General features: G+C 42.0%; 1 protein-coding gene across 1 annotated transcript; it reads right to left on the bottom strand.

Moving 5' to 3' along the window:
* Positions 1–19,636: 19,636 nt before the first annotated feature.
* Positions 19,637–60,477, bottom strand: LOC115176114 (nuclear factor of activated T-cells, cytoplasmic 1-like). The gene is made up of 6 exons (XM_029735940.1): positions 59,509–60,477; positions 59,150–59,309; positions 46,189–46,391; positions 43,351–43,523; positions 42,850–42,990; positions 19,637–19,775 (listed from the first exon to the last, which is right to left on the bottom strand). Exons 1-6 carry the CDS (start codon positions 60,408–60,410, stop codon positions 19,759–19,761), a joined length of 1,596 nt encoding a protein of 531 aa, XP_029591800.1. The 5' UTR covers positions 60,411–60,477; the 3' UTR covers positions 19,637–19,758.
* Between the last annotated feature and the right edge of the window lie 11,612 nt (positions 60,478–72,089).

Below are 72,089 nucleotides of genomic sequence, written 5' to 3'. Positions count from 1 at the left end.
AGTAGTCCAAACTGAGACCATCTCACCAGGTACTCCTCTTCTGTTACCATACTGGAGATCAGAGCTTGATTACAACTTGCTACAATGGTGCAAACATGTTGTGGCTGATCTGTCAGCGGGGAAGTGGGTGAATGTGTCAAAGACCTGACTGGGCCCAGCACTGCACGGTTTAGCTTGTTATATTGTTGTGTGTGTGTTTGTGTACTGAGGAACATGTAACTTCCAAAAGAAAGCCACTTTCAATTTCCTTATGTTGGGGGCTTTTATCAAGGTAAGTGTTTCTTGGTGTAATGTCGTCCACCGGCTATTACGCACAGATTATGCTTTTGGGTCCTACCTAAATAAATAGAAACTGATAATTGTGCACAATTAGTTACTAAAACTGTTGTTACACTAAGGTTTTTATTTTGCTCTTACTGTAGAACTGTAGCCCACTCCCGACCAGTCACATTGTACAGCGCCTGAGTGGTGCAATGGTCTAAGACACTGCATAGATGCTGGTTCAATACCTGTGCTGGCCTTGACTTTTTCCTCGCTAATTTTACGTTATTTGAAAACGAAATCAACTCCAAAATATTGTTATTTTTTTAAACAACGCAATGATTATTAGTATTATTGTTATTGTTAATTTAGTATTATATAAAAAGCCCGTTGGATATTTTCACAGATATATTATTAACCCTGTTATTAGCAGGACAATATATATTGGTCATGGCTCCCGAGTGGCGCACAATGGGATTGCCTTGCAGTTCTCCAGCGGTATCCACTGAAAGCGCACAAGGTTCAAGGCACAAGGGCAGGGGGCATGGGATGGGCCGCAGAGCCGCGTACAGAAGATAGACCTAGCCCATGGGGAAGGGAGGAGGAGGAAGGGGGGTGGACCCCCACCCCGCCACACTGGGTAGCACAGAGCAACACTTTAATAACCTCTTCAGGATATCCTACCACTGGGGGCGCCACAGCGCATTTTGGAAAACATTCGTTCCCATATTCAACGGCCTACTAATCAAACTCAGAAGCTAGGACATGCATATACTTATTTTATATGGATAGAAAACACCCTAAAGTTTCTAAAACTGTTTGAATGGTGTCTGTGAGTATAACAGAACTCGTATGGCAGTCAAAACCCCGAGACCGATTGAAACAGGAAGTGGGATTCTGAATTGTGGACTCGACTTCACAGCCTTCCCTGTAATTCACAACGTGAAAAATCGATGATTGAGCACTTTCCAGTGCTTCCACTAGATGTCCCCAGTCTTTACAAAGTGTTTTGAGGCTTCTGCTGTCGAAACTCAGTGAAGGAGACGATGTGGCAATTGGTCACAGTAGGAGGGCCATCAGCATTGTGACGTCGGCGACCGGTCTACCCCCACCTTTGGAAACGTTTTGAAACACAATGAAATCGTCCCACTCGAATCTTATTGGCTCTCTTGTTGAAACAGGCCCTGAAGATTAATGTTATACAACGTTTGACATGTTTGAACGAACCTAAAGGAGGGAAAAAAGTCATTTTTCGTGAACCAAGTCCCGCGCCCGTATCAACATTTGGTTACAGCCTTCGGACGCGCTAACAACAGCAAGCTAATGGAACATAAAGGATGGACTTTTTCGACCGAAAATACATTTGTCGTGGACCTGGGATTCCTGGAAGTGCTTTCTGATGAAGACAACTAAAGGTGAGGGATTATTGACAATATTATACAAGATTAGATGTGATTTGCGATTGATCCAAGATGGCGCCGAGCTAGGTTTTCTAGCTCATTTTCTGAGTATCGCATCCCCTTTTATCTCAAAGTGTGATTACCCTGTAAAGTTAATTTAAAATCTGTTATGACGGGTGTTTTCAAGAGATATTCATCTATAAATCTTAGATTGACAATATAAAATAAAAAAATCGTTTTCGAATAGTAATTTATGAAATTGTAGCACTGTTTCCCGGGACGCATTTTATGGGAAAATAGTTAGTCAACGTCAGGTGCCGATGTAAAATGCTGTTTTTACATAGAAATATGACCTTTATTGAACAAAGGAATGCATGCTGTGTGTAACATGATGTCCTAGGTGTGTCATCTGATGAAGTTTGTAAAAGGTTAGTGCTGCATTTAGCTGTTTTTTGGTTATATGTGATGCATGTGCTTGGTCGGAAAATTCAAATGATGCTACTTTTACCATGTACTCCTCTAACATAATCTAATGTTGTGCTTTTCCTGTAAAACCTTTTTGAAATCGGACGACGAGGGTCGATTCAAGAGAGGTGTATCTATAAAACGATATGAGACAGTCCTATATTTGAAAAAAAATAAATATTGAATTTCGTTATGCTAATGTCGCTAGGAGTTTTTCGCTGGAAAATGATCCCGCTAACGGGATGAGACGCTCAAGAAGTGGCATTGCACTAATAATGGCGCTGACCAGGGTAACGTTCCCGCTGTTCTGTTCTTAGTGCCAGTCTGCACGTTCAAACTAAAACAATGTAACTAATAATGGCATCTTTATGCTTTCGTTAATAAAATAAAGATAAAAATACTCTTTCAAAATGCTGATGTTTATTTAGTTAGTAATTCGTTATGGATTCATATCACTGAATTACAGAAATATCCTCCAATCCTCTATATGCAATTATTGCCGGAGGGTCACGTCATATTTTTCCATATACTGTAGGAAACATGAGTCTCACTAGTGTTGAGTAATGTGCTGTTAAAAGCGGTGTAGGTCTTATTTATTTAAAGAGCATATTGAAGTTAGAAGCAATAGGATTTGAAGCAATAGCCTACAACTATTTTAGCACCATTTCGCGCTGCTCTGAGACAAGCATTGGGACCGGTCTTGATAAATCAATGAGATTTTTAATTTGACTGAATCTCTGTTTGGGTATTGGTTAGACTACAATTATACAATTAGGGTGTAGAAATGTTATGCTCTCAGTGAAACCTCTATTTAACTAGGTAAGTCAGCTAAGAACAAATTCTTATTTATAAGGACAGCCTACTCCTTCCTCCCCATTGGGAAATTGAACCCCGGTCTCCCGCGTACCCGCACGACACGGGAATACTTTAGCTAAATAGCCAAGTACTGTACTCCCTACCGTCACGTTGTACAGCGCCATATTTTCCATTCCATCCTAACGGAAACCCAGAGGGTTTTTAGTTTTTCTTGGAATAGAAACACCATAAAATTAATCAAATTAATTAAGCAAAATTTCTTAAAATCAGTACCATATACTACGTTCTTCCAAAAAAGGTTTTAAATTCTTTAGTACAGCCACTATTTAAGGCTATCAAATGCTTCTCAAAGATGCCCTCTGGTGATCAAACTAGCACTAACTTGCATTAATGGTACCAGTGGTTCACACTTAAATAATGTGCCATAGAATTCTGCGGCACCATGCAAGCTGTGCCACAGTACGCTGCAACTTTTAAAAGATGAACCACTGTACATTATCACAGAATATTGGCTATATGCCTGGCCTGACAATATTGTCCTTTTCAGACCATATTGTATTTCAAAACTCGAGTTTTGATAACTAAAACTGAACAAAAATATAAACGCAACATGTAAAGTGCTGGTCTCATGTTCATGAGCTGAAATAAAAGATCCCAGAAATGTTCCATATGCACAAAAAGCTTATTTCTCTCAAATGTTGAGCACAAATTTGTTTACATCCCTGTTAGTGAGCATTTCTGATTTGCCAAGATAATACATCTAGTTGACAGGTGTGGCATATCAAGAAGCTGATTAAACAGCATGATCATTATACGGGTGCACCTAGTGCTGGGGACAATGAAAGGCCACTCTAAAATGTGTAGTTTTGTCACACAACACAATGCCACAGATGTCTTAAGTATTGAGGGAGCATGCAATTGGCATACTGACTGCAGGAATGTCCAACAGAGCTGTCGACAGAGAGTTGAATGTTAATTTCTCTACCATAAGCCGCTTCAAACGTTGTTTTAGAGAATTTGGCAGTACATCCAACCGGCATCACCGCAAACTACTTGTAATCACGCTAGCCCAGGACCTCCACATCTGGCGTCTTCACCTGCGGCATAGTCTGGAGGGAATAAAGCCCTATTTAAGGGAATAAACTATTTCCGATTGGCTGGGCCTGGCTCCCCAGTGGGTCGGCCAATTGAATGATTTCCTTCTATGAACTGTAACTCTTTAAAATTGTTGCATGTTGCGTTTATATTTTTGTTCAGCATAGATCAGTTGGTGTAGCACTTGCGAGGCACTGCTGAGCATAAATTGAAATAAAAATTGTATTTAATATTTTACTGGATTTATGGTACCGGTGCTTCCAAGACAAGTGGGAACTCGGAAAAAACGAGGTAAATTAATGACGCCAGTGCACTTTAGGTACGGCAGTCTAAACTTTAGAAAGATGCCTGAGTTTCTGAGTTGGATTGCCTTTGAAAACGATTTTCCCCAGACTGATATAGTTCCCAATTATCTTGAACGCACTGAAGTTGGACATTTACGAGTTCCCAGTTGTTTTGGACATGGCATTAGTCTTAGTGGAGGGAGGGAGGTGGAAGACTGGAGGAGGGCACAGTCTAAAACCTAATGGCGAAACTCAAGTCGCACCGCATCTGGGTGCCAAGCTTCCTGCCATCCAGGACCTATATAATAGGCGGTGTCAAAGGAAAGCCCATAAAATTGTCAGAGACTCCAGTCACCCAAGTCATAGACTTCTGTCTAGGACCAAAAGGCTCCTTAACAGCTTCTACCCCCAAGCCATAAGACTGCTGAACAATGAATCAAATGGCCACCGGACTATTTATTCGCTGCTTCTACTTGCTGTGTATTATCTATGCATAGTCACTTCACCCCTACCTACATGTACAAATTACCTGAACTAACCTGTACCCCGCACACTGACTGTTGGTTAAGGGCTTGTAAGTAAGCATTTCACGGTATGGTCTACACTTGTTGTATTCTGCGCGTGACAAAGTTTAATTTGATCTGCCTCTGGAACAAATTCATGTTGTTCCTATGACCAGAGAAAGTGAAATACTTCTCGATATCAAAATAGACAAGATGAGCTGCTAATAATAATAAAAATGCAAGCTATTGACACAGTTGTCTACTCATTCATTGCAGCTGCAGCGAGAGTGGAAGTAGAGACAAGCGGGTTTTATGTTTTGTATTAGTGATGAATAAAAACAGTGTTGACAGGGCTGAAAGTAGGCATGAACTCCATCATAAAAACATCAGGTGTTTGCTGTAATCTCTGATAGTGTATCTCTGGTCATGGTTTTAAAAGTTATGAAATCTCACATAGGCTAGTATCAAACTATGCTCTGACCGGGGTCATGGAAGCTGTAGGTAGGCACAGTGATTTTAGCTATGAGATTGGCCAGCTCAGTAGGAGCACTCGATTTAGCCACATATCTCCCGGTCCTCCCGGTAAGCGGAGTTTGTCTTTCAAACAAATGAAATGGTTCAAAATGAAAACACTTTGCCTACCTGCTGCGCAGGGCTTCTGAATCAAGTGCACCTCCTGCCAACAGGGCAACTCGAAAAAAAGGAGCACAAGCCTTTATGCTTATGCCATCCTTCAGCACAATAAGTCACCCTTTATGAAGCACATGTTAATATCATATTCGAAATAGTGGATTGTGTCACATTTTACATTTGTGGTTATGTCACACAGTTATGCCACATTTATGAACCCTTTATAAAGCATGACATACTGTTATAAATGTGTGAGAAACAGGATTCTCTGGTCTGATGAAACCAAGATTGAACTCTTTGGCCTGAAAGCCAAGCGTCGCGTCTAGAGGAAACCTGGCACCATCCCTATCAAATAAAATAAAATAAAAAATGTATTGGTCACATACACATGGTTAGCAGATGTTATTGCGAGTGTAGCGAAATGCTTCTAGATCCGACAGTGCAGCAGTATCTAACAGGTAATATCTAACAATTCCACAACAAAACCTAAAACACACAATATAGTATAGGAAAACCTAATATCTAACAAATTCCACCACAAAACCTAATACACACAATCTAGTAAAGGAATGGGATGAGAATATTTAAGTATAAAATATATGGATGAGCAGGGACAGAGGCTAAGATGCAATAGATAATAAAGAATAGATAGTGAAGGATACAGTATACAGTATATACATATGAGATGAGTAATGTGAGATATGTAAACATTCTTAAAGTGGCATTATTAAAGTGACTAGTGTTCCATTTATTAAAGTAGCCAATGATATCAAGTCTGTAGGTGGGCAGCCGCCTCCCTGTGTTAGTGGTGGCTGTTTAACAATCTGATGGCCTTGAGATAGAAGCCGTTTTTCTCTCTGTCCCAGCTCTGATGCACCGGTACTGACCTCACCTTCTGGATGGAAGCGGGGTGAACATGTAGTGGCTCAGGTGGTTATTGTCTTTGATGATCTTTTTTGCCTTCCTGATGATCTTTTTTGACATCGGGTGTTGTAGGTGTCCTGGAGGGCAGGTAGTTTGCCCCCGGTGATGCATTGTGCAGACCACACCACCCTCTGGAGAGCCCTGAGGTTGTGGGCGGTGCAGTTGCCATACCAGGCGGTGATACAGCCCGTCAGGATGTGCACCTGTAAAAGTTAGTAAGGGTTTTTGGTGACAAGCCACATTTTTTCACCACACTGTCTGTGTGAGTGGACCATTTCAATTTGACGGTGATACATGCATAGAGGAACTTAAAACGTGATGCATGGTGGTGGCAGAGCGGCAGGGACTGGGAGACTACTCAGGATCGAGGCAAAGATGAACGGAACAAAGTACAGTGAGATCCTTGATGAAAACCTGCTCCAGAGATCTCAGGACCTCAGACTGGGGTGAAGGTTCACCTTCTAACAGGACAACGACCCTAAGCACATAGCCAAGACAATGCAGGAGTGGCTTCGGGACAAGTCTCTGATTGTCCTCGAGTGGCCCAGCCAGAGCTTAAACCTGATCGAACATCTCTGGAGAGACCTGAAAATAGCTGTGCAGCAATGCTCCATCCAACCTGACAGAGCTTGAGAGGATCCGCAGAGAAGAATGGGAGATAGTCCCCAAATACAGGTGTGCCAAGCTTATAGCGTCATACCTGTAATGAATACTCAGGGAGAAAAAGGTGGAGGTTCAAGCGCAGAGCGCAGCAGATGTTTATTAAGCCTTCACAGAAGGCAGGAATCGTGGTAACAGGCAGGCAATGGTCAAACACAGGTAGGTATTCAAAAACAAACAATACCTCACAACCATACAAGCAGAAGGAACTGAACTAAATAGGGAGCTGATGAGACCAGGTGAGAAACGAACACAGGTGAAATCAATTAACAAAAATGAAAGACAGGGCTACGTTCCAGAACACAAAGAAACAGGGCTACGTTCAAGAACACAAAGAAAAAGAACACAAAATTGACTAAGAAAAGAAAAGCAGAACCTTACAATACCCAAGAAGACTCTATAATGTAATCACTGCCAAAGGTGCTTCAACAAAGTACTGAGTAAAGGGTCTGAATTCTTATGTAAAGGTAATATTTCAGTTTCATATTTTTATAAAATTGCCAAAATTTAAATTCATCTGTTTTTGCTTTGTCATTATGGGATATTGTTTGTAGATTGATGAGGGGAAAAAACTATTTAATCAATTTTAGAATAAGGCTGTAACCTTACGAAATGTGAAAAATAGTCAAGGGGTCTGAATACTTTCGTGTGTGACAAATCTGTTATGAAATTCTTGTCAGCGTATGGGTTGATGTATTTCCTGCACTTAAATAGCTATTGAGCATTGCTCAAGACAAGCAAAGTCAATAACTGCCAATGGAAAAATTAAATACACTGCTCAAAAAAATAAAGGGAACACTTAAACAACACAATGTAACTCCAAGTCAATCACACTTCTGTGAAATCAAACTGGCCACTTAGGAAGCAACACTGATTGACAATAAATGTCACATGCTGTTGTGCAAATGGAATAGACAACAGGTGGAAATTATAGGCAATTAGCAAGACACCCTCAATAAAGGAGTGGTTCTGCAGGTGGGGACCACAGACCACTTCTCAGTTCCTATGCTTCCTGGCTGATGTTTTGGTCACTTTTGAATGCTGGCGGTACTTTCACTCTAGTGGTAGCAAGAGACGGAGTCTACAACCCACACAAGTGGCTCAGGTAGTGCAGCTCATCCAGGATGGCACATCAATGCGAGCTGTGGCAAGAAGGTTTGCTGTGTCTGTCAGCGTAGTGTCCAGAGCATGGAGGCGCTACCAGGAGACAGGCCAGTACATCAGGAGACGTGGAGGAGGCCGCAGGAGGGTAACAACCCAGCAGCAGGACCGCTACCTCCGCCTTTGTGCAAGGAGGAGCAGGAGGAGCACTGCCAGAGCCCTGCAAAATGACCTCCAGCAGGCCACAAATGTGCATGTGTCTGCTCAAACGGTCAGAAACAGACTCCATGAGGGTGGTATGAGGGCCCGACGTCCACAGGTGGGGGTTGTGCTTACAGCACAACACCGTGCAGGACGTTTGGCATTTGCCAGAGAACACCAAGATTGGCAAATTCGCCACTGGCGCCCTGTGCTCTTCACAGATGAAAGCAGGTTCAGACTGAGCACATGTGACAGACGTGACAGAGTCTGGAGACGCCGTGGAGAACGTTCTGCTGCCTGCAACATCCTCCAGCATGACCGGTTTGGCGGTGGGTCAGTCATGGTGTGGGGTGGCATTTCTTTGGGGGGCCGCACAGCCCTCCATGTGCTCGCCAGAGGTAGCCTGACTGCCATTAGGTACAGAGATGAGATCCTCAGACCCCTTGTGAGACCTTATGCTGGTGCGGTTGGCCCTGGGTTCCTCCTAATGCAAGACAATGCTAGACCTCATGTGGCTGGAGTGTGTCAGCAGTTCCTGCAAGAGGAAGGCATTGATGCTATGGACTGGCCCACCCGTTCCCCAGACCTGAATCCAATTGAGCACATCTGGGACATCATGTCTCGCTCCATCCACCAACGCCACGTTGCACCACAGACTGTCCAGGAGTTGGCGGATGCTTTAGTCCAGGTCTGGGAGGAGATCCCTCAGGGGACCATCCGCCACCTCATCAGGAGCATGCCCACGCGTTGTAGTGAGGTCATACAGGCACGTGGAGGCCACACACACTACTGAGCCTCATTTTGACTTGTTTTAAGGACATTACATCAAAGTTGGATCAGCCTGTAGTGTGGTTTTCCACTTCAATTTTGAGTGTGACTCCAAATCCAGACCTCCATGCGTTGATAAATTGGATTTCCATTGATTGTTTTTGTGTGATTTTGTTGTCAGCACATTCAACTATGTAAAGAAAAAAGTATTTAATAAGATTATTTAATTCATTCAGATCTAGGATGTGTTATTTTAGTGTTCCCTTTATTTTTTGAACAGTGTATATCTTGATTTCAACTTCCAGATGCTCTAAAACGTATAGGCATTCAATATTGGATCATGGTAATCCAAAAGCACTTTGTGACCACATCACACCTCCTAACCAAAACTGTAAAGTAGGTTTTGTCTCCTTCATTAAGTTAAGAATGTCTAGAAAAGGTTGAGGGAAGCACAATCTCAAGGTAAAAACCTAATTTCCCTCCCTTCCTTCCTTTCCATCACAGGTCTCTCTCACCTACTACACCTGCCTCTCAGGCGTGACTTTACAGTAACAGTACACTGTTCGCACTGGTCCTCTCCTCCTCAGGGCCACAGTGCCAGCAGTCAGCAGGCTCGTGCAGCATCCAGACCACTCTATCTCCAGTCAGCAGCTTTTATAGCCAGTGGGCTCCCTACATCACACACAGTCTCTGGAAGAGTAGACCTATAGCCCAGGCACTGGGCCAGACTAGTCTAGTCAGAGTTTCCATGATAAATAGTAAACAGACAGGGGACTGCATGTTAGAAGGAAGCATGGTGAGGGAGATACTGGGATGATGGAAGACAGGGATACCTCTTGGTGGTGTGGTATGACAGATATTAAGCAAGTATGGAGGTCAAAATATCAGAGCTCTATTGTATACATCTTTCCTTCAGACTAAAGTTGAATGTATGGGCATTCCATTAATATATTCACAAACATACTCTAACCCAGTGGGGGCACAAGGGGTCGGCACAGACCCCCCACACACAATTATTTCACATATACACTACCATTCAAAAGTTTGGAGTCACTTAGAAATGTCCTTGTTCTTTAAAGAAAAGCACATTTTTTGTCCATTAAAATAACAGCAAATTGATCAGAAATAAAGGACTATTGTAGCTGGAAATGGCAGATTTTTTATGAAATATCTACATAGGCATACAGAGGCCCATTATCAGCAACCATCACTCCTATGTTCCAATGGCACTTTGTGTTAGCTAATCCAAGTTTATCATTTTAAAAGGCTAATTGATCATTAAAAACCCCTTTTGCAATTATGTTAGCACAGCTGAAAACGGGCCTTCCTTAGACTAGTTGAGTATCTGGAGCATCAGCATTTGTGGGTTCGATATTTTAAAATATTTTTATGGAAAATCTACATAGGCCTACAGAGGCCCATGATTTTGAGCCTGTAATCGAACCCACAAATGCTGATGCCCCAGATACTCAACTAATATATATATATATATATATATATATATATATATATATATATATATATATATATACACACACACTACCGTTCAAATGTTTGGGTCACGAGTTTGAATGACTCCAACCTAAGTGTATGTAAACTTCCAACTTCAACTGTGTGTGTGTGCGTGCGTGCGTGCGTGCGTACGTACGTACATACATACATACATACATACAAGACCCAGACATACCTCTGCTGCAGAGGATAAGTTCATTTGAGTTCCCTGCCTCAGAAATTGCAGCCTAAATAAATGCTTCACAGAGTTCAAGTAACGGACACATCTCAACATCAACTGTTCAGAGGAGACTGTGTGAATCATGTTCGAATTGCTTCAAAGAAACCACTACTAAAGGACACCAATAAGAAGAAGAGACTTGCTTGGGCCATGAAACATGAGCAAATTGGAGATTTTTGGTTCCAACCCCCATGTCTTTGTGAGACTCGTTGTGGTTGAACAGATCTCTGCTTGTGTATTTCCCACTGTAAAGCATGGAGGAAGAGGTGTTATAGTGTGGGGGTGTTTTGCTGGTGACACTGTCTGTGATTTATTTAGAATTCAAGGCACACCTAACCAGCATGGCTACCACAGCATTCTGCAGCGATACGCCATCCAATCTGGTTTGGGCTTAGTGGGACTATTCTTTGTTTTTCAACAGGACAGTGATCCAAAACACCTCCAGGCTGTGTAAGGTCTATTTGACCCAGAAGGAGAGTGATGGAGTGCTGCATCAGATGACCTGGCCTCCACAATCCCCGACCTCAACCAAATTGAGATGGATGGGGATGAGTCACACCGCAGAGTGAAGGAAAAGCAGCCAACAACTGCTCAGCATATGTGAAAACTCCTTCAAGACTGTTGGAAAAGCGTTCCAGGTAAAGCTGGTTGAGAGAATGCCAAGAGTGTGTAAAGCTGTCATCAAGGCAAAGGGTGGCTATATGAAGAATCTCAAATATATGATGCTGCCACCCCCGTGCTTCACGGTTGGGATGGTGTTCTTCGGCTTGCAAGCCTCCCCCTTCTTCCTCCAAACATAACGATGGTCATTATGGCCAAACAGTTCAATTTTTGTTTCATCAGACCAGAGGACATTACTCCAAAAAGATCTTTGTCCCCATTTTCAGTTGCAAACCGTAGTCTGGCTTTTTTTATGGCTGTTTTGGAGCAGTGGCTTCTTCCTTGCTGAGTGGCCTTTCAGGTTATGTCGATACAGGACTCATTTTACTGTGGATATAGATACTTTTGTACCTGTTTCCTCCAGCATCTTCACAAGGTCCTTTGCTGCTGTTCTGGGATTGATTTGCACTTTTCGCACCAAAGTACATTCATCTCTAGGAGACAGAACGCATCTCCATGCTGAGCAGTATGACAGCTGCGTGGTCCCATGGTGTTTATACTTACGTACAATTGTTTGTACAGATGAACGTGGTATCTTCAGGCGTTTGGAAATTGCTCCCAAGGATGAACCAGACTTGTGGTGGTGGTTTTTTGTAGGTCTTGGCTGATTTCTTTTGATTTTCCCATGTCAATCAAAGAGACACTGAGTGTGAAGGTAGGCCTTGAAATACATCCACTGGTACACCTCCAATTGACTCAAATGTTGTCAATTAGTCTATCAGAAGCTTCTAATGCCATGACATAATTTTCTGGAATTTTCCAAGCTGTTTAAAGGCACAGTCAACTTAGTATATGTAAACTTCTGACCCACTGGATTTGTGATACAGTGAAATATAAGTGAAATAATCTGTCTGTAAACAATTGTTGGGAAAATGACTTGTGTCATGCACAAAGTAGATGTCCTAACCGACTTGCCAAAACTATAGTTAACATGAAATTTGTGGAGTGGTTGAATAATGAGTTTTAATGACTGTAAACTTCCAACTTCAACTGTGTGTATGTGTATGTGTGTGTGTGTGTGTGTGTGTGTGTGTGTGTGTGTGTGTGTGTGTGTGTGTGTGTGTGTGTGTGTGTGTGTGTGTGTGTGTGTGTGTGTGTGTGTGTGTGTGTATATGTATGCATGTATGCATGCATGCATGCATGTATGTATGCATGCACCTCCGGATGAAAAACGTGCCCAAGGTAAATTGCCTGCTACTCAGGCCCAGAAGCTAGGATATGCATATAATATATGGTAGATTTGGATAGAAAACATTCTAAAGTTTCCAAAACTGTTAAAATAATGTCTGTGAGTATAAGAACTGATATGGCAGGCAAAAACCTGAGAAAAATCCATCCAGGAAGTGAGATTTTTTTATGTTTGTAGTTTTCCATTGACTGCCTATACCGATTCCATTGACTTAGGACTCAAATTGCACATCCTATGGCTTCCACTAGATGTCAACAGTCTTTAGAAATTGTTTCAGGCTTGTATTCTGAAAAATGAGGGAGTAAGACCACTCTGAATGAGTGGACACTGCAGTGACCCAGAGGTTTTTCATGTGCACGACCGAGAGCGCACCTTTCTTGTTTTCCTTTTATATTGACGAAGCTTTCGTCCAGTTGAAATATTATTGATTATTATGACTAAAAACAACCTGAGGATTGATTAAAAACATCGTTTGATATGTTTCTACGAACTTTACTGATACTTTTTGGATTTTCCGTCTGCCTGTTGTGACTGCCTTTGAGTCTGTGGATTACTGAACAAAACTGAGGTTTTTGGATATAAAGAGATAACATTTATTGAGTAAATAGGAGTCTTGTGACTGTAACCATATGAAGATCATCAAAGGTAAGTGATTTTGTGATGTTATCGCTATTTCTGACTTGTGTAACTCCTCTACTTGGCTGGTAACTGTTTGCAATGATTTGTCTGCTGGGCGCTGTTCTCAGATAATTGGATGGTATGCTTTCGCCGTAAAGCCTTTTTGAAATCTGACACCATGGTTGGATTAACAAGAAGTTCATCTTTAAACCGATGTATAACACTTGTATGTTTTATGCATTTTTATAATGAGTATTTCTGTTTTTGAATTTGGCGCTCTGCATTTTCACTGGATGTTGGCCAGGTGGGACGCTACCGTCCCACACCCCCTAGAGAGGTTAATAATAATACTTGGTATTTTACCAAATAGGGCTATCTTCTGTATAACACCCCTACCTTGTCACAACACAACTGATTGCCTCAAAATGCATTAAGAATGAAAGAAATTCCACAATTAACTTTTAAGAAGGCACCTGGCTATACAATAAATAATTTACCATATGACAAGAATATGACTTACTGTATGTTTCAGTGGTGGCTTTGATTCACACAGTGATCCACAATGCATTAGGATCATCTGGAGAGGTGTATGATTAATAACTCACCATCATCTAGGTACATCTGGTCCAGTTCCTGTGGCTCCTGTTTGATGTTGATAGCCAGCGTGGGGCTAGACGAGCGGCCGCCTCTCTCTGGCACTTTGGGTAACTGTTCGGTCACTGGGCTAGAGCTGCCACTAATGGGCTGGGGCGGCGTCAGGCAGTGGGTAGGGGAGAATGGGGCTTCTGGGCCGCTGGTGCCAGTGGTGGAGGGCTGCGAGCCTGGGGAGGATGAGGCACTACTGGGTGGGTAGAGGACAGGTTGTGGCTGGTAGCGTCCAGGAGTCTCCTGGATAATGGAGACATGTGGGATCGGAGACTGGGATGGGCCTGCTGACAGGCACTTGGAGAAGGGAGTGGTGGGTGACAGGTCATGCAGTTTGGGACTGGTGCTGGGGGAGGATGAGGAGGACAGTGAGGAAGGCTTCCCTCCCAGTCTCTGTTGGCAAGAGGGGTAGGCACCCCCCATGCACGGCCGGAGTTCTGTGGGTATCATAGAGGTCATCACCTGTGGAGTGTAGTAGGGCTTGGGGTGTAGCGCCATGCCAGGGCAATGCTGGGGACACACCTGAGGGGGGGGTCGCAGTCATCATGGGGCTCAATTATTATCATTGGAACTGAACAAATGAGAAAAAGGAGAGGAAAAGGAGAAAAATGTATAAACATGTGGTTCGATCTCCTGTCGAGTGTGAGCGGGTGAGAGAGTGAGCAAGTGTCAGCGAGTGAGTTTGTGGCTAGGATACCCACAGACAAACAAACACTCTCATCAATGAGACTGTGTCTGGGCCTAAGCGCTCCCACCCTGCTGAAAATATTTTAAAAAAGAAAAAAAGGGATGAATCATCACCACAAGAGACTTCCAACTGGTTCTATAATAAAAAGGCCTATTTTCCTTGGATCTGACCTAAGCACAAGTATCCTGTAAATGTGACCGATCGCCTCGATTCGGTATTATGTAGCAAAATTTGAAATTGTGTTTTTTTTTTACAATGGATAAAAATACAGTCAGAGATAGAACATTGTATATCATACACTACAGTTGAGGAACAATGGGAAAGTAATTCTGCATTGATAGTTAATAAACATGTAACCTCACTTGTGAAAAAAATGACCTTTGAAAGTTTGGGAAAACCTACTGGAGAGCTCCTCTGTCTACACCTATTCAGCATCATTCACACCCTCTTAAGCTTTAGCCCCGGCCATCTCTTTAAGGATTCAGATGTGATGACATATACTAAACAACCAATGATTTCAAGACTAAAGGCTGGTTTACACTACGGCAGTGGCGACCCGTCATTCCGGGCAGGTGGGGCAGAGCCCCAACTGTTTTGAGCCCCACATTTTTTGCAAAAAATGGCCTTGCCTGTTTTGCATGTTATTTGGCATTAATATGTGTCACATATCAGTTTGCAAACAATGTACATATATATATCATTGAGTTAATAAAACCGCATACAAACATTTTTTTTGAGTAAGGCAGTTCCAAAATACAGTTGTTTCAGCCTACCTCAGTGCTTTCTGTGGTGGTGGGGCAAGCCAGCAGAAAATACATAGCATTGGCTCAGTGTGATTGGCTCAGTGTTCTGTCACTCATGGGGACACTACATCACCGCCAAGTCTAAGGGTAGAGCTTGAAAATTCAAGCCCCTTGGGTGCTGCCATAGAGTTACAAAAGAAGTGCCCATCCAAGAAGGCTCAAGGTCATTGGTCACAGATAAATTACGTGAAATCACGGTAGCTACCGTTATATCTTCGGTAGCTCATACTTTCTAAATCTTAGCTAGCAGTCATGAATCAAGTTGACAATCTACTGGCAAATCCTTGTTAATCCTTGTCATATGAAGAGACATAATGAAGAGAAAGTATAGATAAAACGTATCGGTGCTCATCGTTCATTGGACATAAACATTACACAACAAGTTGGAAATTGCAAATTCAACAATGACTGAATTGGAAGGAAGCAGTGGCTAACTGCAAGCTTTGCAAAGAAATTATTAACCTGCTATTCAGTGGAGAGGCTGTGTGGTCCCAAGTCTAAGATTAAGGGTCTCTTTTCCTAGTTTAAAATTATAAGCATTAAACATTGGCCATGCGTTCAATGAGCATGATTTGTGCTGCGTTCAAAACAACTGTTAACTCAGAACTGCAAAATCTGACTTTAGTGAGTTCAAGACAACTGGGAACTCGGGCCTCTTTCTAGAGCTACGACCTGAAGATCACTGACATCATCATGATTCAACCTTTTTTCAGTTGTCTTGAAAGCACCATAAATCCAGAGAATGCTAGACTTTGATGACAAAGTTTGCCCACGAAGGACGCCGCGCCACCTTCAAGTGAGCACAGCACAACAAGGTGAGTTCAAAAATGTCTTGTATGCTGCTGCATAAATGATGTAATATGCCAGGGAGATGATAAAGTAATACTAAGTGTATGTTGTGTAGTAAGCTGTTAGTAGCCGACCCTAATAATTTGGTCTATTTTTACCTCTTAATTTCGCCTACTGTTCTGACTTGGTGGTGGACATGTTTTTGAGAAATGTAATCATTGAATATTGTAAGAGCTTTCATCGTCTGCTTATATGTCCCCTTTATTTATCCTGCGGTTCTGACTTGGTGTACAGGCAGAACACTGTAAGAACGGCCCATGTTCTGAATTCTGTCTCTGTACATTTCAAAAGTGCTGAATAAATAGTTAATGACTACGTCCGTCCTAGCTCGCTCATTAATGTCTTAATCGAAATTATGGATTGCCACTTATCTGCTTGTCGTCCTCTTATGCCAAAGTTTGTACATCTCAATTGTCAGTAGAAACCACATTTGTTTAAGCAAGTCAGCCATATCAGCTATGTTTTTTGAAAAGGCAGTAAACAAGACTGAATTAACAGTTTCGCTGTCAGACAAGGCTCTGCTGATAGCCAGGTGTAGCAGTGGTATAGTGCAATCAATGTATTGTTTAGTGTTGTGTAGTGACTTTGCTGGTATGCATCCTACATTTAAAAATATTTGCGCAGCGAGATTTACATGCTAAAATCACCACAGACTATGGGTGTGTTCTTAAATTTAATCTGGAGTATCAGAGTGTGCTCTGGGCATTCGTATCACAGCGCGTATCACAGCGTTGTCAGATTGTCCGTTTGTAAATTCAGAGAATTTCGCTGTCGGAGCACTCAGAGCGCACATTGGACGCTCTGGTTGAGGAGTAGGGTTGATCTGAGCATTCTGTCCTAACAACAGCAGTCAAGCACCCAGCTAACTGGCTAATGTTGGCTTGCTTGCTAGCTACTTCCAGACACAAATGAGAGAACAGCTCACTCTGACCATTTTACTCGAACTAGCAGAGCTGGTTATGCTGTATATACATTATCCAGAGCATTGGTGACTGCAACTGGCAACAATTTAATTATGCTTTTAGACCAACGTTTAAGTCACACCGGCCATATTCAACAGATGTTGAGCATTCGTAAATTTGTCAGTTATTCTGTGCTCTGGCACATTCAGACAAGAGTGCTTTGAAATCACAGTAGATAGACGTGGCTGGTAAATTTGCTCTGGCTATCAACAGTTGTCCCAGTGACATCATGAACATTCTATTGAAATGGTTACTTGCATAGTGGAGTCTTTTGTTAAGACAAGTAGCTAGCTAGCTAGCTAAACAACGAATGGGTGGACGCTACTCCCTCTCTATTACGGATGCCATGGTTGCCATTAGTTTGAAGATGTTTTTTATTTTCTTTTATTTCATGTTTATTTAACCTGGTAGGCCAGCTGAGAACAAGTTCTCATTTACAACTGCAACCTGTCCAAGATAAAGCAAAGCAGTGCGACAAAAACAACACCACAAAGTTGCACATGGGATAAACAAAAGTACTGTCAATAACACAATAGAAAAATCTATACACAGTGTGTGCAAATGGAGAAAGGAGGTAAGGCAATAAATAGGCCAATAGTAGCGAAGTAATTTCAATTTAGCAAATTAACACTGGAGTGATAGATGTGCAGATGAGGATGTGCAAGTAGAAATACTGGTGTGCAAAAAAAGTAAATAAAAACAATATGGGGATGAGGTAGGTAGTTGGATGGGCCATTTACAGATGGGCTGTGTACAGCTGCAGCGATTGGTAAGCTGCTCAGACAGCTGATGCTTAAAGTTAGTGAGAGAGATATAAGGTGAGATATGCCTGCTGAAGCGCGTGCTACAGGTGGGTGTTGTTATGGTGACCAGTGAGCTGAGATAAGGCAGAGCTTTACCTAGCAAAGACTTATAGATGACCTGGAGCCAGTGGGACTGGCGACAAATATGTAGCGAGGGCCAGCCGACGAGAGCATACAGGTCGCAGTGGTGGGTGGAATATGGGGTTTTGGTGACAAAACAGATGGCACTGTGATAGACTGCATCCAGTTTGCTGAGTAGAGTGTTGGAGGCTATTTTGTAAATGACATCGCCAAAGTCAGTTTTAGTCAGTTTTACGAGGGTATGTTTGGCAGCGTGAGTGAAGGAGGCTTTCTTGCGAAATAGGAAGCCGATTCTAGATTTAATTTTGGATTGGAGATGCTTAATATAAGTCTGGAAGGAGAGTTTACAGTCTAGCCAGACACCTAGGTATTTGTAGTTGTCCACATATTCTAAGTCAGAACCGTCGAGAGTAGTGATGCTAGTCGGGTAGGTGCGGGCTGCGAACGGTTGAAGAGCGTGCATTTAGTTTTACTAGTGTTTAAGAGCAGTTGGAGGCCACGGAAGGAGTGTTGTATGGCATTAAAGCTCATTTGGAGGTTTGTTAACACAGTGTCCAAAGAAGGGCCAGATGTATACAGAATGGTGTCGTCTGCGTAGAGGTGGATCAAGGAATCACCCGCAGCAAGAGCGACATCATTGATATATATAAGAGAAAAGAGTCTGGATGTAATCTAGAGACTCTCCATCTCCTTTGCTATCATACTCTAATTTCACTGATTTCAAAACTCGGTCCTCCAGAAAGTGGAGAGCAACACTTATGCAGTTCTACTACGTGATATCTTTAAAAAAAAGCTGCACATACTGACCAGCTCAAATAGAAAGAAGCCTGCTACATGGCAGACCAATCTGAACTCATCTCTCGGAATGTGCAGCCCACTCATTATCTCAGCCAATCAGGTTGCTGTCTTTTTCTGTGGCTAAACCAACTAGGCTTGTAATTCAACAATTTCATTCACATTTACAGATGGAATACAAGTTTGTTATTAAGGCACATGAAAGTTCACATGTTCCAAATGACATTTCTGCCAAAAAACACATTTAGATTTTTTTTTAAAGACATACACCTAGTATCCTGAAACAAGTCACAAATGTGCATTATGAAATATGTTGCTGCTGCAGAAGCTTCATACTGTACCTCACTGAGATCTACAACTTGAAATAAATTACTGCGTTCTCAAAAACACACAAAAAACTGTTTTACTCAATATACTGCATAGTGCTTTGCTCCTTCAAACATGACTTCACAGACCACACTGCTTGTTTCATGAAGAGACTCTAGAGTCTAACCCTTTAAGAGATACTGACCAGGCCCAATGTCACCTCTCTCTCCCCTCTCTGACTCTCACGAGAGGCTGAGGACAATGCTGCACTTTCAGATGGGACAGAGACTGAGCCACATCAGTGCCCACATACAGGGCTGGGACCACAGTTAAATCAGAACTTTGAATAGAGAGACACAGAGAGAGAGAGAGACAGAGACAGAGACAATGAAAGAGAGTTTACCATTGGCAGGCACATAGGCGAATCCCTGGTACTGGCTCCTTTTCCTCTTGCCATTGCACACATAGAAGTTCACCTGAACAGGATTGGATATCCTCTGGTTCCGATAAGGAGGGATTTCAATGAGAAGAGATGTCTGCAATGCAAAGTCAAAGGCAATGCCATCCATAGTGAGACACAACCGAGACCCATATACATGCACAGAGATGCAACACATATATTCAGACACACAAAAATGATCAAATATTTAAAAATATGTATTTTGCGAACCAAGGACACATCTAAGATGTGTCACAGGATAGCCATCAGGTATCTGTCTTTAAATTATGCTTTTATTTGTGTTGGCACAACAGCCACTTTATTCTGCACTGTCATGTTATATCCCATTCATGGAGTGCATGTGATACTCCAGTCCAGATGGGGAATACAGTGGCAGCCCGTACGTGAGGTAAGCTTATACAGTAAACCACGGTTGTTTTTATGGTGAGTAACTATAAATTCATCCAGGGAGTATCCAGATGTTTCATTTCCCCCAGCACTGCTCCCTGCTGTCTACGAAGTGAATGCAGGCCAGAACTGAACGTGTGTGATTGGGTTCAGCTCAGTCTGTGACCAGACAACAGTGCTACGCTGCATGGAGTTTTACAGACCTGGGTTCAAATACTATTTGGAATCATTAAAATACTTTTAGTGTTTGCTTTAACCTGCCTGGAGTGCCTAATGGGTGGGACTGGTGCTGGTGCAGTTTTGAGACTATTTTATTGGATCCATTGCACCAGGAAAGCTCAGTCAAGCCCAGCTCAAGTATTTGAAATGAATTTGAATACAATTTGAACCCATGTCTGGAGTTTAACTCAATATATTGCAGACTGATGGAGGTGCTGAGCAGTAGCCAGACAAAGTTATTTATCTTGGCATTAGGCTTTGGAGGAAGGCTGGCCCTGACAGGTTCAGGTGAGGCCTGACGCACTTTAAATCAGTACAGCCGTAAACTAAAGTGAAACCAGATGAAGCACTTCTGTTGCATAGCATGCTCCGGCTTCACTCCGCTCTAGCCTGGTCCACCCTGATAATACATCAGAGGATTAGTTAATGAAAAAGGGTCAAAATAGAGTTTACTGTTTAAACTTTCAGTCATGAACTGTGTCTGGGATGCTAGGGACCGTGGACAACATTTATTTTATAGTGAGGGGGGAAAACAATAAGAAAGTTAGCAGGGAGGTAGGTATTGAGAGAAACAAAAACATACACATTAATTCATAATTTTTTCATTCTCATTCCTACCAGATTGCTATTGCGCTACTTTTCTGTTTGTCAAAAAACTTTTGAGTTAAATCGGCAATGACATGTCCAATTGCACACCTTATACCTAATTTGAGTAACTCCCGTCACAAAATAAAATTGTCTATATGACTAACCCTAGACTAAACAGTGACATAGCCGAGATGGAGAAGTTAAAATAGGCCTGATCATACAATTATTCACAAGTAACACATCTAAATTATGGTTTATTCTCCTCTTTGAGTCTTCCCTTAGGGGAAGGCAGGACATTGACTGATGCGGTGACGTGTTTAAAATTCCTCAGTGCTGAATGTGCCATTTCGATGCTTTGTAGCACAATACGCAGAGGTTAAACCTGGCCAAGGGTCTGTCGGTGTTTAGAATGGGACTGATCCAGCAGTCTGGGCTGTAAAGAAAGACCCTTGTTTATTTGAGATTCCCACAGATGTGTCCCAACAGCAATAGTGAGTGTGTGCCCTACTGAAGAAACTGCATAAACCAGCATAGGCTGGTGACAAGATTTCACTGTGTTTTCGCTGGTGACCAGCCTTCATTATGTTTTCGCTGGTGACCAGCCTTCACCTGCAAAACCAGCATGAAGTCACATAACTATAATTTTTTCCTTTATTTAACGCAGTCACCATTTTCAGAAGGGAGCCCTGCCCATACAATTCACAAGATAACATCAAATCTAAATCAGATATAGTGCAAAAACAAACTAACATACAGCACAACACTGGCTTGCAAAGTGATGGCTAATTCCTATTTGAATCAAGCCTGAGTGTAAATATTCAACAATTGGAACATTTATTCACCGACAATCTACAATGAGAATGATTATTCTTCTTCTGTGGGTATTATGGCGGACTACAACCCATAAGGGTGTATTGCCGCCACAAACTGGATAGGTTGAAAAAACAAAACAAGGTAAAAAGAAAATCCATACGTGATAGGGAAACTAACTTAATCTACCCAAATAAAAATAGTACATTGAAAAAACCAAACCAAAACTCACATTTCTTCCTTCTTTCAAATCTCCATTTCTCCCTTCTCAGGCTCTAGGGCCCGAGAGGGTGATACGGCTTGTGACAATATTCAATGTAACTCCTCCGCTGAGAAATCTTTCAGTGCCAGGAACCGCTGCGCCGCATCCACAATGATATCCATCTTCTTGGACCTTCTCTCCACCTTGGCAGTGCCATTAATCACTATAGCTATAAAGGCCACAAAGTCCACCTTCTTAACCTTTAAAATGTATCGGCTTCTCCCTTCTGCAAAGACTTGAAACATGATCAAAAGCTTTACAATGATCACACTGTATTGGTCTTAGGATAAATTCTCTGAATCTGTCATTTGTATACCCCAACTGCACTTGAGTAGGGAGAGACTCCATATCAAAAAACAAAAGAACAGATAGACTTCACTTCTTCATTCACCACACGATTCATCAATCAATCGCTCCAGGAATATTTTTCATTTCTTCAACATCCCACGAGACACCAGAAATAACTCCCTTGACGGGTGCTCTGTTTCAAAGAGACACACACAACACTTCAAACGTATCAAATCGGGTGAGACGCAACGAACGTTCCTTCTGATCCGCAGAAGCACAAAATGTCTAAACAAGCCCGCCTCTCGTGACCCTCACAGCCTTCACTTTACCCAGCACTCTCTCCACCAGTTTGGATATCTCAAATGGATTCTTCCAGATTGGTAATCCGATCAGCTGCTCCTCATTAAAAAAAATACTCCTACAAGATACGAAGGGACATTGTATGCTACTTTTCTCCGCTTTCCATACTTTTGGACAATATGCTAATTCTCCTTGATTCTACCACCATTAGATTCAGAATCTACTTTATCATCCTCTTCCACCATCTTTCTCCCCATGAGAACAACCGCCCTCAAATTCCTCTAGTGCGTTCAAAGAAACCACTGGCAAGTCGCAATCAGAATGATTGCCAGGGTTAGACAGATAAATGAATGAGGCCATCTAAACCATCTAAACTGGAACAACCATTTCAGTAATGGATGCAACTAACAGATTTGATTAGTTTAGAAAAATGTATGTTATCTATCTTTTTGTAGCATAAGATAAATTAATTGATTAATGAATCAATCAATGTACATGCCAAAACATAGATATTGACACAAACAATTCTAAAAATCAAACTTTAATAGAGCATGCTGAGAAATACGATAATTAATGGCCGTGGTTTTGCAGACCAGCTTGACCAGACCATTTTGAATAAACATGCATACAACATTTTTTACAAAAATAAAAGGTTCTTAAGGGGTTCTGGTCAGGGGTGAGGGTGATATGTGTAACAATTTTCTATTTGCATTTCAGTAAATGGTTCTATACTGCTTTGATGGTTGTGAAGAACCATCCTGTGCTTTCCCGCTCCTCTATGTTTTCCTTCTATACAATAAAATGCTACACTGTTAAAACATTCCTGTATTTTTTGGGTATACTACAGACTATTGGTTGCAGTGAAAGTATGGAAAACAACACATTACTGAATTTGTACAGCTGAATTCAGGTGTTATTTCTGCAAAAGGCAGTATGCTGCTGAATGCTGGTTACTTGAAACTATACCTCACTTAGGATTTGAATTCACAACCGCTTGGTTGCTAATGTCCTGAATGTCCTCCTACGCCACAGATTTAATGGTAAAAATACATTTCTACACTTTGCTAAAAGTTGGCCAGAATCAAGTCAATAATTGTCAGATTATCTGACAACACCAACATAAAAAATTGCAGTGCTCAGGGACACTTGATGTAATGCCTTTTTAATGTGGGCCTTGGTCATAATAACCAGCTGGGACTAGTAGGAGTGTATCGCTCTCCTTCTGCTCCCTCATGTGCGCGTAACAATTTATCTGAATTGCTATCTAAGTCTGGTAAATCTGAACTATTTATTATGGCCGATTTTAATATTGATTGGAGGAAGCCAGTGAACATGGCCGAAAATCTTTTTTTAGGCCCTATCCGGCATGCCGCTAGTGATACACTGAAAGATATTTGCTCTAAACTAAACCGGTCTCAGCCGAGCCAACACAGCTGAATCCTAAATATCCATCGAAATCTACCCTGACTGATCTTATGTTGACAAATACGTTGCTAGTGGGGTTTTTCCCACAGAATTTTAGTGACCACTGCCCAGTTGTCTGTGTCAGAGATGTGAAAATGCATAAATCTAAGCCTCATGTCTTCACTAAGAGGAACTTTAGTGAACAAGCTTTTTTACATGATCTTTATATTGATTATATCTCAGCTATCCCTGAATGTGATTTAGCTTTAAGATTTTTTGTAATGTCTTCAATACTGTTGTAGATAATCATGCCCCCTTCAAAACACATCGTTCCATCTCCAGGCTTCCATGTCTAGCCAAGATTCTCAAATCTTTGGTAAATAAGCAACTTTGCTTTTTTGTTATCTTCATTTTTTAAATAAATCAATCTGGGTTTAGGCCAGGGCACAGCATTATCACAGCAACCATATTGGTTGTTAATGATATTGTCAATGCTTTAGATGATAAAATGAATTGTGCTGCCTTGTTTGTGGACCTGTCAAAAGCGTTTGATACTGTTGATCATGCAATTTTATTGAACTAATTGTCCTCGATTGGCCTGGGCTCTTACATCTGCTCTTGTTTTCATGATTATCTTAGTAGATTAAAAGACATGAGCTGGAGCACACCCAGGTGCTGACTAACGGCGAATAAACTATCAAAATAAAGAAAGTTGCATACTCCATATATAAACTCCCAGCAATTTAATGGGTATTTACCAACGTTTCGGCATCACTGAGGAAGGCACAGTGATGCCGAAACGTTGGTAAATGCCCATTATATTACTGGGAGTTTATATATGTGTGCGACTTTCTTTATTTTGATAGTTCATGATTATCTTAGTGACAGAACTCAGGCCATCGTGATTGATGGGGTTAAGTCCGAATTTGTTTAAGTACATAAAGATGTTCCGCATGTGTCGATACTAAGACCTATTGGTCAATCTGTTAAAAAAAAAAAAATCAAATATATGTGGATGATACTATTATGTAAACAAGTGCTGACCTGGCTGGTTACAGTCCGATTTTGCAGTTGTGTAGGAAACCTTTACTGATTTAAAACTTGTGCTTAATACGGGCAAAACTAAATACATGTTGTTTTCAAGTTCTTGTAAGATTGTCTCAGATGGATTACATCTTCGCTCATTGGATGGTTCTGTAATCAAAACAAGTCTCTGCGTACAAATACCTTGGTATTTGGATTAATAGTGATTTATAGTTTAAAAAACATACAAATGAGCTTGTTAAGAAAATAAGATTTAAAAGTGGCCTTTTTTTACAGAAACAGATCTTGTCACTCTCTAGTCAGCAGGAAGCAGATTTTGCAGTCAACCTTTCTACCTGTTTTTGATTATCGTGATACTATTTATCAAAGTACAGCTGCATCTACTCTTAAATCCCTGGAAGCTGTTTTTCATAGCACACTTCATTTTATCACAGGAGACAGTTTTATGGCTGGACCACTTTGAAGTCACATTGATCACATAATTTCTTTTTTTAATTCACAAATCCCTGCTCCACAAGCTTCTGGCTTACCTAACTTCACTGTTAAGATTAAAAATGACAAGTTATCAAACCACATCACAGGGTTGGTTAACTCTGGAGACTTCTTTGGTGTCTACAGAGTTAGGAAATTCAGCTTTTAGTTTTCATTCTCCACATGTTTGGGATGACCTCCACAATACATTTAGAATAGATGGGTGTGTCCCTAGGGCAGTTCAGTCAACGAACAGAGGATTTTTTTATAATGAAGAATGTGTTTGTTTTAGTTGACTGTGTTTTGTGTATATTTATGTTTGTCTGTGCAATATGTGTTGTGCTGTACTTCAAAAAGAAAGGAGGACCAAGGCACTCTTCATATAATTGATTAAAATGCCTTTATTAGTATGGCATGTTCAATAGAAACAATGTTTATAAAAAACCGACGCGTTTCGGCTGTATGGCCTTCATCAGGGTGTACAAAGAAATAATACAATGTTCTCTGTTTAACAGCTTTTCCAATTAACCCTAATTTGAAGGGGGAGTGGTTAAAATTGATTGGACACACCTAGTAAGCAATAGTATACACACTTTAAAGTGAAATGCTGTAGCTATGTTATCATAAAAATGTAACTCCAAACTAGAAGTATCAGAACACTTAGAAAGGTAGTTCTAACCTTAAATATGTCTGGGCGAAGTGTCAAGAATAAGGAAGCAATATATTCCACAGTACACTAGAACACAGCAAAACATGAACAACAAGAGTCTAAACATAGCTGAGGGCAATTGAGCAAAATATCCACTAGATGACAGCAAATGTACCCATACAGGAAGGGGGAGAAACTACAAACTACAGGCCACTAAATACCCGGGTTTAAATGAAGATATGGATTTCTCCCCCTTCCTGTAGGGTTGTGATGGGTACATTACTAATAAAGGCATTTTAATCAATTATATGAAGAGTGCCTTGGTCCTCCTTTCTTTTTGAAGACCAACTCAACCCTTTTACCAAAGAGCACCTTCTGTCTACCAACATTTACTATTGTGTACCTTAGTAGCGCTTCCCTTCCTCCTCTTTCTATGTGTTGTGCTGTATTTGATACATTTTATATTGTATTTTTTAAGGATTTTATGAAATTGTATATGCAGGGCTCCCTTGTAAAAGAGACACTGGTCTCAATGGTGACTCCTTGATTAAAGAAAGGTAAATAAATGCTTTGGGGATTTGAACTTGCAAGCTTTTGGGCGGATGTGCATGAATGTTTCAGCAGTGCGACCAGGTAATCTTTATCATAAGGTGAATGCACCAATTTGTAAGTCGCTCTGGATAAGAGCGTCAGCTAAATGACGTAAATGTAAAAATTACCAAGAACATACAGTATATCCACACAATATCAAAATTAGGGTACAGTGTTGTTCCCTAGGGTACAAAAGGTCAAAGGTACACACAAGGTACCTTCACATGGTACTGGTCAGCTCCTTTTAGGGTAAATGTGCAGATAATTTAGTATAAATGGTACATTTTTCTACCCAATATTTTGAATATACTGTACAATTATCACTGTGTTTTGAAATGTACACTAACGTTCAAAAGTTTGGGGTCACATAGAAATGTCCTTGTTTTTGAAAGAAAAGCATATTTTTTTGTCCATTAAAATAACATCAAATTGATCAGAAATACAGTGTAGACATTGTTAATGTTGTAAATGACTATTGTAGATGGAAACGGCAGATCTAAAATACATCGGGGTCTGGAAAAACTGGAGAGCGCACAATTCAAATAATTCAAATATTTATATTAGATTTGAAACATTTAGGTACATATACAGTTGAAGTTAGAAGTTTACATACTTTAGGTTGGAGTCATTAAAACTCGTTTTTCAACCACTCCTACAAATTTCTTGTTAACAAACTATAGTTTTGGCAAGTCGGTTAGGACATCTACTTTGTGCATGACACAAGTCATTTTTCTAACAATTGTTTACAGACAGATTATTTCACTTATAATTCACTGTATCACAATTCCAGTGGGTTGACTGACTTTAAACAGCTTGGAAAATTCCAGAAAATGATGTCATGGCTTTAGAAGCTTCTGATAGGCTAATTGACATAATTTGAGTCAATTGGAGGTGTACCTGTGGATGTATTTCAAGGCCTACCTTAAAACTCAGTGCCTCTTTGCTTGACATCATGGGAAAATCAATTTTAAAAAATCAGACAAGTCCTCAGAAAAAAATGGTAGACCTCCACAAGTCTGGTTCAACCTTGGGAGCAATTTCCAAATGCCCGAAGGTGCCACGTTCATCTGTACAAACAATAGTACGCAAGTATAAACACCATGGGACCACGCAGCCATCATACCGCTCAAGAAGAAGACGCATTCTGTCTCCTAGAGATTAATGTACTTTGGTGCGAAAACTGCACATGGGCAAAAATATCGTACTTTTTGGAGGACAAAGATCGTACTTTTTGGAGAACTGTCCTCTGGTCTGATGAAAAAAAATAGAACTGTTTGGACATAATGACCATCGTTATGTTTGGAGGAAAAAGGGGAGGCTTGCAAGCCAAAGAACACCATCCCAACCGTGAAGCACGAGGGGTGGCAGCATCATGTTGTAGAGTTGCTTTGCTACAGGAGGGACTGGAGCACACCAGAAAATAGATGGCATCATGAGGGAAGAAAATTGTGTGGATATATTGAAGCAACATCTCAAGACATGCGTCAGGAAGTGAAAGCTTAGTCGCAAATGGGTCTTCCAAATGGACAATGACCCCAAGCATACTTCTAAAGTTGTGGCAAAATGGCTTGAGGACAACAAAGTCAAGGTATTGGAGTGGCCATCACAAAGCCCTGACCTCAATCCTATAGAAAATTTGTGGGCAGAACTGAAAAAGCGTGTGCGACCAAGGAGGCCTACAAACCTGACTCAGTTATAGCAGCTCTGTCAGGAGGAATGGGCCAAAAATTCACCCAACTTATTGTGGGAAGCTTGTGGAAGGCTACCTGAAACATTTGACCCAAGTTTAAATTGTTTAAGGCAATACTGCCAAATACTAATTGAGTGTATGTAAACTTCTGACCCACTGGGAATGTGATGAAAGAAATAAAAGTTGAAATAATTAATTCTCTCTACTATTATTCTGACATTTCACATTCTTAAAATAAAGTGGTGATCCTAACTGACCTAAGACAGGGAATTGTTACTAGGATTAAATGTCAGGAATTGTGAAAAACTGAGTTTAAATGTACTTGGCTAAGGTGTATGTAAACTTCCGACTTCAACTGTAAGTGTCTTATATCGGCTGAAAGTTTACAAATTCTTGTTAGTCTAACTGCACTGTCCGATTTACAGTAGCTATTACAGCGAAAACATGCCATGCGATTATTTGAGGGCGGCGCCCAACATCAAAATATTTTTTCACCGGCACAGATTTCATACATTCACATATAAAGATATTTAATTATTATTAGCTCTGTCTGACATCAGTGATCTATAAAACAGCTCCAACAGAACCAAGGTTATCACCAACATCAGTTGAGTCTGACGATGAGTTCATATCTTCAGTCTCAGTCTAGGCTAACCCACTCGGGCCGAGGGGGCCGATCTGATGCAACTCTGAGACCAACTCTCATCTTTGGTCGATGAGAAAAACCCTGACTTCATTCCTTTGTGGAATCCCAAACGAAAGGACCAATTGTGACTCGCGGGCTTGTTAATGAAGTTATAAATCCGGGGTTCCTAAATAACTGAAAGTGAAGCCTTGGCATAGTCTCACTCCCCAAGCCACCATCAGCCTTTTCAAATAGCTCATATTTAAATATCGGTCCTTTTGTCATGCTCATTAAAGTATTATTAAATGTTTTATATTCTGTTAATACACTTATTTAACTTTCAACTTGTCGTAACAAACTGGCTACCCATCAGGCAATAAAATAGGACATCACAGCTGTTGAAAACATGGTTCCTAAAAAATGTCCTATTTTGCTATTCTATGAGACATCAACAAAAAGTAATTTTCACACAGTTTATAAGAAAAAGGGTAAGCACTGCACTATTTTCTCTTACACCAATGACTCGTTAACAAAGCCTGAAATAGAAATTAAATCACATAAAAAATGTCCTTGGTGAGAATTAAACTTTCTAAGAAGTGCCTTTCTAACAATTCTGACCATTCTTAAAGCTGAGATCTGTGAAACAGCGCCACAGGCAGCCACCCCATCACCATTGTTATTGTTTTTATTGCCGAGTTGAGGAGTGTCGCACAGCATGGTAAAATAAATTGCAGTACAGTGGTTCGTCTTTTAAAAGCTGCAGCGTACTGCGACACAGCTTGCATGGTGCCGCAGAATTCTATGGCAAGTTATTTAAGTGCCAACCACTGGTACCATTAATGCTAGTTAGTGCTAGTTTGACCACCAGAAGGCATCTTTGAGAAGCATTTAATAGCCTTCAATAGTGGATGTACTACAGAATTTAAAACCTTTTTTGGTAAGAACATAGTATATGGGATTGATTTTAAGAAATGTTGCTTAATTAATTTGACTAATATTAGTGTTTCTATTCCAAGAAAACCAAAAAACCCTCTGGGTTTCCGTTAGGATGGAACGGGAAATATGGCGCTGTACAACATGACGGTCTGGAGTAGGCTACAGTACTGGGCTATTTAGCTAATGTATCCCCATATCGTACGGGCACGAAGGGGACCGGGGTTCAATTCCCCAATGGGGAGGAAGGAGTAGGCTGTCCTTGTAAATAAGAATTTGTTCTAAACTGACTTGCCTAGTTAAATAAAGGTTACACTAAGAGCATAACATTTATACACCCTAATTGTATAATTGTAGTCTAACCAATACCCAAATGGAGATTCAGTGGAAATAATAATCTCATTGATTTATCAAGACCAGTCCCCATGCTTGTCTCAGAGCAGTGCTAAAATAGTTGTAGGCTTTTACTTCAAATCCTATTGCTTCTAACGTCAATATGCTCTTTAAATAAATAAGACTTACACCACTTTTAACAGCACATTACTCAACACTAGTGAGATTCATGTCGCTTACGGTAGGCCTACAGTATATCGAAAAATATGATGTGACTCTCCGCCAATAATTACATATAGAGGATTGGAGGATATTTCTGTAATTCAGTGACATTTATTCCCATAGTAATTAGTTATGGATCCATAACTAAATAAACGTTGGCATTTTGAAAGATTATTTTTATCATTATTTTATTAACGAAGCGTAAAGATGCCATTATTAGTTACATTGTTTTAGTTTGAACGCGCAGACTGGCACTAAGAACAGTGGGAACATTTCCCTAGTCAGCGCCATTGTTAGTGCAATTCCCCTTAAAGTGTTGCTCTGTGCTACCCAGTGTGGCGGGGGTGGGGGTCCACCCCCCTTCCTCCTCCTTCCTTCCCCATGGGCTAGGTCTGTCTTCTGTACGCGGCTCTGCGGCCCATCCCGTGCCCCCTGCCCTTGTGCCTTGAACCTTGTGTGCTTTCAGTGGATACAGCTGGAGATCTGCATTGTGCGCCACTCAGGAGCCATGACCAATATATATTGTCCTGCTAATATGAGAATATCCAACAGGCTTTTATATATATTTCTAAATAAGTTTTAAAAAACTTTCTTTAAAAAATAACATTTTGGAGATTATTTCATTTTCAAATAATGTAAAATGAGTGAGAAAAAGGTCATTCTTGAACATGGGGTGAAACATTGTTACTAATTTGTAAATATTGCCAGTTTGTTATTTAGAATCCTTTATTTCTGTTTTTAGGAGGGAGAGAAACCAAAAACCTACAGTCATCTCATGAGTCTCCCCATGAGTCTCCCAGTCGAGGCCGGCACGGGTATTGAACCAGCATTTCTAGCAACACGGTTTGCACTGCTATGCAGTGTCTTAGACCGTTGCACCACTCAGGTGCCGTACAACATGACCAGTCAGGAGTGGGCTACAGTAAGAGCAAAATAATCCTAACAAAATAAAATAATAGAAACCTTAGTGTAACAACAGTTTTAGTAAGTAATACTGAAGTCGTGCACAATTATCAGGTTCTATTTAGGTTTATAGTCGCAAAGCTTTTAGTGGAGCAACCACTGTACATATTGTGCTCTTCTATTGCACGTGCAATGGTGTCCGAGGGGAAAAAACTGTGTTCGTTGCTTGCAGTAACTTTTGTTGTTGTTGTAATATTGCAAGCGGATGTGGCAGTTTCACCATTAAGGATTGCAGCTTTCTTTAACATTTACATATAGAAGCACTCTTGATTAGGTCTATATTATGACAGGTTATGTTGAAGGCTGTCTGGTCTTATGAATTGAGACAGAGGTAGACACAAACACGGGCTGGGAAGAAGACAGCCCATGGCAGACAAGGCACCCTTGGTCTGGGTCTGCTGGGGCTGTGATGTGGCAAAGGAAGAGACTGAAGCTGGAGACTAGAGGCAGGAGGGAACCTCTCCGGCTCCATCTCCGCTCTCTGGGAACCACTCCAAAAGGGAAACCTTAGAAGGCTACGTCAACCCGCCACCAGAGATAAAAAAAATAATAATTCAGATCTCCCCCTCCCCGTCTCCCCTTTTCTACTTTCTTTTTTTCACTTGCTCTCTCTCTCACTCTCAATTTTTTTTCACTGGCCACACATTCATGCAGAAACAAAACATTAAATTGAGCAATTTGTTGTTGCCCATCTGCCAGGAAATGTTTCTACAGAGCATCACATGTACTTTTACTTTGATGGCGAGAGGTGTTGTGCAGATTGTACTGAGGAACTGAACCACAGAATGTTCCATTGTGCCTTAACAACATCTGCACAATTCCTCTCACCATCAAAACCCTTGGTAACAGTGCCAACCAGACTAGACCACTCCCTCACCTCAACAAACCCAGAACCTCTCACAACTCGCCCAACTCTTTTTCTTGGCTTGAATCCAACACTGCCAAAGTTAGACGACGTGTCGACAACCCTCTCTCTAGTTGTGGTCAGAGAGAATACAGTAGATGGCACGCTTCAAATGTTTATGACCTTATGTCCGGATGACGTGTGCGTGCCCAAATATGGGCATCCGGTCAGGACATCCTGGCGGGAAGTTATCACGTGGTTATGCCCATATAAGGGCTTCCTATTGTCATGTGTTAGAGTGTGTGTTAATTTATGTCTATATTGCATCGATTCCTTTGAAGCTGTCATGCTTTAGTAGGTGTTTATTTAACAAGATAGTGCATCTGTATATGTTAAAGCATGTGTAGGCCTTTGATCTATCATTTTACATTTACATTTACGTCATTTAGCAGACGCTCTTATCCAGAGCGACTTACAGTAGTGAATGCATACATTTCATACAATTTCATACATTTTTTATTTTTTTTTCTGTGCTGGCCCCCCGTGGGAATCGAACCCACAACCCTGGTGTTGCAAACACCATGCTCTACCAACTGAGCTACAGGGAAGTAATGATCTATCCTGGGGTGTGTGTGTGTATGTCTCTGCAGGGGTGTTTGAAACAATGTTTTTTTTTTATCTAAACAATTCAACAATAGAAGGGCATATATACATAACGATACCCAAACAACAGGGGATTTCCCTAGGTAGGGGATCAAAGGAGAGCTGCTCTCCAGGGTGGGGGCTGTCACAGTCAATCATGACAGCCTCTTTTTGAAAGGCCTTTACTTATGACTTAAACAGATACATTTTCTACCCAGCTTATTAATTAATGCTGTGGGATAAATCAGGTGTTTCTTGGTGGGCTTAAACAAATCTACTTTGAAACAAAAGTGTACACTTTACACATGTTAATTGACTTTAAAAAAAAGACCACAGTAACATGACAGATATAGTAGAAATGCTACAAAAATCTATTAGTTTGTATGTATTTACCCAAGCCTGTCTGGATGTGAACTACTTTGTGCCTGGAAAACTTACGGATCTGGGGCTTGTGTGGTATATCCTGCGAGCAAGAGAGACTGTCATGACGACGGGGTGGAATTGGAAACGGAATAGTAAAAATGTTATGTATTAATTATAACATGTTTTTAAAATGTATGTACTAAAGATTTAGAATTAAATAAATGGTTTTAAAATGGTATCTCACATTCAACAAATTGAATCTGTCTTTTCTCTCTCGCCCCGGTCTGTCTGCATTTCAAAACAATGTCTTATTTTATACGAATACAGTTATAAAACATAAACATTTAAAAGGTTATTAAAAATGTAGTAAGGTGCCCGGTAATGATCTGGTGGCTGACCTGCTGTACAACAAAGTTTATACATTAAAACATTATTGCATGTTTCAATATTGCACAGTAAAATTGGTTAATTAATTATAACATGTTTTAAAAGGTCTGTGCTAAAGATTTAGAATTAAATAAAGGAATTTAAAACAGCATCTCACCTATTAACGAAAGGAAGATGTCTTTTTCACCATGCATGTACCGGAAATAAAAGGTTTTAGGAAAAGATGTGTGTGTGCGTGTATGTGTTTGAAAACAAAGGGGTGGTTGTGGGGGTGTGTCTCTTCAATTGGGCATTTGAAGCCAGCTTGGGCACTAACGTGTCCTTAGCACAGAATCCTCTCAAATCAGAATGTATTTCCCCCAGAGGATGTGTGGGAGCGCAAAAGTCAAACAACCCCCTAGGGTTTAAAACAATGTTATACCGGTGACATATGCATACAGGGTTCCACAAAAAAAAAACAGAAGGTGTTATATCCCTGAGGTTGCAGGAAATCAAAATGCAATACAGCCAGCATAGAATAGGTCTAGACATCGCCTCCTGTTGTTTAAAAACACTGCTTTTGTTCTCTAAACACCGGTCCATTTTTGCATACAGGATGGCGCCCCGAAAAACAGTCAAACACACCCCCGGGCAGTATATTCATTCAATACCGTGGCTCTCATATAAATACATGTTAATATTATCTACCGTTTGTAGGATATCCAACATTTTCACAATTGCTCCTGGGAATAATTGATTTGGATCAGCCATCATTAGATGAGAAAACCATGGTTCAAACCGAGACAGCGCCCGGTCCTTTACGTAGCCCATCGCCATCACACTATTTTCAACGTAAGTCCAAAAATAAAATCCCTAATAATATTTATACATTAAAAACAAAACAAAAAAAAGTGTACACAGCGGACCCACACCAAACGGGTACAGGCCTCCTTATGGACACTGAACAACTTCGGAGGAGCAGATGAAATTCTACGGTTCTGTACGAATGGCCAGAACCGTAGAGAGAAAATCCTCTCTCTCTCGCTCTCTCTCTCTCTCTCAAAAAGACAGGACAATGACTCCTGAGTGTTGAACGTATGCCCACTCTACAGCCGCCCGGGTTATTATATGACCCTGAGGGTCATCTACGAACGTTGGAACATCTTGAAAAACAATAAGGGGCACATGTACTCTTCAATGTCCACTCAGAGCATGGTACATCTATAATTTTGTTCCTAGGTTTATGACTTCTAGGGATTGTTTCCAAGATGCTGTGCTGAGGCATATGCATTGATAGGTCTTAGATTTTATAGACTGGGTATCTGTAAAAACACTGACAACTACAGATGCAAAAAGGGGTTTTCAGAAATACATTTGTTTGACAGATTTGTATTATTATAAAAATAATATAACATTATTATCATAATCTTTATTATTATTATGTTATATGCGAGACATACCCAGAAATGTCAATGTAGACAACTTACAAGAATGTGTTTACCAGGCAGTGATGAAAACATTGTAAAGGAGCCCTAATTCAAACATGCAAAGATATATATTGGATACAATTACCTCGTTAAAACTGTTGTTACAATATCACTTCTCATTGACGTACATTTCAAGGTTTCACAAAACATAAAACAACTATCTAAATAATGTTTATCGGACTAACACACTGTTGAGTTTCCTATTTACTAAAGAACAATCACTAAGACAAAACACAAAAAGTTGTAATATAATCTGTATACATGTCATTCTATACTGAATACAGGTACATTCTGAAAGATTGAGGTTGCTGTGATAACACATTTTTTTATTGATCTCTCAATTTAGGACAATACTGTTTATTTATACTTTCCTTAAATGGTATTATTTATCTTGTCTCATACCATGCTAATACACTTCCAAGCAATGCACACAGATGTAGAATTAACCCATAACAGGTGTGTGTCTTTTTGGGATCAAGAATTGATCAAGAATACCAATAGGTGTGATCAGATCCTCTTCCCTATTACGGTATCATATAATGCACAGTCATATGCAAATCCATAAAACACCTACAAGAAAACATTGAAAACTTTAGCAGGACTACTTGCAATGTCATTATTTTAGTTACCATACATCAAATGGTTGAATTGTGTACTTTTTCTTTGTACATGCACGGAGCCTCCAAGTGGCTGGAGCCAAACAACAGGCTAAATTAAAAAGACCCAAATAAAATGCATGTGAAAAGATGGGGTCAAATGTATTTTTGTTTTTGTTACAAGCAACAGGTCTTCCTAACATTTGACATAACTAGCAAGCCTTACATCCTGAATGTACAGGGGCTCCCAAATAAGGACCTGGAGAACACACGGGAAGGGTGGGACCACAACCCCCTTCTAAGTAATTGAGCCGAGAACATAATTGCTATATTGTAATTGCAAGATTCAAAAGGCACTCGCACATCTGAGCAGTCTTGTTGCAGGTGCATGGCAACAATTAAAGCAATTAAAACAGGATGAAGGAAACCGCACACTGCTCTTGATAGTATCACTGGTATTTAATAAGCTTACGTATCGGCCCAAAGGCCTTCGTCAGAGCTTTTGTGAATTTTCGAAAACAGCACCTCTATGTAGACCTAGCCCCACCCACATCCGTTCCACATATGGAAAGGAGTTGGAGGCAAAGGAAAAATAAATAAGTGCTACCAAACATAACAATATGCATTTCACAAATATTACAAGTGTATAGACAAGACGTACCAAACACGTCCATAAAATCACAACGAGGACATAGCAAGTTTTCATTAATCATTGGGTACATCATACGAAAAAAACAAAGTAATCTTAAATAGGAACATATTTTAAATTCACAACATAACATACATAGGCATTTCATCATTAAGTCCTTTAGGAAATAATGTCTGGAGGGTGAAAATCCAAAAACATTCTCTTTTGCTCAGAGTATTATTAATATCACCTCCCCTGTCTGATATCTTGACTTTCTCTATGCCACAAAATCTAAAGGTAGAAATGTCATGCTTTAGGTCATTAAAATGTACTGCGACTGGATAATCCCTGTCGTTTCTCCTGATTGAACTTTTGTGTTCACTAATTCTCTGTTTGAGAGAGCGGGAGGTTTTACCGACATAGCAGAGCCCACATGGACATTTAATAATGTAAATAACATGGGTGGTGGTACACGTAATGATATAATTTATTTGAAACCGTTTTCCTGTATGTGGGTGGCAGAAATATTCACACTTCATCATATTGTTGCACTGTGCGCATCCTCTGCATTTATAGCTACCATTTGGTAGAGGGTGTAAAAGAGCCTGGCTGATTTTCTTTCGTGGCTGGCAGTTGGCATGAACCAATTTATCGCGTAAATTGCGACCTCTCCTATATACAATGAGTGGTGGATTCTTAAATTCAGCCGGCAAAGCTGGGTCCGATGATAAAATATGCCAGTGTTTCTTAACCACACCTCCCACTTTTCGCGAATTCAAAGTGTATGTGGTTGTGAACATAACGGAGTGTTCTTTTGCTTTAGCGGGTCTTTTTTGTAACAATTCATCTCGTGTTTTTCCCAATGCCAAATGAAGAGCTTCATCCACACATTGTGGCGAATAGCCTCTTCTTAGAAACCTAGTGCGCATCTCCGCTGCTTTTTCTAGATAATCATCATTGGAGTAGCATATACGGCGCAGTCTGAAAAACTGGCTTCTAGGAAGTCCTCTTTTTAATGGCTCAGGATGGAAGCTGTCCCCCTGTAATAGAGTATTTCTGTCTGTTTCTTTTCGATACAGAGTTGTAAACAGGGTTCCATTTGATTTCTCAATCCACATATCGAGGTAATGAACGCGTTGAGTGTCACTTTCAATAGTAAATTTGAGATTGGGATCCATGTCATTGAGTAGTGCCATAAAATCTGACAGCTCTTGTTCAGTTCCTTCCCATATGCAAAAAATGTCGTCAATATATCGATACCACTTCAGGATTTTGTTCAAAAATGGATTTTCGTTTATGTTATTGACAAAACGTTCTTCAAATAGACCCACATAAAGGTTAGCATAGCTCGGAGCGAATGTGGAACCCATCGCCGTTCCATTCGTTTGGAGGTAGTATTCATCATCAAACCTAAAATAGTTATACTTCAAAACATATTCTGCCAGCTCTAAAATAAAGTTTGTTGGTGGATATTCATTAGTATCTCTGTCTCCCAAATAGTGAGCTAGTGCTGTCAGCCCCCCCGCATGGGGAATGCTGGTATATAGACTCTCGACATCTAATGTGACCAGAATACAGTCTTCTGTTAAACCCGTTATTGGTGAGATCTTGTTTATGAAGTCTATAGAGTCTTTTACATATGATGGCAATGCTTGCACATGAGTTTTAATAAAAGCGTCTACAAAGTTCGACAATGGCTCTAGCATTGAGCCTATTCCTGCAACCACTGGTCTGCCTGGATAATTGCCTTGTTGTGTTTTAGGTTTATGTAATTTCGGTAAAATGTAAAGGCATGGACGTATGGCACAATCGCAGCAAAGATATTCATATTCAGGTTTTGATAAAAAATTAATCTCTGTCAAAAGAAACAGCCTCTCTCAGCCTATTGCGGACAGTCTGAGCACTGATGGAGGGATTGTGCGTTCCTGGTGTAACTCGGGCAGTTGTTGTTTCCATCCTGTACCTGTCTCGCAGGTGTGATGTTCGGATGTACCAATCCTGTTCAGGTGTTGTTACACGTGGTCTGCCACTGCGAGGATGATCAGCTGTCCGTCCTGTCTCCCTGTAGCGCTGTCTTAGGCATCTCATAGTACGGACATTGCAATTTATTGCCCTGGCCACATATCTGCAGTCCTTATGCCTCCTTGCAGCATGCCTAGGGCACATTCATGCAGATGAGCAGGGACCCTGGGCGTTGGGTTTGTTCAGAAAGTAGAAAGGCCTCTTTAGTGTCCTAAGTTTTCATAACTGTTACCTTAATTGCCTATCGTCTGTAAGCCTTTAGTGTCTTAACGACCGTTCCACATGTGCATGTTCATTAATTGTTTATGGTTCATTGAACAAGAATGGGAAACAGTGTTTAAACCCTTTACAATTAAGATATTTGGATTTTTACGAATTATCGTTGAAAGAGAGGGTCGTGAAAAAGGGACGTTTCTTTTTTTGCTGAGTTTACATTACAATATATCACTTTACACTCTGTGTCATCATCAGTTCTCTGGTATTCCTTAAATATGTTTTTATGAACAGTACGCTGTAATTTATAAAACATAAACTCCCTGTTTATGTGCATGTAATTGATTTGTTTATGATAACAGCCACAGTTCTCTGAAGTGTCGAGGCCGGCCAAACTGCTGAACGGTTTCAAAGTGGAAGTCATTATTTTGTAAAGGCAATGAATTGGATCCAGAAGCACTGACCAGTCATGTAACACAGAGTAGAGCACCCCTCCCACGGCTAACCGTTACTCGGAGAAAGACCCCTAAACTGCTAACCAACAACAACAAAAAAAATTAATCTCTGTCAAAAGAAACACGATTCACTCCACTTTCATCCTCCTCAGGCACTTTCAGATTTCCCCTCCATAGACGGATGGTTATCTATAATTTTCTTGGGTAATTCCAGACACTACCTGGCAAGGTTCTTGAAGTTTGATAATTCTCACAAAATTCTATTTGGAGGTCCTCAATCATACTGTAGACATAATAGACACCTCTGGCCAAGAACAACCAGGCCTGTCTAGGTCTGTTGCCCTTCCAGGGCAGGTCTGTACAGTACCTGGTTGGACTGACTCTCCTCATTGGGTCATGGGTCACAAAGTATTCGATCGGTTCAGGCAGGGGAAACTGGTGAAACAGGAGGCCTGTGGGTCTCTGACTCTGACACAGTGACAAATTATCCATGGTTACTTCTAGCCTGCCGACAGTAGACCAGGCAGCCAGCCAGTCCCAGATGTGAAAGCACTCTTTTTATAAGGGACTTTCTCTCCACGTCTCTTTTCTGCTAGCAGGATTCCCTCAAAGCTCCTTTGCTCTCACTCTCTCTCAGCCTTAACTCATGGTGGCTGGGAAATGATGTGCAAACACAGACACACACCATGCAGATACTCATACAACTTGACACACAACTCCACATGCTTAAAAAAAGGTTTTACCATTTTGAAAAGGATAATATTCTGCATGATTTATAGTCCTCATTAAAATGTCAGAAGTGCAAATGAATCTGGTGACTAACCTTAATATATCAATCTTGGTCTGGAGATCCAAATCCAAACAAAAGCAATCTACATTTTTCACACCTTTACATAATGTTGTGGGTTGAGTCAACAAACTTCAGCTGCAAACATTCATTTGAAAACACATTCAGGGGCAAAACCTTGAGAAAGTGACAGCTAAGCGATTCATAATTTCTGTAAGTGGTACTGAGGTTTATCAAAGAGAATGGAAAGCAAGGTCAGATTGAGGCAGTTTCAGATTACAGCCTGATGTCTGGGAGATCTAAGGGCTGTAGTGTAATCTCCTATAAGGATCTCCATGCTCTACACCAGCGGTATTCAAACTTTTTCAGCAGGGACCTCATTTTTTTCCCCTAAGAATTTATTGTGACCCCACCCCAAATCTAATGGCACAACCTTAAAATCAGTCGAAAAAATAACCTTAAATTCATTTAATTTGTATCTCTTGTAAATGAATACATTTACTCAATAAAATGTTATTTGTCAAATTATCTTTCTCAAAACCTTTGTATATTATCCCATAACATAATCGGTGCTCTTCATTTTTTGTCTCCTCTCCCCCCCCAAAATAAAAATATATAATTTCATTGGCGGCCCCACAGCAGTTCCCCCACGAATGCCAATTTGTAAGTCGCTCTGGATAAGGGCGTCTGCTAAATGACTTAAATGTAATGTAATGTAATGTAAATGAATACCACTGCTCCACACTGTAACCACGGGTGACAACTGCATTGATGTTATCTCTGCTCCCTCTCACTGTGCTGCAACAGACTGGACAGAAGCTCTGAGGCAGGACTGTGTCGTCATAATGACCTGCTGCTTATGGGGCTGGACTGGTTCTGCGAAGCAGGTGAATGTCAGTGTACCTCACTACAGGGACAGAGGGATTCCTCCTGTATGAGTTTTTTTTAAATTTTTTGGGTGACGCTATGGTGACCAGTGAGCTGAGATAAGGCGGGGCTTTATCTAGCAAAGACTTATAGATGACCTGGAGCCAGTGGGTTTGGCGACGAATATGTAGTGAGGGCCAGCCAACGAGAGCATACAGGTCGCAGTGGTGGGTAATATATGGGGCTTTGGTGACAAAACGGATGGCACTGTGATAGACTACATCCAGTTTGCTGAGTAGAGTGTTGGAGGCTATGAGTCACTGAGTACAACACTCTCTTACCCCTGTGTACACACACACACGAATGTGTGCACACACATGCGTACTGACATACACAAAGTTATACACACACACTTGCACATATGACCTACACGGTATAGGCTAGTTATTCTCTAGAGTAGGAGCCTCAAAAATCTGGGAGTTGTTTTTTGGAATATTCATAGGAAAATTATCCATTGGTAAAATGGGTAAACCCTCTGTGGCAACAGAATCCCCTATTCAGGATTTAGGAGAAGGATTGTTAAACAGTTTTTAGACCTCGGCCTTGGCATGGACAAAACAATAATAAAAAACCTTACAATTAAACATGCACTAGGCAGAAATTGCTCCGTCATTTCTTAAGGCTGGCTTAAGGGTGTTTTCATGGGAGCATCAACGCCAACCCAGAGATTGTGCTAGGACCTAAAGACAGTCTTCTTAGCTTCAACAGATCTGAGGGGGCTACTGATATTCTTCAAACTGACACAAATTTAAAAATATATATATTTTTACATTTAACCTTTATTTAACTAGGCAAGTCAGCTAAGAACAAATTCTTATTTATAATGATGGCCTACCACGGCCAAACCCGGACGACGCTGGGCCAAGTTGTGCGCCGCCCTATGGGACTCCCAAACATGGACAGATGTGATGCAGCCTGGATTCGAACCAGGGACTGCAGTGACACCTCTTGGACTGAGATGCAGTGTCTTAGACCGCTGCGCCACACAAAACTATAAACCAAAAAGAGAGTTATCTAGAATTCTAGGCAAGGTAAATATTGAAAATATTTAGAATTTCACATACATAAATGAATAGCAATAGAGATTAGGAGAACTCAAGAGATGTAGAAAGAGATATAGCAAAGCTCTCACACAATCTCACACTACTATTGTATGATAGTGGGGCTCAAGCCCCCACCCAACCCACCTAAAATTCCTCTCCTCACACAATGGCAACAGGTTCCCCTCTGCTCTGAGTGACTCATGAGGCATACGATCAGATGTGTTTACATTGCACAACCTTGGCCCAAACCATACCTCACGTTGCTTTTCTAAAGCTAATCAAGGAAATTGCTGTTAGTAAACCCTAAGCATCAACATCTGGGAGCAGTCCCTCCCTCCTTCCTAATTGAGAGGGCTTAGAGAGAAGAGAGGAAACACATACTGAATTGTGAGGGACAGCACAGCAGCCTACATGGCACATAGTGCATTTGTGATCCATTCCTATTCTGAACAGGCAATGGAAACTTCTGCAAATGTAAATCTGCTGGGTTAAAAATACAGCGCATTAATGTGCACCACATGTGGCACTCTGGCAGCATGGGGGATATTTTGATATTGGGGGAAGAGGAGGGAGGGAGTAGCCCTGGGGTTTCTCAAACCCAGAGGGGGAAAGAGGGAGAGAAAGTTAGAGCACAAACACACACACTTGAGCAGACACACACACACAAGAGTGCTAGCACACACACACGTGCGCACGCACAAACACACACGTTCGTTTTCCTATCCTTGTGGGGATCAAAACAATTGATTCAAAATCCTATTTTCCCTAACCCCTAATCCAAATCCTAATTCTAGCTCTAACCGTAATTGTAACCCTAAATCTAACCCCTAAGCCTAAAATAGCCTTTTTCCTTGTTTTACTATCCTTGTGAGGACTTCTGGGCCCCACAAGGATAGTAAAACCAAACACACACACACACGTAGACACATACCTACATAAATATGCACACTAAGCCACACACATCTGCATCCAGCTCCAGCTCTGGCTTCAGCTCCTACCTTGGGCTTCCTCCATGAACACCACTTTGGAGTCGTGCTGGAAGTTGTGTCCGCTGAGGAGCATCTTCTCTCCCCCAGCAGCAGGGCACGTCTGCAGGGTCTGCTTATCCACTAGGGGCAACTCCTGGGCTGATCTCTGGGCTGCAGGGGGGGACAGCACTGTCTTCACTACAGAATCATTGCAAACCCACTCCCCCTTCAGCCCCGAGCATCCAGACAAGTCATTTTCACAAGCTTGACAATTCTTAAAGAATCCTCACCACTAACAATGCCAAGAGCCATTAGATCTAGAGACATATTATTCCTAAGACCTAACGGTGAGAGAATGGATACATTTAGTGTGATTCCAGCCAGAAACCCATTAGATTAGCAGATCTGCTCAGATTTCTATCTAGCGCTTTGGTGCTTAATGGTGCAATGTGTGCTTATCTACCAAAGTCAAAATGATCTGCCATGTTAAACCACCCCCACAGCCAGGCCTGATAGTGAAGGTGTACTCACAGCACTCCATGGGGTTGGATGCAGCCTGCAGGGACAATGTTCTTCCTGTGGGCTGGTTGATGTGAACCCGGAACACCATCCTCACACGTGTGTTTTTACGCCCGATGTCTGTCTCGCCCTTCCGCAGCTCGATGTCCGAGTTGCGAAGTTTCAGGATGCCGGAGCAGTCAATTCTACATTAAACAGATAGAAAAGAAACTTAGTTAGACCTTAGAGAGGCTCATAGATATCAACACATTCGATAGACACCATCATTATTGAGATGTCAAATCATTATCCCTCTGACAGTTACCACATACATAGACACTCAGTTTATTAAGTTCTCTCTAGCACCACAAAGGGATTTCGGTATAGAATGAGTCAATAGTCATCAGACAACAGTATTTCAGCAGAAGATTATCACACGTGTCCCCAATGAAAGGTTTCCTGTGTACTCAGCAACTACTGCTTTCAGGTCTAATCCCAACCATCCAGCAACTCAAATGCTGTGAATGTTAATAGTTTCATAAATAGCTTTTTAAAACCTGTTGAGGCCAGGGGGCAGTATTGAGAATTTTGGAAAAAAATATGTGCGCATTTTTAACTGCCTCCTACACCAACTCAGAAGCTAGAATATGCATATTATTGTTCAGGTTTGGATAGAAAACACTCTGAATTTTCTAAAACAGTTTGAATGGTGTCTGTAAGTATAACAAAACTCATATTGCAGGCAAAAACCTGTGAAAAATAGATTTAAAAAAAATGAGAATTTTGTGACTGTACTATTTAGTGTCATTGTTTTAAAGATACCACAGTGAGAAAGGATTCAGTTCGCAACTCCTACTGCTTCCACTAGATGTCAACGATCTTTAGAAAGTTGTTTGAAGCATCTGTGATGAATACAGACCGAATTAGAATGCTTACAAGTTGACACGTCATCACTTCATTTTTTGCGCCTGCGCATGAATCTGAGAAGAGTGTCTTTGTCATTATCGTTTATTCTAGACACTTGATAGGTTGTGTGAAAATATTACCGATGTTTACTGATGTTTCACGTTAAAAATGGACCAAAAGATTAATGCTAAACAACGTTTGACATGTTTGAACAAACATAAATAGATTATTTACTAGGTTTTTTTTAGCTTTTCGGTGTGACTTTACACCGCCCACCTCATTTTGTGGGAGCCTACTGAACGCTAACTATTTGGACATAAATTATGAACTTTGTCAAAATAAACCACATTTGTTCTGGACCTGGGATCGCTGGCAGCGCCTTCTGATGGAGATAATCAAAGGTAAGGGGATATTTAGAATGTTATTATCGATATTAGATGATGCTAATGCTAACGGTATAGCATAGCTTAGCTTAGCTTAGCTTATAGCTTAGCTTATGTTGTTAGCATAGTACCCAGTTTATAGCAAAATGTGATTTCCCAGTAAAGTTATTTTGAGATCTGGCCATTCGTTAGCAATTACGAGATGATAATATATTATTCTTTGAATGACAATATTATAATTTACCAATGTTTTCGAATAGTAATTCCGTGATTTGTAATGCTGGATTCACTGGGAGCATTCGAGCCGAAAAAAATTCTGAATTTCACCGCGACTGTAAATGCTGTTTTTGGATATAAATATGAACTTGATGGAACTAAAAATGCATGTATTGTCTAACATAATGTCCTATGAGTGTCATCTGATGCAGATTGTCAAAGGTAAGTGCATAATTCTAGCTAGTTTTCTGTCTGTTGATGCCCTTCTTTGAATTGGCTAAACATTACATGCAGCTATTGTCAATGTACTCTCCTCACATAACCTAACTTTATGCATTCTCCGTAAAGGCTATGAAAATCGGACAGCGTGGTTAGATTTAGGAGATATATCTTTCAAATGGAGGAAAATAGTTGATTATTTGATTATTTGAAATGATTACTCTTGCAGTTTTGAATTCCCCGCCATGGTCACATGACAATGAATCCCATTACCGGGATAAGATCCTGCCCCCTGGCCTCAACAGGTTTTAATGGACCAAAAGAGAACACCTATGGGATACTGGTCTAACCTTGATCCCTCTACGGCTCTACTAGCCAACCTATTGGCTGTAACTATGCTTTTTACAGAGTCTTCATCAGACACTTTATAAATGTCTAATTTCTCACCCCCTCCCTCCTGTTTATGCTGTGCACTCACTTCTAACATTTCAGACTTTTATGGCATTAGCCTATCCAACCAAAGTTTTTCCATGGCTGTGCTCCTCGACACTGCATTCCTTACAATGTAATTAATGTCAACTTTTACACTAACTGAACACTCCCGAACTCTCTTTGTCAGACACTGGGGGATGCTCCGCTGGTGAGGCAATCAGGTGTTGAGGCTAAGGATTCCCAGCTGGTCAGCCCTCCCTCCAGGTTCTGGTCAAAAGTAGTGCACTATATAGGGACTAGGGTGCCATTTGGGACACAGAAGAAGTCTCAGTCAGCTGTGCCAAGGGATCAACACAATGCAAATCTCAGGAGAAAAAAAAAGAGTGTTTGGCTTTTGAGTGTATTCGCTCATTGGTAACAAAAACATTGGAAGAGGGCTGTCACGTGTTGAATGGATTTCTAAATCGAGTCAAATTAAGTTGTCAGCATTGGTGCCTTACACGCACACACACACACACACTGTCCAGCTGGTACTGATCAGCCGTCATGGACAAAACTCTACAGATGTTCACTCATCATTTAAGTTGCTTGAGGAGCATAAATGTCTAACTGACTGATAGGCACAACAACAAAAAACAGACAAAGGCTGAAGAAATACACACACACACACACACACACACACACACACACACACACACACACACACAGTACTCACATGGCACGCATGTTGTTCTCGGGCAGCAGTGGAATCTCCAGCACCTTGGTGTTAGACTGCAGGGTCTCATGGCTGGGGGTGGAGACAGTCTTGCCAGTGATGCGGTGGACCTGGTAGAAGGCATGGGGCCGCAAGAGACGGTCGTCTGCCGTGCCAATGAATAGCTGCAAGATCAGGGGCTCGGTCTCCATGTAGCCGTGGAGCTGGAAGGAAGAAGACATATAATTACATTTTTAAAAATTATTGCCAATCAACAATGGTTGATAGGAATTTGTTTCTCCAGTACTTATGTCTAGACAAAAACAAAGTATCCCCACACACACAACTCTTGACAACCCGTTAAAACCCCCAGAAATACCTTTCAAACACAGTTGACATTTTTCTGAGGAATCTTTATCCAAGGCCAACAACCCATACACATATTTCCTCCATTAATATCAGTTCCTGTCAGTATTGATGGGCTGAGGCACAGCATGATCTTACAGTATCTCCATCACCAGGGTCCCGCTGGCTGCCCAAGAGCCAGTTAACCAGCTGAGACAAACGACCCTGTGATTTCACTGACAGGACTAAGCCTGGGTTACAGTGTACTAATGGTTACGCTTATGTCCCAAATAGAATCCTATTCCCTACATAGTGCACTTATTTTGACCAGAGCCCTTTTAGGCTCCCGAGTGGCACAGCGGTCTAAGGCACTGCATCTCAGTGCTAGAGGTGTCACTACAGACCCTGGTTCGATCCCGAGCTGTATCACAACCGGCCGTGATCGGGAGTCCCATAGGGCGGTGCACAATTGGCCCAGCGTTGTCCGGGTTTGGCCAGGGTAGCCGTCATTGTAAATAAGAATTAGTTCTTAACTGACTCGCCTAGGTAAATAAAGGTTAACTAAAATAAAAAAGTATTGCACTACTGTATATAGGGAATAGAGGGCTACTTTTATTTAATTAATCATTCATTAATTTAATTATTTACTTTATTTAAATGTATTTAAAACAGGGAATCCCATGGAGACCAAGGCCTCTTTTTCAAAGGAGCCCTCCACAGAATCATACAAATTCACAATAATACAATTACTGGTTAGTCGAGGTAATTGAGGTGATATGTACATGTGGGTAGAGTAAAACTGACTATGCATAGATAATAAACAGAGTAGCAGCAGCGTAAAAGAGGGGGGAGGGGGAGCAATGCAAATAGTCTGGGGTAGCCATTTTATTAGATGTTCAGGAGTCTTATGGCTTGGGGTAGAAGCTGTTTAGAAGCCTCTTGGACCTAGACTGGTGCTCCGGTGCCGCTTGCCTTGCGGTAGCAGAGAGAACAGTCTATGACTAGGGTGGCTGGAGTCTTTGACAATTTTTAGGGCCTTCCTCTGACACAGCCTGGTAAGGTCCTGGAAGGCAGGACGCTTGGCCCCGGTGATGTAATAGGCGGTACGCATTACCCTCAGTACTGCCTTGCGGTCGGACGGCAGAGCAGTTGTCATACCAGGATGTGATGCAACCCATCAGGATGCACTCGTTGGTGCAGCAATAGAACCTTTTGAGGATCTGAGGACCCACGCCAAATCTTTTCGGTCTCCTGAGGGAAATAGGTTTTGTCGTGTTCTCTTCACAACTGTCTTGGTGTGCTTGGACCATGTTAGTTTGTTGGTGATGTGGATGCCAAGGAACTTGAAGCTCTCAACCTGCTCTCCTACAGCCCCGTCAATGATAATGGGGGCGTGCTCGGTCCTCCTTTTCCTATTGTGCACAATTATCTCCTTTCTCTTGATCACGTTGAGGGAGAGGATGTTGTCCCCTCCTCCCCATAGGTTGTCTCGTCATTGTCGGTGATCAGGCCTACCACTGTTGTGTCATCGGCAAACTTAATGATGGTGATGGAGTCATGCCTGGCTATGCAGTCATGAGTGAACAGGGAGTACAGGAGGGGACTGAGCACGCACCCGAGGGGCCCCCGTAACACGAGAGTGCAGAACCAGAGACGAAAAGTCAAATAGTTCCATTACCGTTCATAGAAACATGTCAAACGATGTCCGGCGCGCTATCAACTGTGCCGCAAAAGCATGCTCAAACGGCAGAGTCGATTTCCGCGCTTATAAACCCAGGGTCGTCACAATATGCATATTCTACCTTCTGGGCACGAGAAGCAGGCAGTTTAATTTGGGCACGTATTCATCAGAATTTCTAAATACTGCCCTCTGTCACCAAGAAGTTAAAGGTCTTACTCACATCGGCTGCAGAGAGCGTGATCACACAGTTGTCCGGAACAGCTGATGCTCTCATGCATGTTTCAGTGTTAGTTGCCTCAAAGTGAGCATAGAAGTAATTTAGCTCGTCTGGTAGGCTTCTGTCAATGGGCAGCTTGCGGCTGTGCTTCCCTTTGTAGTCTGTAATTGTTTGCAAGCCCTGCCACATCCGACGAGGGTCGGAGCTGGTGTAGTACATTTTTGATCTTAGTCCTGTATTGACTTTTTGATTGTTCATCAGAGAGTATAGCAGGATTTCTTATAAGCTTCTGGGTTAGAGTCCCGCCTATTGTAAGTGGCAGCTCTACCCTTTAGCTCAGTGCGGATGTTGCCTGTAACTCATGGCTTCTGGTTGGGGTGTGTGCGTTTCGTCACTGTGGAGACGACATCATCGATGCACTTATTGATGAGTCACTTATGTGGTGTACTGCTCAATGCCATCGAAAGAATCCCGGAACGTATTCCAGTCTGTGCTAGCAAAACAGTCCTGTAGCTTAGCATCTGCTTCATCTGACCACTTTTTTTATTGACCGAGTAACTGGTGCTTCCTGCTTTAATTTTAGCTTGTAAGCAGAAATCAGGAGGATAGAATTATGGTCAGATTTGCCAAATGGAGAGCGAGGGAGAGCTTTGTACGCATCTCTGTGTGTGGAGTAAAGGCGGTCTAGAGTTTTTTCCCCCTCTGGTTGCACATTTAACATGCTGGTAGAAATGAGGTTTGAGTTTTGCTGCATTAAAGTCCCCGGCCACCAGGAGCACCGCCTCTGGACGAGTGTTTTCCTGTTTGCTTATGGCAGTATACTGCTCATTGAGTGCAGCCTTAGTGCCAGCATTGGTCTGTGGTGGTATGTAGACAGTTACGAAAAATACAGATGAAAACTCTCTAGGTAGACACAGTATCTCACAAGCTGTAGACCACACTACCTCAAATGAGCAAAACCTCAAGACTTCCTTAGATATCGTGCACCAGCTGTTGTTTACAAACATTCATAGACCACTGCTGTTCTGCCGATACAGTGTATAACCCGCCAGCTGTATGTTATTAAATGTCATCGTTCAGCCATGTCCCGTTGGTAGGATATGTTTGTTTTAATTCGTTCAATTTATTATCCATCGATTGTACATTGCCCAATAGTACAGATGGCAAAGGCAGATTAGCCACTCATCGCCAGATCCTCACAATGCACCCAGATCTCCTTCTGCGAAATCGCTGTCTATTTCTCCTGCGAAAGATGGGGATGAGGGCCTGTTGGGGTGTCTGGAGTAAATCCCTCTCATTAAAGAAAATTATTCGTACAATTCAATGTGAGTAACCGCTGTTCTGAAGTCCAGAAGCACTTTTCATAATGTTGCTGCTACCATCTCTTACGTACAAAATAAGTTACAAACAATGCGAAAAAAAAACTAACAAAATAGCACAGTTGGTTAAGAGCCAATAAAAAACGGCAGCCATCCTCTCCGACGCCATTACACAGCCATATATGCGTCATTCCTAACACAGTTGCCGGAGAGGAAGGAAACCGCTCAAAGATTTCACCATGAGGCCAATGGTGACTTAAACAGCTACAGAGTTTAATGGCTGTGATAGGAGAAAACTGAGGATGGATCAACAACATTGTAGTTACTCCACAATACTAACCTAAATTACAGAGTGAAAAGAAGGAAGCCTGTACAGAATAAAAATATTCCAAAACATATATCCTGTTTGCAATAAGGCAGTAAAGTAATACTGCAACAAATGGGACAAAGAAATTAACTTTATGTCCTGAATACAAAGTGTTATGTTTGGAACAAATCCTACACAACACATTACTGAGCAGCACTTTTTGTATTTTCAAGGATGGTGTTGGCTGCATCATGTTATGGGTATGCTTGCCATTGGCAAGGACTCCAGAGTTTTTTGGGATAAAAAAAAGGAATAGAGCTAAGAACAGGCAAAATCCTAGAGGAAAAACTGGTTCAGCCTGCTTTCCAACATTGGGAGAAAAATTCACCTTTCAGCAGGACAACCTAAAACAAGGTAAAATATGTATATACTGCTCAAAAAAATAAAGGGAACACTTAAACAACACATCCTAGATCTGAATGAAAGAAATATTCTTATTAAATACTTTTTTCTTTACATAGTTGAATGTGCTGACAACAAAATCACACAAAAATAATCAATGGAAATCCTATTTATCAACCCATGGAGGTCTGGATTTGTAGTCACACTCAAAATTAAAGTGGAAAACCACACTACAGGCTGATCCAACTTTGATGTAATGTCCTTAAAACAAGTCAAAATGAGGCTCAGTAGTGTGTGTGGCCTCCACGTGCCTGTATGACCTCCCTACAACGCCTGGGCATGCTCCTGATGAGGTGGCGGATGGTCTCCTGAGGGATCTCCTCCCAGACCTGGACTAAAGCATCCGCCAACTCCTGGACAGTCTGTGGTGCAACGTGGCATTGGTGGATGGAGCGAGACATGATGTCCCAGATGTGCTCAATTGGATTCAGGTCTGGGGAACGGGCGGGCCAGTCCATAGCATCAATGCCTTCCTCTTGCAGGAACTGCTGACACACTCCAACCACATGAGGTCTAGCATTGTCTTGCATTAGGAGGAACCCAGGGCCAACCGCACCAGCATATGGTCTCACAAGGGGTCTGAGGGTCTCATTTCGGTACCTAATGGCAGTCAGGCTACCTCTGGCGAGCACATGGAGGGCTGTGCGGCCCCCCAAAGAAATGCCACCCCACACCATGACTGACCCACCACCAAACCGGTCATGCTGGAGGATGTTGCAGGCAGCAGAACGTTCTCCACGGCGTCTCCAGACTCTGTCACGTCTGTCACGTGCTCAGTGTGAACCTGCTTTCATCTGTGAAGAGCACAGGGCACCAGTGGCGAATTTGCCAATCTTGGTGTTCTCTGGCAAATGCCAAACGTCCTGCACGGTGTTGGGCTGTAAGCACAACCCCCACCTGTGGACGTCGGGCCCTCATACCACCCTCATGGAGTCTGTTTCTGACCGTTTGAGAAGACATGCACATTTGTGGCCTGCTGGAGGTCATTTTGCAGGGCTCTGGCAGTGCGTCTCCTGCTCCTCCTTGCACAAAGGCGGAGGTAGCGGTCCTGCTGCTGGGTTGTTGCCCTCCTACGGCCTCCTCCACGTCTCCTGATGTACTGGCCTGTCTCCTGGTAGCGCCTCCATGCTCTGGACACTACGCTGACAGACACAGCAAACCTTCTTGCCACAGCTCGCATTGATGTGCCATCCTGGATGAGCTGCACTACCTGAGCCACTTGTGTGGGTTGTAGACTCCGTCTCATGCTACCACTAGAGTGAAAGCACCGCCAGCATTCAAAAGTGACCAAAACATCAGCCAGGAAGCATAGGAACTGAGAAGTGGTCTGTGGTCCCCATCTGCAGAACCACTCCTTTATTGGGGGTGTCTTGCTAATTGCCTATAATTTCCACCTGTTGTCTATTCCATTTGCCCAACAGCATGTGAAATTTATTGTCAATCAGTGTTGCTTCCTAAGTGGACAGTTTGATTTCACAGAAGTGTGATTGACTTGGAGTTACATTGTGTTGTTTAAGTGTTCCCTTTATTTTTTTGAGCAGTATATATATATATATATATATATATATATATATATATATATATATAGATAGGAGTTGCTTACCAAGATGACATTGAATGTTCCTGAGTGGCCTAGTTACAGTTCTGACTTAAATCGTCTTGAAAATCTATGGCAAGCCTTGAAAATGGATGTCTAGCAATGATCAATAACCGACTTCACAGAGCTTCAAGAATTGTTAAAAGAATCATGTGCAAATATTATGCAAAGCTCTTAGAGACTTAACCAGAAATACTCAAAGCTCTAATTGCTACCAAAGGTGATTCTAGGGTTGTGAACACTTACATAAATCAGATTTTTATGGATTTCATTTACAATAAATGTGCAAGAAGTTCTAAAAACATGTCTTTACTTTGTCATTATGAGATATTGTGTCTATATCAAGTATTAGGGGAGACCCAGATGCAGACAGTGTCAAAGTAACAAACATTTATTACTAGAACAGGGGGCAGACAAAATGACAGGTCAAGGGCAGGCAGAGGTCAGTAATCCAGATCAGAGTCCAAAAGGTACAGAACGGCAGGTAGTCTCGGGGTCAGGGCAGGCAGAGGTCAATAATCCAGGGTGGTGTGACAAGTACAGAAATAGCAGGCATTCTCAGAGGGTAGGCAGAATTGTCAAAACCTTGAAAACAGGAACTAGAACAAAGACAGGAGCAAGGGGAAAAACACTGGTAGCCTTGATGAACAAAATGAACTGGCATTAGACAGAGAACACAGGAATAAATACACCGGGGATAATGAGGATGATGGGCAACACCTGGAGATGGGTGGAGACAAGCACAAAGATAGGTGAAACGGATCAATTTTGAATTCAGGCTGTAATACAGACATAGATTCCTGTCCTGCAGGAAATCACGCACAGAACGAGCAGTATGGCTGGTGGCATTGTCATGCTGGAGGGTCATGTCAGGATGAGCCAGCAGGAAGGGTACCACATGAGGGAGGAGGATGTGTTCCCTGTAACACACAGCGTTGATATTGCCAGCAATTACGACAAGCTCAGTCCGATGATGCTTTGACACACCACCCCAGACCATGACGGACCCTCCACCTCCAAAATCGATCCCGCTCCGGAGTACAGGCCTCGGTGTAATGCTCATTCCTTTGACAATAAAAACTCATCTGACATTCACCCCTGGTGAGACAGAACCGAGACACGTCAGAGAAGAGCACTTTTTGCCAGTCCTGTCTGGTCCAGCGGCGGTGGGTTTGTGCCCAAAGGCGACTTTGTGGCCGGTGATGTCTGGTGAGGACCTACCTTACAACAGGCCTACAAGCCTTCAGTCCAGACTCTCAGCCTATTGCGGACAGTCTGAGTACTGATGGAGCACTGATGGAGGGATGTCAGTGTTCTGCCATGGCCAGCAAAGAGCCCAAATCTCAATCCCATTGAGCACGTCTGGGACCTGCTTGATCGGAGGGTGACGGCTAGGGCCATTCCCATTCCCAGAAATGTCTGGGAACATGCATGTGCCTTGGTGGAAGAGCAAGAACTGGCAAATCTGGTGCAGTCCAGGAGGAGGAGATACACTGCAGTACTTAATGCAGCTGGTGGCCACACCTGATACTGACTGTTACTTTAGATTTTGACCCCACCCTCCCTTTGTTCATGGACACATTATTCCATTTCTGTTAGTCACATGTCTGTGGAACTTGTTCAGTTTATGTCTCAGTTGTTGAATCTTATGCTCATACAAATATTTACACATGTTAAGTTTGCTGAAAATAAACAGTGAGAGGACGTTTCTTTTTTTGCTTAGTTCACATCACATATATAGCCACCCATTTTCAGTCTGTCACACCTGAAGATGTTGTAATCAGCAATGTCAATGTCCTTATCCGGGATCGAGCTATTTAGCCAAGCACATGCACCCAGATATCAACAAGGTTGATCTTTGACATTAAACTTGTACGTTTATACGTGACAGGCCAAGCCCTCTACCTGATTTGAAAACAGCGGGGGTATCCAGATTTATTTATTTAACACGGTAGGCTAGTTGAGAACAGGTTCTCATTAACAACTGCGACCTGGCCAAGATAAACCAAAGCACTGTGACACAAACAACAACACAGAGTTACACATGGAATAAACAAACATACAGTCAATAACAAAATAGGGAAAAAAGTATATATACAGTGTGTGGAAATGAGGTAAGATAAGGGAGGTAAGGAAATAAATAGGCCAATAGTTGCGAATTAATAACATTTTTGCAATTAAACACTTGAGTGATAGATGTGCAGAAGATGAATGTGCAAGTAGAGATACTGGGTGCAAAGGAGCAAAAAAAGAAATAACAGTATGGGGATGTGGTAGTTGGATGGGCTATTTACAGATGGGCTATGTACAGGTGCAGTGATCTGTGAGCTGCTCTGACAGCTGATGCTTAAAGTTAGTGAGGGAGCTTCAGTGATTTTTGCAATTCGTTCCAGTCATTGGCAGCAGAGAACTGGAAGGAAAGGCAGCCAAAGGAGGAATTGGCTTTGGGGGTGACCAGTGAACTATACCTGCTGGAGCACGTGCTACGGGTGGGTGCTGCTATGGTGACCAGTGAGCTGAGATATGGCGGGGCTTTACCTAACAAAGACTTGTAGATGACCTGGAGCCAGCGGGTTTGGTGACAAATATGAAGCGAGGGCCAGCCAACGAGAGGATACAGGTCGCAGTTATGGGTAGTATATGGGGCTTTGGTGACAAAACGGATGGCATGGTGATAGACTGCATCCAATTTGCTGAGTAGAGTGTTGGAGGCTATTTTGTAAATGACATCGCCGAAGTCAAGTATCGGTAGCATAGTCAGTTTACAAGTGTATGTTTGGCAGCGTGAGTGAAGGATGCTTTATTGCAAAATTTGAAGCCGATTCTAGATTTAACTTTGGATTGGAGATGTTTAATGTGAGTCTGGAAGGAGAGTTTACAGTCTAAGCAGACACTTACAATATGTGGACATCTATAAATACCTAAGTCAGAACCGCCCAGAGTAGTGATGCTGGATGGGCGGGCAGTGCTGGTAGCGATCAGTTGAACAGCATGCATTTAGTTTTACTTGCATTTAACAGCAGTTGGAGACCATGGAAGGAGAGTTGTATGGCATTGAAGCTCACCTGGAGATTAGTTAACACAGTGTCCAAAGAAGGGCCAGAAGTAAACAGAATGGTGTCGTCTGCGTAGAGGTGGATCAGAGAATCACCAGCAGCAAGAGTGACATCATTGATGTATATAGAGAAAAGAGTCGGCCCGAGAATTGAACCCTGTGGCACCCCCATAGAGACTGCCAGAGGTCAAGACAACAGGCCCTTCGATTTGACACACTGAACTCTGTCTGAGAAGTAGTTGGTGAACCAGGCGATGCAGTCATTTGAGAAACCAAGGCTGTTAAGTCTGCTGATAAGAATGTGGTGATTGACAGAGTCGAATGCCTTGGCCAGGTCTATGAATATAGCTGCACAGTGTTGTCTCTTATCGATGGAGGTTATGATATCGTTTAGGACCTTGAGAGTGGCTGAGGTGCACCCATGACCAGCTCAGAAACCAGATTGCATAGCGGAAATACGGTGGGATTCATAATGGTCGGTGATCTGTTTCTTAACTTGGCTTTCGAAGACCTTAGAAAGACAGGGTAGGATAGATATAGGTCTGTAACAGTTTGGGTCTAGAGTGTCTCCCCTTTTGAGGAGGGGGATGACCGCGGCAGCTTTCCAATCTTTGGGGATCTCAGACGATACGAAAGAGGTTGAACAGGCTAGTAATAGGGGTTGCAACAATTTTGGCTGATCATTTTAGAAAGAGAGGGTCCAGATTGTCTAGCCCTGCTGATTTGTAAGGGTCCAGATTTTGCAGCTCTTTCAGAACATCAGCTATTTGGATTGGGGTGAAGGAGAAATGGGGGAGGCTTGGACAAGTTGCTGTGGGGGGTGCAGGGCAGTTGACCAGGGCAGGGGTGGCCAGGTGGAAAGCATGTCCAGCCATAGTAAAATTCTTATTAAAATTCTCAATAATTGTGGATTTATCGGTGGTGACATTGTTTCCTAGCCTCAATGCAGTGAGCAGCTAGGACGAGGTGCTTTTATTCTCCATGGACTGTACAGTGTCCCATAATTTTTTGGAGTTTGTGCTGCAAGATACAAATTTATGTTTGAAAAAGCAAGCCTTTGCTTTCCTAACTGCCTGTGTATATTGGTTCCTAACGTTCCTGAAAAGTTGCATATCGCTGGGGCTATTCAATGCTAATGCAGTACGCCACAGGATGTTTTGTGCTGGTCAAGGACAGTCAGGTCTGGAGTGGTTCAATATTTTTTGAATGGGGCATGCTTATTTAAGATTGTGAGGAAAGCACTTTTAAAGAATAACCAGGCATCTTTTACTGACGGAATAAGGTCAATATCATTCGAGGATACCCGGGCCAGGTCGATTAGAAAGGCCTGCTCGCTGTAGTGTTTTAAGGGAGCATTTGACAGTGATGAGGGGTGGTCGTTTGACCGCAGACCCATTACGGACGCAAGCAATGAGGCAGTGATTGCTGAGATCCTGGTTGAAGACAGCAGAAGTGTATTTGGAGGGCAGGTTGGTTAGGATGATATCTATGAGGGTGCCTGTGTTTACAGATTTGGGGTTGTACCTGGTAGGTTCATTGATAATTTGTGTGAGATTGAGGGCATCAAGTTAAGATTGTAGGATGGCCGGGGTGTTAAGCATGTCCCATTTTAGGTCACCTAACAGCATGAGCTCTGAAGAAAGATGGAGGGCATTCAATTCACATATGGTGTCCAGAGCACAGCTGGGGGCAGAAGGTGGTCTATAGCAAGCAACAACGGTGAGAGACTTGTTTCTGGAAATGTGGCTTTTTAAAAGTAGAAGCTCAAATTGTTTGGGCACAGACCTGGATAGTAAGACAGAACTCTGCAGTAGATTGCAACTTCGCCCCCTTTGGCAGTTCTATCTTGTCGGAAAATATAAGTGTTGCATTACCTATTGTTGGTAGAGGCCCAGAAATATGAACCGGCTTGTCTGTGTGAGCATTCAGGTGCTTCTCCATCACAGCAGGGCTCCAGGGGTCCTTGGTTCCGCAACCACCACGTGTTATAGGGAGCTATGGAGCTTCCTAAAACATCCATCACTGGAGGATGTGGAGAGGGTCGCTAACTAGGCTTAGGTTGGGAAAGCAATAAGCAAAACATGTAATTTAGAGGTAGATCCCTTTGAGGGTTAAGTGCCTGCAAACGTTCTGTATATTTGTGTAAGGAAATGTGTTGCTGCCTAGCAATGCTGTTTATTTAGGCTGTAGGGAGTGTGTGATGGAGTTAGAGGTAGCTCGTTTTGGCACAGTCAGTGCAGTCTCCCCTCCCTAGATCGTATTATCACCCACTAGAGGAATGTCAAGACTCTGGCCGCTCATGGCACCAGAGAGGGAGGAAAATAAGGAGAGCGGGAAGAGGGCAACCCTCTCTCTATTTCTCTCTCCACCCCTCCAGCTCCAAGGGATGGTTACACAATACACATCCTCATTTACAGTATTATCTTTGGCCAGTTTTAGATATGTTCACTCACTATATTTTACATCACTTAATGATTTTCGCCATAAAAGAGCATTACTCAGTCTGCCATCTGCGAAATGGCGCATGTGGCTTGCAGCAGCAGCAGCGGCATTCGAGAAGAACAGAAAGCTGTGCTCGACAAGGAGGGAACCAAAGCAGCTTACAGAACAAACTCTGTACAGTTTGGTCAAGGTTTGACTTATTGGAAGAGCCAGCGAGAAGGACCAGTCAGCCAGTGTCCACAGCCCACAGAGTGTACCATGTAATCAGGAAGATACACTTTTAGAAAAAAAGGCGCTATTTAGAACATAAAAGGGTTCTTCGGCTGTCCCCATAGGAGAACCCTTTTCGGTCCCAAGTAAAAACCCTTTCCACAGTGGGTTCTACATGGAACACAAAACGGTTCTACCTGGAACCAAAAAGGGTTCTACCTGGAACCAAAAAGGGTTATCCTATGGGGACAGCCGAAGAACCCTTTTGGAACCATTTTTTCTAAGAGTGTAGGGAGATAGAGGAAACCTCAGACAAGGCCGCTCAAACATCTCCGTCAGACTGTCAGAAACGTGTGGTTTGAGCACGGCCTGGCCAGGCTGTCTCCATAGGATGCCACTGTGGATGATGCCAGCATTACAGATGGGAACTTTCCTAAACAAAGGGAAGTCTGTGTGTTTGGTCAGAAGCTGGGGGAGGGAGGGAAGAGCAGGGAGGTGGAGGTTTTCAAAAGAGCTCACTCTCCATTTCATGATAAGAGTAACCCAGACCCAATGTCATTAAATCATTAGCACCTAATCACAGAGAAAAACTACCCAGCACAGATGTGCATGCTGGTGTTTAGACACATGGGATTGTTCAATATGCTTAGCTAGCTACGTTCCCAGGTTCCCATTCAGCCCCACTGTAGCCTACTGGTTAGAATCTCAGGGTGGTCGCAAACTTTGGGGTGTCACCGCACAAGAATATGTGAGATGTTCAACTGTCTAGATACCACTCAACACATTCTAACTTTGCCTGCAGACAACTTTGATGACTTACTTTCCCTTCTCACAGTAGACTCTGTGGTTTATTCAGAGGTTGAAGTCAAGTCAGTGATGTGGTGCAACGATTGGGAAGACCGGCCTTGTAGTCCAAGAATTACTATTACTCAATACTTCTTCTGAACCAAAGTTACTGTGGTTTAATCTCAATGACTAAGCTTTACTGGTCACATTACCTCGCTTTGCAACTGTCTGTCTGCACTTGAGACATAACGGAAAAGTTTGAGTCACCCTCGTCTGGACAGGAACTGACTGAGCAGACTGGTCTGTCTAATAGCATACCTATGGTATTTCATTCAGAACTATGACGTCTTTCGAATAACATTAGACTTGTAATTATTTTTAAAAAAATGTAAAAAAAACACATACCCACTAACCTATTTCAGCGCTGGAGATATAAATAAGTTGGAGAGAAAGTGATCGAACAAATAGGTTGGAGAAAGTGGTAAGCCTCGTCTGCATGGTATTACATGCAGACGACTCTATTTTACAGTACGGTATGTTAGTATAAAGAGGATAGCAGACCTGCACCACAGGGTGTTCTCCTGCCAGAGCCTTGACTGCCCCTCTGCTCCCTTCGGTCTCGTAGTGGGCACGGTGGTGAGATTTGGGCTGCACCTCGATCTGCAAGCTGTACGGCCCGGAGCTGGATGGCAGCTGCCAGTCAAGGGCTGGCAGAGTTGGGCTAAGACGGAGAGGGTATATTTAAAGTTTGCCATGTAACAAGACACAACTGCAGATTGTCAGTGCTTTGCTGGGATGTTTCCTTATAATGGATATTTCTGAGTTTACTTTAATTTGACCTCAATAAAGTGCAGTTGTCTGGAGCTGTCAACCTTAAAATGAATATTATTTCAGTCAGTCAAAGTCTTGCTTCAGCTTACCTGACATATTGCTTTGGCTTGGACCATGAGTATGAGTGCGGTGGCACATCCAGTAACCCCCCACAGTAGTTATTCTTCTTTAAGGACAGGCGGGAGGAGTTCTCATCCTGACAAAGCGCCCCAGGGCTGAGCTCCTCTCCTCCAGGCTCTACCTTCAGGCAGACTGCCCCAGGCTCCAGGCTGGTCTTCCGGGCCTTCAAAGGGATGCCATCCCCCAGGTCTGCCACACCGTCTGTGGTCAGAGCGTTGATGGCTGCAACTATGGCTGAGTTGGTGTACTGGTTGGTGTTGTTAGGCATCAAGGACTCGTCTGTGACACTGAGGCGTGGGGAGGTGTGAGGGGACGGCACCGGGGAGTGGTTGGGGGAGTAGGGGTACTTGTAGTTTGCAGTTCCATTGAAGCTGCATTTTCTCTTCCCACCACAAGGGGAGTTGGGCCTGGAGCCCCGCTGGCCCATCCAGCTGTCATCCATGACACTGGTGAGGGGGGAGGTAGAGGGAGAGTTATGTGGGGAGCCCACATGGGTGCAAGCTTCACCCGGCAGGGCGAGAGAGGAGGAGCCCTTGGGTGAGACGCAGGGCGACTGCCAGGGCGAGTTCTGGGGTGATTTTTCGTAGTTGTCGGAGAAGCCCGACTCGTAGGATGAGGCCTCAGAGTGACAGCTGCGTGACGACACACTGCTAGCCGGGCTGAGGCAGCTGGGGTCACGGTAGCCATCTGCATTGGGCAACGTCAGGGTCACAATGGAGTTGACCTGTTTAGGCACAGGACGGTTGTTGCTCTCTTCCACCTCCTCCTCAGGAAACTGTCCATAGGCTGTGATCTCAATACAAGGGCTCTCGAGGACCGGGGCGCCGTTTGGATGGATGCTAGGGGATGAGTAGTAACCCACTGTCCTCATGTCGTTCTGGGCGCTGTAGCTGGGAGGCTGGCTGATGGACACTGAGATGGTGGGGCCAGACTGGAGACTGTGGTACTGGGAGGGCAGGCAGGATTTGCCCAGGGAGAGACTGATGTTGGGGGTGTGGCTGCATGCATCTGAAAAGCAAATACATAGAATGAGTTAGAATTATGGTCCATACATACTCTCAGTGGCTCACACACTGAAAGGCATACTGTAGTTGCCAGTTAATTACAAAGAAAGCTGCTGTGATGGTGTTGCTCATGATGGGGTGCCACATGGCTAGTTTGTTTGCATGACTAAAGGTGCAATCTGTTTCCAACAGGGGAGGTTCAAGATGCCATCTCCCTCACTGGGTATGAGGGCATAAGAGACAGACTGACTACCCATGTGGCACAGACAGAGGAGAATGGGGGAAGGGGTGGTTAAGGGTACACAGACCTGAGTAATCTTACTAGTCAGCTCTTAAGACCAGTCCAGTCTCAGACAGCATGCAGTCGCCAGAGCTCCTGTCTGCTGTGAATTAAGAGACTACTGAGGCAACCATAAAGACATGACATCAGAGCACCACCACGACTCCCACAAAATAATCACAATGTAATAACCTTAACATCACAGTGGTGTCACATCTTTGCAATGTCTCCATGTCAATTCTTAATGGACTGCATAGAAGATGCCATTTTACCAACGAGAACCACTGGCAGTTGTGTGCGCCCTCTGACTGAATTGTATTAAATCTAGACTTACACACTGAAACACTGTACATTTTGGGTCAATTTCTCTTCAAGTGGGGTCTGTTTACTTATGCAAGATAAGGCAGAGAGGCATGGATTACCAATTTGAGTAAACCATCCTGAATGAGAGCTTTTGTGCCACCGCTGCCACGCCCACCACTCCCTACTCATAGGAGGGGCGCCTCATAATATAATGTAGCTCTCAGAATAAAGACCCATGTGTTTCAAAGTTCATCATTCCTTAAGGCAATATAAACATATCCTCAATATGTACAGTATAAACCATTTTTCCCCTCAATACATACAATTTTAATGGGTACTATATATATAAACCTTTTGATGAAACCAAATCATTATTTCATAACGTAAGTAGCTACCATGGAGATATACTGAACAAAAATATACACGCAACATGTGAAGTGTTGGTCCCATGTTTCATGAGCTGAAATAAAAGATCCCTGAATTTTTTCACACACAAAAATATTACTTATCTCAAATTGTGCACACACTTATTTACATCCCTGTTAGTGAGCATTTCTCCTTTACCAAGATAATCCATCCTTCTGACAGGTGATGAATGTCAAGAAGCTGATTAAACAGCATGATCATTACACAAGTGCACCTTGTGTTGGGGACAACAAAACACCACTCTAAAATGTGCAGTTTTTTCTCACAACCCAATGCCACAGATGTCTCAAGTTGAGGGAGTGTGCAATTTGCATGCTGACTGGAGGAATGTCCACCAGAGCTGTTGCCAGATAATGTTATGTTAATTTCTCTACCATAAGCCGCCTCCAACATCATTTTAGAAAATGTAGCAGTTCGTCCAACCAGCCTCACAACCGCAGACCACGTGTAACCATGCCAGCCAAGGACCTCCACATCCAGCTTCTTCACCTGCGGGATCATCTTAGACCAGCCACCCAGGCAGCTGATGAAACTGTGGGTTAGCACAATCAAAGAATTTCCACACAAACTGTCAGAAACCGTCTCAGGGAAGCTCATCTGCATGCCCGTTGTCCTCACCAGGGTCTTGGCCTGACTGCAGTTCGGTGTCTTAACCCACTTCAGCGGGCAAATTATTAACTCCAATGGCCACTGGCATGCTGGAGAAGTGTGCTCTTCACGGATGAATCCCGGTTTCAACTGTACCGGGCAGATGGCAGACGGTATGGGGTGGTGTGGGCCAGCGGCTTGCTGATGCCAACGTTGTCAAGAGAGTGCCCAATGGTGGCGGTGGGGTTATGATATGGGCAGGCATGCGCTACGGACAACAATCACAATTGCATTTTATTGATGGCAATTTGAATGCACTGAGATACCGTGATGAGATCCTGAGGCCCATTGTTGTGCCATTTATCCACAGCTATCACCTCATGTTTCAGCATGATAATGCACGGCCTCATGCCGCAAGGATCTGTACACAATTCCTGGAAGTTGAAAATGTCCCAGTTCTTCCATGGCCTGCATACTCACCAGACATGTCACCCATTGAACATGTTTGGGATGGTCTGGTTCGACGGGTACTACAGCGTGTTCCAGTTCCTGAAAATGTCCAGCAACTTTGCACAGCCATTGAAGAGGAGTGGGACAACATTCCACAATCAACAGCCTGATCAACTCGATGTGAAGGAGATGTGTCGCTGCATGAGGCAAATGGGGTTCACACCAGATACTGACTGGTTTTCTGATCCATGCACATACCTATTTTTTTATTACGCCCTAATCCACAGATTAGGGCGTAATGAATTTATTTAAATTGACTGATTTACTTATATGAACTATAACTCAGTAAAATCTTTGAAATTGTTGCATGTTGCGTTTATATTTTTGTTCAGGTAAGTTAGGCTAACAATGATGACGTAGCCTATCCTATAATCATCTCAGTATTCAGTACGCTTCTACATTGTCATACCTGTATAATAGTAGGCCATCGAAACAGAGGAGAAACCCATTCACAGACACCTGAGGGGAAAGTGCACCACTAGACAGGACAGTCAGCTATCCAACACGCAAAATCATCCGTTCAGGTGTCGATAGAATTATCGTTTATGAATGCAATATTACTCAGTAAAAGCAGTCTGACATTCAAAAGTAACAGGAAGAGCCTACTCACCTTCTTCAGCAGATTTCATTTTTTCCTACAGACAAGGTAACCGCACGTCCGAAATCGAACTTTGAAGAAAGCCGCAGGTCTGCGTTATCCAATAGCCATAAAGCTTCGCTTTAGGACTCTAATGTTGATGAAGATGCGCTCTCGCTATATTCTAACAAAACTTCGAAACTTTGGCAAATCTGCTTAATGAGAAAGAATAAATTAATGTAGATTATTTTAAAAGCGAATCGAAGAAAAATACAAATCGTATCTGCAGAGTGAAACAATTTTGGATACAATTGGATAGAGCAAAGAAATCAAAACGCAGGGACGGGATTCAATGTATGATTCCCATGGAGAGTAAATATTATTTGAGCGACTGATTTGTAATAACTGATTGATTTTGTGGAAGGGGATCCTAGCTGGTCTGGGCATGTGTGACGCACTGCTTGGTTGGAGGGAGCTCCTTGGCGATTACAAACCCGGGGATCACCTTCAGCGCAAGCGCACCGCCCCTTGAACGGTGATGCATCTCCATGTTTGACCACCAGATACGTTTAATTGAGATTCACTCCACTCACTGGGGTTTTCAGCTATTTCCACACGTGGTTGATTAGCTGGGCTGGCAGTGACCGTTGCTGTTCAGAGAGCGCTGCAGGCTAGTGGAAAATGAAATGCAATATTTACATGTAAATAGCATGAGAAGGAAGATCATTTGTATTTGTATTTTTTGGGGATCCCCATTAACTGCTGCCAAGCAGCAGCCACTCTTCCTGGGGTCCAAACACATTAAGGCGCATCAAAAAATTATATTTACAAAAAATAATAATCTAAAAATAAAAGCTTCCTGGAGTATCCTTAGGGGTTCTTCAAATTGAAACTGTGGGGGAACACCTATGTTCTTCAAATAACCCCTTTTAATAGCTCACCAAAGAACCTTTTGAAGAACCTTTTGGGGAAAATGTTTACTACCCCCCCTCCCCTATTATTATTAATAATAATATGCATAACAATAACACACTATTTTAGTTTTCAGTGTTTATTATGATTTTAGTGGCAAAGCAGAATTAAAAACAAAATATGAGGTAAACTCCCAGCAGAGCCCCAAGTCCAATGGGTATATCCTCTGACATGTTGATGTTAATCTGTTGATGTTCTCTGTATCCATAGCCAGAATGATTTTTTTGGGTGCATGGTGATCAAACAGCTTTCCTGTTATATTCATAAGAGGTGTAGATAGGGTGAAGTCTGTGAACCAAAAAATAGTAGTTACACAGATGATCAACAAAACCTGCACACAACAGTATTCATAGCTTGGTTTTTGTGGTAAATGTGAATAATGTAGAGGCCTATGGGATGAGCAGCAGTTTATGGCACTGCATCTCAGTGTTAGAAGTGTCACTACAGACCCTGGTTCGATTCCAGGCTGTATCACAACCGGCCCGTGACTGGGAGTCTCATAGGGCGGTGCACAATTGGCCCAGCGTCGTCCGGGTTAGGGTTTGGCCGGGGTAGGCCATCATTGTAAATAAGAATTTGTTCTTATCTGACTTGCCTAGTTAAAACCTCTCTAGGGTATGTACCTTAGAAATGCTATTACTTCAATTTCTCAAACATATGACTATTTTACACCATTTTAAAGACAAGACTCTCGTTAATCTAACCACACTGTCCGATTTCAAAAAGGCTTTACAACAAAAGCAAAACATTAGATTATGTCAGCAGAGTACCCAGCCAGAAATAATCAGACACCCATTTTTCAAGCTAGCATATAATGTCACATAAACCCAAACCACAGCTAAATGCAGCACTAACCTTTGATGATCTTCATCAGATGACACTCCTAGGACATTATGTTATACAATACATGCATGTTTTGTTCAATCAAGTTTATATTTATATCAAAAAACAGCTTTTTACATTAGCATGTGATGTTCAGATCTAGCATACCCACCGCAAACTTCTGGTGAATTTACTAAATTACTCACGATAAACGTTCACAAAAAACATAACGATTATTTTAAGAATTATAGATACAGAACTCCTTTATGCAATCGCTATGTCCGATTTTAAAATAGCTTTTCGGCAAAAGCACATTTTGCAAATTCTGAGTAGATAGCTCGCCATCACGGGCTAGCTATTTTGACACCCACCAAGTTTGGCCCTCACCAAATTCATTTGTTTCATAAAAAATGTAATAAATACACTAACGGTCAAAAGTTTTAGAACACCTACTCATTCAGGGGTTTTTCTTTACTTTTACTATTTTTCTACATTGTAGAATAATGTAGTAACCAAAAAAGTGTTACAATTTATTTTCTTTGTAATGCGTTTGAGCCAATCAGTTCTGTTGTGACAAGGTAGGAGGGGTATACAGAAGACAGCCCTCTTTGGCAAAAGACCAAGTCCATATTATGTCAAGAACAGCTCAAATAAGCAAAGAGAAACGACAGTTCATCATTAGTTTAAGACATGAAGTACAGTCAATACGGAACATTTCAAGAACTCTGAAGGTATTTTCAAGTGCAGTCACAAAAACCATCAAGCGCTATGATGAAACTGGCGCTAATGAGGACCGCCACAGGAATGGAAGACCCAGAGTTACCTCTGCTGCAGAGGGTAAGTTCATTAGAGTTACCAGCCTCAGAAAATGCAGCACAAATAAATGCTTCACAGAGTTCAAGTAACAGACACATCTCAACATCAACTGTTCCGAGGAGACTGTGTGAATCAGACCTTCATGGTCGAATTTCTGCAAAGAAACCACTACTAAAGGACACCAATAAAAAGAAGAGACTTGCTTGGGCCAAGAAACATGTGCAATGGACATTAGAGCGGTGGAAATTTGTCCTTTGGTCTGGAGTCCAAATTGGAGATTTTTGGTTCCAACCGCCGTGTCTTTGTGAGACATGGTGTGTGTGAACAGATGATCTCTGCTTGTATATATCCTACCATAAAGCATGGAGGAGGAGGTGTTATGGTGTGGGGGTGCTTTGCTGGTGATACTGTCTGACTTATTTAGAATTCAAGGCACACTTAACCAGCATGGCTACCACAGCATTCTGCAGCGATACGCCATCCCATCTGATTTGGGCTTAGTGGGACTATCATTTGTTTTTCAACAGGAAAATGACTCAACACACATCCAGGATGTGTAAGGTCTATTTGACCAAGAAGGAGAGTGATGGAGTGCTGCATCAGATGACCTGGCCCCCACAATCCCCCAACCTCAACCAAATTGAGATGGTTTGGGATGAGTCGGGCCGCATAGTGTAGGAAAAGCAACCAACATGTGCTCAGCATATGTGGGAACTCCTTCAAGACTGTTGGAAAAGCATTCCAGGTGAAGCTGGTTGAGAGAATGCCAAGATTGTGCAAAGCTATCATCAAGGCAAAGGGTGGCTATTTGAAGAACCTCAAATATAAAATATATTTTGATTTGTTTAACCCATTTTTGGTTACTACATGATTCATTGTGTTATTTCATAGTTTTGATGTCTTCATTATTATTCTACAATGTATAAAATCGTAAAAATAAAGAAAAACCCTTGAATGAGCAGGTGTTCTAAAACTTTTGACCGGTAAGGTAAATTCATTGAAGAGGTAAGGGAGGAGGATGGTAAATCTTATCTGCATTACATACCAATACCAATTTGTATGCCTTGTTGTCTTTATACCTGCAGACACATACACAAAAGTGAGCAGTTCAGTCATCTGCACCAATATAGCTAGCCTTCAACATATTCGTATGGCCTACAGTAGATATTCTTACCTCTTTGTTGAATGATATCCATTGAATTGTGTCCATTTTCTGTTTTAGAAAGATTTGCACAAATATGAAAAGATAGATGGTGTCATCAGAAAATAATATAAATGTAGATCATACAAGGGACAAACCTTATCTTAAATTGAGATCTTTGCATTGTTCAGTTAAGTGCCTGCCCCTGCTGTCCTTTCAAATTGAAATCCAATTGTTTCAGTTGGGAAATTAAGTTCCTGGAAGTACCCACACCAACTAACAAGGTTCCTCGATGAACTCTTCCTCCTATGGGTTCTTGGAAGAATATTTTGTTGCCAATTTCAGTGCCAAGAACCCTAAATGTTCTATGAAGAATGGCAAGGTGCTCCATCATGCTGGAAAAGGCATTGTTCGTCACCAAACTGTTCCTGGATGGTTGGGAGAAGTTGCTCTCGGAGGATGTGTTAGTACCATTCTTTATTCATGGCTGTGTTCTTAGGCAAAATTGTGAGTGAGCCCACTCCCTTGGCTGAGAAGCAACCCCACACATGAATGGTCTCAGGATGCTTTACTGTTGGCATGACATAGGACTGATGGTAGCACTCACCTTGTCTTCTCCAGACAAGCTTTTTTCCGGATGCCCCAAACAATCGGAAAGGGGATTCATCAGAGAAAATGACTTTACCCCAGTCCTCAGCAGTCCAATCCCTGTACCTTTTGCAGAATATCAGTCTGTCCCTGATGTTTTTCCTTGAGAGAAGTGGCTTCTTTGCTGCCCTTCTTGACACCAGGCCATCCTCCAAAAGTCTTCACCTCACTATGCGTGCAGATGCACTCACACATGCCTGCTGCCATTCCTGAGCAAGCTCTGTACTGGTGGTGCCCCGATCCCGCAGCTGAATCAACTTTAGGAGGCGGTCCTGGCGCTTGCTGGACTTTCTTGGGTGCCCTGAAGCTGTCTTCACAACAATTTCCTGTGGCTCAGTTGGTAGAGCATGGTGTTTGCAACGCCAGCATGGTGTGTGCAACGCCAGGGTTGTGGGTTCAATTCCCACGGGGGGCCAGTACAAAAAAAATGCATGAAATTAAATGAAATGTATGCGTTCACTACTAAGTCGCTCTGGATAAGAGCGTCTGCTAAATGACTAAAATGTAATTGAACCGCTCTCCTTGAAGTTCTTGATGATCTGATAAATGGTTGATTTAGGTTCAATCTTGCTGGCAGCAATATCCTTGCCTGTGAAGCCTTTTTTTGTGCAAAGCAATGATGACGGCACATGTTTCCTTGCAGGTAACCATGGTTTACAGAGGAAGAACAATGAATCCAAGCACCACCCTCCTTTTTAATAAGCTTCCAGTCTGTTATTTGAATTCAATCAGCATGACAGAGTGATCTCCAGCCTTGTCCTCGTCAACACTCACACCTGTGTCAACGAGAGAATCACTGACATGATGTCAGCTGGTCCTTTTGTGACAGGGCTGAAATGCAGCGGAAATGTTTTTTGGGGGGATTCAGTTCATTTGCATGGCAAAGAGGGACTTTGCAATTAATTGCAATTCATCTGATCACTGAAACTGAAACTGACACGCTGATTGCTTATTGACATGGTACCCATATAGCACCACTGCTTGGACAGTCTACAGGATATTACAGTCAATGGAACATCATTAACACTATTGTTAGGAATATGACATACTCGATGTGTCCCAAATGTCACCTTATTCCCTATATAGTGAACTAACTTATATTAAACCACAGCCTTGGTAAAAAATAGTACACTAAATAAGGAACAGGGCACAATTTGGGAGGCAGACACTGTAATGCCTCCTAGAAAAGGAATGTAATTCATGTAGGTCACAAATTAAATCGAAAACAGCCTCTGGTCATAAATGACTCAATACTGCCAGTACAATTATGAACATACAGTACTGCACACCCAGTCATGGGTGGGCCTGTTGATCTTGTGATGAATGAATGTCCTGGTTAACAATTGAGGTAATTAGCCTGCATGTGTTAGATTAATTTTGTATATATATAATACAGCCTGGATGGAAGCCTTACCTCCTCCTCCAGCCACTCATTGTACTGCACAATACTCGCCATGGCAACATCAGTGCCCTTAATAAAAATGTGATGTCACCTGTGGTCTCCTCCTAGAGCAAAGTATGAAAATAATTATAGATGTATAACCATATTAAAAAACATTTCAGTGCCATATCATACTAACAACAGACCTGAATTCAAATACTACTTTAAATCCTTCAAATTAGTTGAATGTTTGTGTTAACCTGCCTAGATGGGGTTTGCACTTTTCTGACTTTTCTATTGGTTCCATTGCAACAGGATGGCTCAATCAAGCACAGCTTAAGTATTTTAAATTATTTCAAATAGTATTTAAACCCAGGTCTGACTAACACACACACATAGTTACCACACATGTAATGGTCACCAGAACTAAGTCCATACCCTGACGATGATGACCATCCTCTTGCTCTCAGAGGTAAGGTCTGCAGGATGTAGTAGGTTAGGATCTGTCCTGCTGGGGTCTTGAGCAGCAGGGAGTTCAGGTCCCTAGTCACCAGTCAGGCCTACTGTAGTAGTGCGGGCGTGTTCCTGACACAGTAAGGTCAGGAACACACCCGCACTACTACACAGACCCAAGCCCTCTGCTCATCTCATTAGGGGCTGGCTATGTGTCCACATAGAAGATTCACAGGTCAAGACTAGGAGCTCTGTGTATGCTCACAGGGTCAACTTCCTGATCGCCCTGAATCAAATCAAACACATGAAAGTAACTGGTTCATTGTTAAGTATCATTCACAGCTGAGAGGGAATACAATGAGACACAGAAGGAGCTTGTTAGCCTCATAGTAACAGAAGGACTAACTATAACTCAGTGGCCAATTATTACACAATAGAAGGAGCAGAATGGTGAATAATCCTGAAGTCATAGGCTATGCTTTAGATTATGACATATGGTGAAGGGACCAACGCCAATATAATATACCTATTGTAATATACCTACCAATAACATATATAGACAGTTTCCAAGGGGGAAACTCATGTCAGGAAGTACACTACTGCAATTTGTCAAATGTGTTATGCAGGATCATTACGATGCTAGATAAGCAGAAACCTATGCACATTTGATCATTTGTTTGTCCAATAATCTATATAAAATGACTCTAAGTATCACTTGTGGTCAAAAAGCATGGTCAATAATTGAAACAGAAAGGCATGCGCTAAACTGGCCTCTACTTAAAACTGCAATATGTAATGTTTTGAGTGACCCGTTATGAATCAGTCATTCTCAATGAAAGCAAGTTTAAGAAGTGGTAGATCTGTTCCATGTGCGCTATTTCTATGCTTCCCGATCTTGTTTTTTTTACTTTCGGTTTTGTACACAAGCTTTAAACAGCTGAAAATACAATATTTTTGGTTATTGAAACAATATTTCACAGCAGTTTAGATGGTACATTGATTCTCTGCACTATACATTGCTTGTTTTGTGTCACATAAACTGAAATTAGGCAAACTATTATAATTTTTGCAACCAGGAAATGGAGGAGCGATTTCTGCATATAACTGAACTAACAAGTTTATCATAATGAATGGGGATCTTTGTGGTTGTGTATGTGCTAGCGTGCGTGTCCCTTCCCCCCAATAATAATAGGGCATACACTCAACCGCAGCTTCAAAATGGTGTTGAGTACACTATTGTTATGCAGTACATCACTTTACTGGATATAACCCAAAATCCTGAATCATCAATCACAAATACTATGTATACAATAGTCTAAGTGCCTTATCTCTGGAGGCTGGACACAGTTCATTCACAAACAGAGGAGTGTTTTTCTATTTGTCTTTTCCCTCCCACCAAGTGAGCGTTCAACTACACGACTCAATTCTCCACGTCCTCATTTTTTATTTGCTCACTCAAAGGTTGTTATTACTGTATACTCCTGACCTACAAATAAGAACTGATTGCTAATACCCCATAATTTTTTTCTGGTTCCCCTTTGAGGTCCGTGCTAGGCTGGCTATATTTACTTCATACACATCTGTGGACGTGTGGCAAGAACGTGTGGACGTGCGCACACACACAGTCAGGATCTAATCTAGCTTATCAGCTCCATGGGAACTATTTAAAACCATTTCAACTTTGATACAAACTGTATGTGAATCATATGTCACATAAGAACTTTAGAGACTACCCTTGACTACTGTACGATGTTAGGTTCTTATTTTTCAGAGTAAATAACTCACGGACAAAATAGAAGCTTTAACCAAGTTTAATCATTCCCCAAAGGTTCTGTACAGCTGAAAACAGACAGCTAAATATTTCAGACATCACAGTTTATATGCATCCTACTTAAGACACTCCTCTTCCTTACAGTTTATGGCTCCACAGGAAAGAAGGTAACCAGATAACAACCCTGATTACTCCCTTAAGGGGAACTGACCTCACCCCTCACCTCCTGACCCACAGATATCCATCTGTCTTCCCTATATCAACACATCGCTCTCCTCTCCTCCATCAAACACATTCCAAAGCCTTCTGTTTTTTTACAAACTCTTTCTATTCAAGGCTTAGTCTCTATCATTTATTTAATATCTCAATGTTCAAAGTTTAGCCGATCCCAACAACGACAATGGCAGACTGGTTTAAACTACCCAATCAATCATTTGAATACCATTCCCAACATTCTAGGGGTCATGTATATCAAAATGAAATGAACAGCAGCTAAGCATTTCATGATGAAAATGTATCTGTAATAGCTCAATTCTTCCCACTACGTCATTACCAATCAAAACTAGGATTTTAAAAGCACTTGCTAAACATTATTTTCTTAATTGATTTAGGGTGGTCAACAATGAAGAGAACTTGTAGCACTAAATTGTAGGTGTTGAGTACCCCATTATTTACTGCCCGTTCTGATGGGAATATGGCCGCTGTTATTAGAGAATTCCAAGAAAGTCCTAGATGAATATCGAATACACACAGGGAACAAGGAGGGGTTGCTGGATGAGGAGGAGTCTTCGTCATATAACTTTGTCATAAATAGTCAATACATATCAAAGGATCGCTAATCCCACTCATATAGTACAG

This window comes from Salmo trutta, chromosome 36 (assembly GCF_901001165.1).
Source record: "Salmo trutta chromosome 36, fSalTru1.1, whole genome shotgun sequence".
In the NCBI taxonomy this organism is placed as follows: Eukaryota; Metazoa; Chordata; class Actinopteri; order Salmoniformes; family Salmonidae; genus Salmo; species Salmo trutta.
This window is presented reverse-complemented; position numbering and strand designations above follow the sequence as displayed.

Excerpts from the sequence above, each read along its gene's own strand:
- LOC115176114 (XM_029735940.1), bottom strand. The coding sequence starts at position 60,410 with ATGAGGACAGTGGGTTACTACTCATCCCCTAGCATCCATCCAAACGGC. Across the intron at positions 46,392-59,149 it reads GAGAACACCCTGTGGTGCAG|CTCCACGGCTACATGGAGAC; the intron begins GTCTGCTATCCT and ends TCTTCCTTCCAG. Across the intron at positions 42,991-43,350 it reads ATCCAACCCCATGGAGTGCT|CCCAGAGATCAGCCCAGGAG; the intron begins GTGAGTACACCT and ends CCCCCCCTGCAG.